This window comes from Cherax quadricarinatus, chromosome 65, assembly GCF_038502225.1.
Source record: "Cherax quadricarinatus isolate ZL_2023a chromosome 65, ASM3850222v1, whole genome shotgun sequence".
Lineage (NCBI taxonomy): Eukaryota > Metazoa > Arthropoda > Malacostraca > Decapoda > Parastacidae > Cherax > Cherax quadricarinatus.
Window position 1 is genome coordinate 441,874 of NC_091356.1, and position 56,349 is coordinate 498,222.

General features: G+C 40.2%; 1 protein-coding gene across 1 annotated transcript; it reads right to left on the minus strand.

The window, feature by feature from the left end:
- Positions 1-10,867: 10,867 nt before the first annotated feature.
- LOC138854630 (rho GTPase-activating protein 39-like) lies at positions 10,868-52,768 on the minus strand. The gene is made up of 8 exons (XM_070098832.1): positions 52,614-52,768; positions 50,462-50,650; positions 41,375-41,601; positions 29,164-29,326; positions 21,049-21,224; positions 13,107-13,218; positions 11,422-11,648; positions 10,868-11,233 (listed from the first exon to the last, which is right to left on the minus strand). Exons 1-8 carry the CDS (start codon positions 52,749-52,751, stop codon positions 11,029-11,031), a joined length of 1,437 nt encoding a protein of 478 aa, XP_069954933.1. The 5' UTR covers positions 52,752-52,768; the 3' UTR covers positions 10,868-11,028.
- Positions 52,769-56,349: the final 3,581 nt, after the last annotated feature.

Genomic DNA, 56,349 nt, shown 5'->3' on the forward strand with positions numbered 1-56,349 from the left:
GAACAAGGGGGCCCAAAACTTGGAATCATTGGGCTGTAATTCTATCTGCCATTTAGTAGGTTGGAATTGCTAGCTAGCTTCCAAATATCAAGTATGATACCTGTTTGAAGTGAAATATTGAAAAGACTAGTTAGGGGGTTCAAGTTAATTTCTTCATTTTTTATGAACCCTTAAAGTCAGTTTGTCAGGGCCCAATACCAGTTAGACTGGTAAGGTACAAAGCTAATACAAGATATATTTAAGGCCAGAGACCATTCAGAGAAGTTTGGTGTGGTTGAACATGAGTGGAGACAAGACCTTGTTACTAGAAAAGCATTTACAGTTGCCATTCTTCAAAATCTAAGAGAAGCTGTGAAGTGCTTCCCATTGGTGAAAAAGCGCTAATTCTTCACTTATTGTGTGTAATTTATCAATTAAACTTTATTATTTTGTAGGTAGTAGGTTGGTAGACAGCAACCACCCAGGGGGGTACTACCGTCCTGCCAAGTGAGTGTGAAATAAAAGCCTGTAATTGTTTTGCATGATGGTAGGAGTGTTGGTGTCTTTTGTCTGTCTCTTAAATATGCAAGATTACAGGTACGTCTTGCTACTTCTACTTACACTTAGGTCACACTACACATACATGTACATGTTTATTTATACACACTCAGATGAGTTTTCTTTGATTTTATCTTAATAGTTCTTGATCTTATTACTTTTCCTTTTATATCCATGGGTAAGTGGAATAAGAATCTTTCCTCTGTAAGCGACGCGTGTTGTAAAAGTCAACTAAAATGCCGGGAACAATGGGCTAGTAATCCCTTTTCCTGTTAAAATTACTAAAAAAAAATAAGAAAATTATCAAAGTGGGAAGTCTGAATGTGCATGGATGTTGTGCAAATGATAAGAAAGAGATGATTGTGGATGTTATGAATGAGAAGAAGCTGGATGTCTTGCCTTTAAGTGAAACAAAGCTGAAGGGGGTGGGAGAGTTTCAGTGGAGAGGAATAAATGGGATTAGGTCAGGGGTTTCAAATAGAGTTAGAGCTAAAGAAGGAGTAGCAATAATATTGAAGGATAAGCTATGGCAGGAAAAGACGGACTACAAATGTATTAATTCAAGGATTATGTGGAGTAAAATAAAGGTTGGATGTGAAAAGTGGGTTATAGTAAGCGTATATGCACCTGGAGAAGAGAGAGGTGTAGAGGACAGAGAGAGATTTTGGGAAATGTTGAGTGAATGCATGGGGAGTTTTGAACCAAGTGTGAGAGTACTCGTGGTTGGGGATTTCAATGCTAAAGTGGGCAAAAATATTGTAGAGGGAGTAGTAGGTAATTTTGGGGTGCCAGGGGTAAATAAAAATGGGGAGCCTTTAATTGAGCTATGTGTAGAAAGAGGTTTGGTAATAAGTAATACATATTTTATGAAGAAGAGGATAAATAAACATACAAGGTATGATATAGCACATAATGAAAGTAGTTTGTTAGATTATGTATTGGTGGATAAAAGGTTGATGGGTAGGCTCCAGGATGTACACGTTTATAGAGGGGCAACTGATATATCTGATCATTATTTAGTTGTAGCTACAATTAGAGTAAGAGGTAGGTGGGAAAAGAGGAAAATGGCAACAACTAGCAAGAGGGAGGTGAAAGTGTATAAACTAAGGGAGGAGGAAGTTCAGGTGAGATATAAGCAACTATTGGCAGAAAGGTGAGCTGGTGCAAGTATGAGTAGTGGGGGGGTTGAAGAGGGTTGGAATAGTTTTAAAAATACAGTATTAGAATGTGGGACAGAAGTTTGTGGTTATAGGAGAGTGGGTGCAGGAGGAATGAGGAGTGATTGGTGGAATAATGAAGTAAAGAGTGTGATAAAAGAGAAAAAGTTAGCTTATGAGAGGTTTTTACAAAGCAGAAGTGTTATAAGAAGAGTAGAGTATATGGAGAGTAAAAGAAAGGTGAAGAGAGTGGTGAGAGAGTGCAAAAGGAGAGCAGATGATAGAGTGGGAAAGGCACTGTCAAGGAATTTTATTAATGAAAATAAGAAAAAATTTTGGAGCGAGTTAAACAAGTTAAGAAAGCCTAGAGAACGAATGGATTTGTCAGTTAAAAACAGAGTAGGGGAGTTAGTAGATGGGGAAATGGAGGTTTTGGGTAGATGGAGAGAGTATTTTGAGGAACTTTTAAATGTCGACGAAGAACGGGAAGCGGTAATTTCATGCACTGGCCAGGGAGGTATCCCATCTTTTAGGAGTGAAGAAGAACAGGATGTGAGTGTGGGGGAGGTGCGTGAGGCATTACGTAGAATGAAAGGGGGTAAAGCAGCTGGAACTGATGGGATCATGACAGAAATGTTAAAAGCAGGGAGGGATATAGTGTTGGAGTGGTTGGTACTTTTGTTAAATAAATGTATGAAAGAGGGGAAGGTACCTAGGGATTGGCAGAGAGCATGTATAGTCCCTTTATATAAAGGGAAGGGGGACAAAAGAGATTGTAAAAATTATAGAGGAATAAGTTTATTGAGTATACCAGGAAAAGCGTACGGTAGGGTTATTATTGAAAGAATTAAAGGTAAGACAGAATGTAGGATTGCGGATGAGCAAGGAGGTTTCAGAGTAGGTAGGGGATGTGTAGATCAAGTGTTTACATTGAAGCATATATGTGAACAGTATTTAGATAAAGGTAGGGAAGTTTTTATTGCATTTATGGATTTAGAAAAGGCATATGATAGAGTGGATAGGGGAGCAATGTGGCAGATGTTGCAAGTATATGGAATAGATGGTAAGTTATTAAATGCTGTAAAGAGTTTTTATGAGGATAGTGAGGCTCAGGTTAAGGTGTGTAGAAGAGAGGGAGACTACTTCCCGGTAAAAGTAGGTCTTAGACAGGGATGTGTAATGTCACCATGGTGTAGAAACCCACAGAGGGAGAGCAAGCGCACCGAGGTGCGTGAAAGGGGAAGTGGTGAAATAAAATAAAGAAGGAACAGAAACACGAGACAGGAGAGAGAAAGACAACCCAGAGGAGAAAAGGAGAGAGGAAAGGGGAAGAGGAAGAAGAAAAAGAAGAAGAAGAAGAAAAATGAGGATTCAGGTTAAGTCACGGGTGTTCTGAAGTTTGGAGCATTTTACAATGTAGTGGGAGAGGAAGGCATCTACAGAGACGAAGCCAGGGCTAAGGTTCATACAAGGAAAGTTGTGTATAAGAGAGGATTCAACTAAACGGCGACTGTTCGAGTTGGAAGTAGGGAAGACTCTGACGTGACAGAAAAGAGCATTGTTAGTGTCGGCAAGCCTAACACTATTTATGTGCTCCCTAAGTCTGTCAGAAAGAGATCGACCAGTTTCTCCAAAGTATTGAAGAGGACAGGAGGAGCAAGAAATAGAGTAGACACCAGGAACATCTGTAGAGGGAGGAGAGGTATGAACGAGATTAGTGCGAAGAGTGTTAGTCTGGCGGAAGGTAAGCTTGATGTCTAAGGGACGAAGAGAATTGTTGAGATTAGAAAGACCGGAAATGTAGGGAAGGCAGAGGATAGAAGAGTTCCCATGAGTAGAGAGTTTGGGAGAGAAGAAATTCCTTGTATGAACCTTAGCCCTGGCTTCGTCTCTGTAGATGCCTTCCTCTCCCACTACATTGTAAAATGCTCCAAACTTCAGAACACCCGTGACTTAACCTGAATCCTCATTTTTCTTCTTCTTCTTCTTTTTCTTCTTCCTCTTCCCCTTTCCTCTCTCCTTTTCTCCTCTGGGTTGTCTTTCTCTCTCCTGTCTCGTGTTTCTGTTCCTTCTTTATTTTATTTCACCACTTCCCCTTTCACGCACCTCGGTGCGCTTGCTCTCCCTCTGTGGGTTTCTAGCTCTCTTGCAGTGCTCCCCTTCCTTTGTATTTGACTGGCTCGTCTTCCTTATTTCCCACTTCTACCACTACCAGTACTACTTCCTCTTCTTCTTCTACTACATCTACTGATGAAATTAGACACATGTGCGGCGTCTGGTTGTCTTTGTTGTGGACGTTTCGCCATCCAGTGGCTGGCTGGATGGCGAAACGTCTACGGTGGGGATGCCCGGGTGTTGTGCATGTGTCATTTCATCCTGTCGGTATTATATACAATTCTTGTACTACTACCACCACTACTACTACCACTACTACTACCTCCACCTCTTCCTGCCTATATATAGCCGTCCTGCTCCTCCTCTGTTAGTGTGACTTTGTCAATGGTCCAAGTCGGACCGAAACGTCGTCGTAAGCTTCTGTCTTTTATGTGCGGGTTATTTGAATATATTTATAGATGGGGTTGTAAAAGAAGTAAATGCTAGGGTGTTCGGGAAGGGGTTTAAATTATGGGGAATCAAATACAAAATGGGAATTGACACAGTTGCTTTTTGCTGATGATACTGTGCTCATGGGAGATTCTAAAGAAAAATTGCAAAGGTTAGTGGATGAGTTTGGGAGTGTGTGTAAAGGTAGAAAGTTGAAAGTGAACATAGAAAAGAGTAAGGTGATGAAGGTATCAAATGATTTAGATAAAAAAAAATTGGATATCAAATTGGGGAGGAGGAGTATGGAAGAAGTGAATGTTTTCAGATACTTGGGAGTTGACGTGTCAGTGGATGGATTTATGAAGGATGAGGTTAATCATAGAATTGATGAGGTAAAAAAGGTGAGTGGTGTGTTGAGGTATATGTGGAGACAAAAAACGTTATTTATGGAGGTAAAGAAGGGAATGTATGAAAGTATAGTAGTACCAACACTCTTATGGGTGTGAAGCTTGGGTTGTGAATGCAGCAGCGAGGAGGTGGTTGGAGGCAGTGGAGATGTCCTGTCTAAGGGCAGTGTGTGGTGTAAATATTATGCAGGAAATTCAGAGTGTGGAAATTAGGAGGTGTGGAGTTAATAAAAGTATTAGTCAGAGGGCTGAAGAGGGGTTGTTGAGGTGGTTTGGTCATTTAGAGAGAATGGACCAAAGTAGAAGGACTTGGAGAGCGTATAAATCTGTAGGGAAAGGAAGGCTGGGTAGGGCTCGTCCTCGAAAAGGTTGGAGGGAGGGGGTAAAGGAAGTTTTGTGGGCAAGGGGCTTGGACTTCCAGCAAGCGTGCGTGAGCGTGTTAGATAGGAGTGAATGGAGACGAATGGTATTGGGGACCTGACAGTCTGTTGGAGTGTGAGCAGGGTAATATTTAGTGAAGGGATTCAGGGAAACCAGTTATTTTTATATAGCCGGACTCGAGTCCTGGAAATGGGAAGTACAATGCCTGCACTCTGAAGGAGGGGTTTGGGATATTAGCAGTTTGGAGGGATATGTTGTGTATCTTTATACATGTATGCTTCTAAACTGTTGTGTTCTGAGCACCTCTGCAAAAACAGTGATTATGTGTGAGTGAGGTGAAAGTGTTGAAAGTATTTTCTTTTTGGGGATTTTCTTTCTTTTTTTGGGTCACCCTGCCTCGGTGGGAGACGGCCGACTTGTTAAAAAAAAAAAAAGTATATAAATGAAAAAAAGCTTAAAAGTTCACTGCTATCCATGGTTTCTGGTATCCATGATAAGTTTTGGATTATTATTATTATAATCAAAATGAAGTGCTAAACCTACTAGGGTTATACAGTGCTGCAGGTAAGGATGTGCTTATAGTTGAATGTACTTGATCTGAGCCTAGCAAGGATGGAAAGTATAACAGAGGTAGAGTTATTAAAGGCAGAGAGGAGTGCTTAAGGAAGTATAATCAAAGTTTGTGTAACAGATGTGTTGCTGTCAAAAAGTCAAAGAGGGAGTCTGTGTCAAAGGTGGGATCGTCAGTAAGGAGGAAGATAAAGGGTGGGAGAGCAGCAACAACATTACAGGTAAATTCTACATTCTCACTGGTAGACAGGACAGTCCAATAGAATATAGCAAACTGAAATTGGAACCTGGAAATTCTTAGTGGAACTGGGCACCTCTCCACGAGATACCCCATGAGTGAGATGTGTGCCCGATGCGAAAATGAGGAAAAAGTATTCTTGCAACTATGACATTGATGATGAGGCCAGAATCCTAAACACAGCTTGATAAAATATAATTTGTTGTGAATCAACAAAGATCAACATTGTTGTCAATGGTTATGAAGGTGGCTAGAGATTACAGCAAAATAGTCTGAAAATGGAATACCCCTATATGAAACTGGAAGGTCATGTATCGTTGACCATGAAGTAGAAGCCGCCTGTTCATTGCCCTGAACATCACCATAACCAGGAACCCAGCAGAAAACTATTTCTTTTTTACTAGAAATGCAGCACAACCTAAGTTGTATATGAAGAACTAGAGGATGAGGTGAGTTAAATTTTTTAATAGCTTATAAAGCACTAAGAGTCTGAAACTACCATAAATGTTCAGGTAGGCCTGGACACAAAGCATATAATTGCTATGAGAATTTCATGCAGTTCAGCTGTGAATGTATCCCCCGTGGATATGGGGGTACTACTGTATTTGTATTTCTCTATGTATTCATTTTTGTGCTATCATTACATTGTAAACAAGGGTATCATGTACATCCCCATATCCTCTCAATGTACAAGTGAAATTTTGGGTCAACTGAAACTCTTCGTTTAATTAAAGTGCATTTAACACCCAGTTAGTAAAAGTAGAGGATCTGTAAAGATGCCTCATCAACTACTTTTCACTCAGGCTGGTGGTATCCCAAGAGCCAGGTATCTCATCAGTCTCATTATCCAACTGTTTTTTTGTTTTTTTAAAACATCTTCATTGTTATCTTATGCTGTACCATTTTTTTCTGTTTCTTAATTCATGCATATTAAAGTATTCCATTTCTTGCCCCGGTTAGAACTGGTGGTGGCAGTGTACCAAATGATATGCCTTTCCTTCTCCCCTATATTTTGCCACATTAGTGACAAGCAGTGGGATAAATTTCTCTAACAAGTGCTTGCATGACTTTTTCATTCTGTGGTGTGAAGAGTCAGTGTACTGTACATAGTTGCTTCACAAGAGGTTATATTTTACTGGGGCTCTGGCCATTCCTATGTTCAGTACAGTTTACTCTCAGAATTTCCTGCACCTTTTACAGTACTGAGCATCCCAATCTTAGGTGTTAATTTTTCCTACAATTTTCCATTGTCTGGGCACTTTCATAATTGCTGCCAGCATCATGGTCAAGTTAGTGATGAACAGACTCAATTTGGCTTTTGGCCATCCTTCTTTTGCTATTAGCAAATGTACTGGATATATGGCATGTTCCTACTCAGTGTTATATTTGTGAGGATTGAGGCTCAGCTCCTGGCCCCACCTAGACTACTAGGACTGACATCACTGATTTTTGGCTTCTGGGGCTTTATCATATCTACTCTTGAAGCTGTGTATTGAGGTCATTGCATTATAAAGAATGGCAACACTAATCAAATTCCTCATATTCTTTTGTTTAGAGTATTGTTTAATATTGACAAACCTGTTCAGGACAGGGGAGATAATCAAAGCTGGAGCAGATATAGAGATAATTTAGAGCCCACTTGAGCCAGTCTAGCATTTAAATTACTTGGAACTCTTCAGAGTCCTAAATATGTACATGTTAGAGAAGGAGAAAGATGCAAGATAATATATACATGGAATGTACTTGAGAGCCTAGTCCCAAATCTGCACACTGCCATAAAAACGTACTGGAGTTTCAGATACGGGAAGTGTAAAACAGTGACAAGCAGGGGTGCTGTGAATAGAGTAAGAGAACACTATTAATATCCATAGTCCCAGACTATTCAACATCTCACCAGAAGATATCAAATGCTGGACAAGTATAGAAGTCTTCAAGAGGAAACTGGACAAGTCTCTCCACTAAATGCCAAATCAACTAGGCTGTGCTGGATATGTGGGTCACTGGGCAACAACCTGCTTGACTCTAGATAAGGCTGACCCAGGGCCGGGCTTTAAGAGTAGAAAAACCTTTCGAAACTTGTCAAAGGCAAAAGTACATTCTTAATCACCTTTGGCCAAGTACTCATTAGTTGATCATTCTATTAGTCATGTAAGTTCTTTCTTTCAGCATTTATGTTAAAATGCACAATATATAATTTGCCCATTGGCTGCAGATTTTTGAAAAACCACAAGGAATCAAGTTTTTCACATTTTTTTGCCATGGTTTCCTGAGTGGCAACATGGAATATTTCATCTGGAATGCAGTATTTTGAGATGGCAGTGGACTAAAACAATGGAACTGCAACTATGGCTTATTTATGTAAACTTTCAGAATCAGATGCTTTGCTGCAAACTTAATCTCTCAAGTATTCCTGAAGAGCAATTTGGCTTTTGGCCAAACATGATGTGTCGCTCAACTATAATTTTATCGTGTTAATGGGATCTATTTTCTTTTTATATTGCTGATGAAATATTGACATTTATATAACTATATAGTGCTGTAATTGATATTTAAAGCTTGTAAGAATTCTGCAGATATTGAAAACAACCCAGGTCTAAATCCAAATAAAATAAGCATACATTTTTTAATATTCATATGATACAAATGATGTTAAGTGCTTATAACATTCTGAGATACAGCTATACAATATCAATGTATATTACACAAGGACATCTGTACATTTTTCCAAATTAAAATTATCATACAAGCCTTGCCAGAATTAAGTTCCAAATAATTTCTAGCTGCATAGCTACTAGTGCTTAAGCCAAAGGCAGATTTTTTTTTTTTTTTTAGATGCATCAAATCTGATGAAATTTGTACAAAAAAAATTGTGCTTTACTTTCTCAGGCACATAAAAGATGTAAAAAGATGCAATATTGGCCTATATGTTTATACAATATATATGTCTTCAAGCCTCATTTAAATAGACACTAAACTATTCAGTACATTCCACATTTATCCTCTAAATGCAATAGTAACTAGCTTATGCTGCTTGAGTTAAACAGTCACACACCAACCTGTGAAGTAACCAACACACATGAGCCAAATTCATATTTTTAAGGGGGGCTACAGAAATGATTTGAAGTTTAGTTTTTGTGAAAGGTATTGAGCTTCTGATAGTGAAAGTTATGGATTTGGTATATTTAAGAGTACAGTATTTACATTTGAAATAATTATTGGTTTGGTATACTGTATTTAATACAGGGATTTACATTTGTAAAATTTGCTATTAAATGATAGCTCTTAATACACACATGGAGAAGTAAACCACTTAATTCACATATGGAAAAGTAAACTGTGTGAATATCTGACTCAGTTCAAACTTCATTTACTTACAAGAGCATGTCTTTATAATTATTTTTTTTGAAGTTGACAAAAAATGGCATATATTGTTTTATGTTTTACACCAGAGATTATATGTATGCAAAACACACACTGAATTCACTTCAGAAGAATGTCACAAGTCTAGTGTAAGAAAATTCAGAAAAAATAAACTTTTAAAGTTTTTATTGGCTCAAAGTATTCTGTCCTTGTCACCTTCCAATCAATTACATGATTACTTGGCTTATATGGCTATATAATTAAATGTCCTAGAATAATTAAGTAGTATATAAAAAATACCACCATCCGACTATCATCCAACTTCACACTCATAAACATATATACTTTTTATCTTTAAATTCATGTACAATTTTTTGCCGAACAAGTAGCAAAGAATGTGTTACATAAGGCTGTAACAAACTGTTGTCAACATGGTATAAAAAATAACATTTTAACTATATCAAGTCATTTAACAAAAGCATGTGTGCCTGTAACAAATGCAAACAAAGTAGATTTGATCTGTTTTTCATTTGTTTGAGTTGGCACAAAGAGTTTGTGAAAAAAATACTATACAAGTTGAAGACTAGATAATAGGCATGTCCATTTTTCATTCAGGACGTAAAGGTAGGGTTCTCTTTAAATCTTTTAAGCTGTGTGGTAGAGGAACGTTGGTTTTTCAAGACCATGTTATGAAAAGTTGGAACACCAACTACATGATCAATGACCGACCCCAAGGCATCTTCCTCACTGTGTGACGCCACTGTATTTTGGTAAGTCAATAACATAAAATGCATAAACTGAAATAATATCCAGATACAGTACCATCAAATGACTGTTAGACAAATCTTCATTACCTTCCCACAAATACTAATAATATTCTGAATATCAGAAATCCAATTACTTGTCTAATCAGTTTGTCTGAATAAATCTTAACATTCAAACTTTTATTAACATGGCCAGTAGCCTCCACTTAGTGAGGGATCCCTGAAAGTCCTGTAATGAGTGTAACTCGGCTCACTGTGAATTTGGAATGTTAGTTGACATAGTACTGGACTTTAGACAAAAAAGGCAAGCACTACAGTAAACCTTTTGCACAAACTTTTTTTTTTTTTTTTAATTAAAAAAAAAAAAATTTGGTATGGTATCAGTGTTACATATAGACAAAATTATGTACTCCACTCTCATAAGGTTCATTTATTATTTTCAGCTATTGAACGTTAAACATAAACAATAAAAGTAAAGCAGGAAAAATCATGACAGCTCACTACTAACAAATAAATTCTAAATATTTGCATTATATGGAATTGTGCAAAAAAATTTCAAGCATTCTTTACCCAACCTTAAATATACTAGTCAAAGGAATCAAATCACAATTTTTTTTTCAAGATGTTAGGACCAAATCCAAAACTTGATTTTAGAATACCAAAATGCTTATGAGCTTAAAACTCATTCCTAGTAGGAAATTTGTTGTATTTTACAAGCCTGGTATAGAAATGGAATTGAGTTTGTGCTTAGTTCTGGGGACCTTTTAAGTATCCACCCTGTGCCTAAGAGGTAAGAGCAAGATGATCATGAGCACCAAGCTTGCATGGCATACATCCTCTCTACTGACAGTACTCTTTTTTTTTAATTACAGAATGTCCAGGAAAATAAAGGCTTTTTTTTTTTATATCATCTGAACACAGTACAGCAGCAAAAACATTTTATTTATAATGAAGACATTCATGAATCCATGACTTTAATTACCAGCAATGCACATGTGTCATGATAGGGTCTGTGGTATATATAGACAGATAATTGAATAACAAAGTCCTTATACCACAAAATGCCAGTCTCAGACAACCCCTTCCATAAAAGTTGTGTCCAGATGTTGGATGAGTGTACGTATGAAGGCCATTTCCTTCCGAGTGTTTTCGTATATAATACGAGGGTCATCACTTGTGCACCGGAGACAGTTAGGAGCCATCACCATTGCTAAGTTGCTAGCATCCATTTTGGTAGCAGTTACAATGTCCGGCTGGGCAAAGTACTGTAAAAACCTGACAGAAGGATTCTATATATAACTATAAACTCATGCAATTACAAAACAATGAAAATATGCCAAATTCATTTATATACATACGTATTTTTATATGTCAATAATTTACCAGTACTGTATTTACAGATTTGAATTCTTGTAAATAATTGTCTGCTGAAAGAAGAATTATTGAAAAGCAAATGTACTAACCTGATAAGATATGACAGCACAAGCCTATTAATTTCAGGAAGTTTATTGACAAGAGCAACAGCTTGAATTGGATCATCATGAGCATTAATGGCTGCCTGGTATAGGGAGTCTGGTATAAGAGGTTCATAAAGCTCCCGGTACCAAAGTTTCAAGAGAGCAGCAGCAACATGAGCATCACCACAGTCTCCCACTTCCCACTGGTCAACAACTTGCTTTAGCTGATGAACCTGCAAAAACAAGATAGAGTATTAGATAATTTTGGCGATCCTATTACTGAGAGAGAGGCATCCCCAGGACTATTTTCAATGGGAGACAGCATAAAGGTGGATATAGCAGGAAGGCACAAAATGGCAGGATAAAATTTAGCAAGTCTTTTGATGCAAGACATATTTTGAGCCATAGGAGGAATGAGCACCATTAAGTAGGTTTTTACTGAAGATGAGGACATGTTGCCTATTTATAGAAACACACAGTACTATGGCACACACGCACATATACATAAATTCATTTAGTGGTATTTTTAATATAATTATGATAATTTGTAGCAACAGAGGGAGCAGAAGACTTTTGAGGGTGAGCAAATAAAACGGGAAAATACAGGAGAGCTCCTTAAAATTGTTATGCACTAGGAAAGTGGAAGGTGCCACAGGGACAGGACAGAATCCTGCAGGAATATGGGATAGGTGGACGGTGGTTTTCCCATCAGGTGTTGTACTACTGCCTGATATGCTTTCTTAGTTGTGTAGGTTGTGAAAGGAAGAGAAGCAACAAATGTGGCAGATTGTTGTGGTGAACACTGAGCACCCTGGTATAAGCTATGGCAAGCACCCTCCCTCCCTCCAATAAATATTGTTGATTCTTTCTCTCCCAGTTGCTTAGCAAATATAGTTGTAGCGATTACTCAAAATGTGGTACAGCCTCTCCTCACTTAGCGACATACTCGTTTATCTACGACTCACTTACAACGGGCTATCTGACCAGTATGCATACGTAAATAATGTATATCAGAGCTGATTTCCTCTATTTTGTTTATTACAATATACAGTATACTACTGTATAAACATTTAAAAATATACTAAAAATGTGATAAATGGTGCAAAGGTGACATTAAAACAATATCAAAGATGGTTGACACAAACCCACTACCATTATAGTATGCTCCTTGCTTAGCGACAAATTTGTTTAGTGATGTGATCTTAGGAATGGAACTCCGTTGTTCAATGAGGAGAGGCTGTAAGTACTATCGGGAGACACCAGAAAAGAAAAATTGGGAGGGACAGCGAGGCAAAAATACATTACACTTGTCATTATTGTATCAGTCGTTCAACCACATTATCACCTCTTGTGTAGATAACAAAGCTGTACAGACACTTCTATTGATCTTATATTTCATGTTACCACACTTGCATATATCTTATAACACTGAGCTTTCAAAAAACTTTATTTTCATCTTTTGTAGTATTTATCATATTTTATGGCAAACAAGACTCTCCCAATTCTGACTGGCTAAATTTTTGAAAGAAAGAAAGAAAAAAAAACAAAAACAACGGTGCTTCGACCTCCAAGATAGTGGATAAATTCACGACTTGGGGAAAAAAATAACATCTTCGATACCATAAAATAGGGTAATTCACTTTTTAATTTTCAATTGTTTTTACTTGAAAATTTCAAAGTAATATTCTTACTTCATCAAAATCTGCAGGAACTCTAAATATTCCCTCTGTATTTGTTCCTTGTAATCGCAGCACCTCCTCAGAAAGCGTTGTTTGAACCCAGGGTAATCGCCGATGTGGGTACCTGTGAAATATATAAATGAATAAAGACATTCCCAAAGAATGGTTTCTAAACATCTGTGCACATTCTCAACTTCAAGATTTGATGGCAATATGAAAAACTCAACACCCACAAACCCTTATTCTGCTAATTATTATAATAAAAAAGAAGCGCTAAGCCACAAGGGCTATACAGCGCTGCAGGGTAGGGAAGGAAGCGAGGGTATTGGATGGCAGAAGGGAGGAGGGATGATCAGTAGGTTACAGAAAACAGCGGGGCAGGGGATAGTACGGGGGTAGAGGGTAGCAAGAGATTGAAGTAGAAAGGGCTGACGGTATCAGAATTTGTGAAGTAAGTCAGTTGTTGTCAAAAAGTCAATGAGAGAGTCCGGATGAAAGGTGGGTCCATCAGCGAGAAGGGAAGGTAAAGAGAGAGTAGCGGAGCGAAGACGACGACAGAGGTAAATTCTGCGTGCTCGTTGATAAAGTGGGCAGTCCAACAGAATGTGGCTGACTGATAATGGAACTTGGCAATTCTCACAGAGAGGAGCAGGACGCCTCTCCATCAGATATCCATGAGTAAGACGAGTATGGCCAATGCGAAGACGGTAAAGAGTAGTCTCCCAACCTCGACACTGGTGATAAGAAGACGGCCAGTAACCTATACTCGGTTTAATAGATTGAAGTTTGTTGCTGAGCATAGTAGACCAACGTTGTTGCCAACGGGTGTGAAGGTGGGAAGACATTGCAGCAAAATAGTTCGTAAATGGAATACCTCTGTAAGAAACTGGTAGGTCATGTACTGCTGACCGCACACCAGTGTCTGCCTGTTCATTGCCCTGTACGTCAACATGACCAGGGACCCAACAAAAAACAATATCTTTATGCTTGGTAAAGATGCGGCGTAGCCAAAGTTGGATACGGAGGACTAAGGGGTGAGGTGTATCAAATTTTTGTATAGCCTGTAAAGCACTAAGGGAGTCTGAGACAACCACAAATGATGACACAGGCATAGATGCAATACGGATAAGTGCTGTAAGGATGGCATACAATTCAGCAGTAAAAATACTAGCCGAAGATAGTAAATGCCCTTGTACGACTCTGTCCGGAAACACTGCTGCGAATCCTACGCCGTCAGAAGACTTAGAGCCATCTGTGTACACGGCAATGGCATGAGAATGAGAGTGAAAGTGGTCAAGAAAAAGAGAGCGGGAAGTGACCGTAGACAGTTGGGCTTTCGAGCAAGGGAGGGAGAAAGAACAGACTTGAACAGCTGGAACTTCCCAGGGGAGTAGGGAAAAGTGAGATGCTACATGTACATAGAAAGGTGGTAGTTGAAGAGAAGACAAGAGCGAATGAAGGCGAAGAGAGAAGGGATGGAGTAAACAGGGGCGGTGAACAAATAAAGAATGTCTACTAATATCAGTGACCATTCTATAAATGGAAGGATTGCGGAGATCATGAGAGCGTACATAGTAGCGCAGGCAATGGGCATCACGGCGATCGGATAAGGATGGAACGTTCGCTTCTGTATAGAGGCCCTCGACAGGGGAAGAGCAAAAAGCACCAAGGCATAAACGTAATCCTTGGTGATGAATGGGGTTAAGGCTAGAGAGAGTAGCAGGAGATGCCGCTGAATAGATCTGGTCACCATAATCAAGTTTCGATAAAATAAGGGTGGAATGTAGGCGGAGGAGGGTTCGACGATCAGCTCCCCATGAAAGATGAGCAAGGGTTTTAAGAAGGTTCAGCCGGCTGTGACAAGTTGTCTTCAGAGAGGTAATGTGAGGTTTCCAGGATAACCTACGATCAAAGAGGAGGCCCAGAAACTTGACTATCACGTTCAGGGATACTGGAGCCATAGAGGTACAAAGGATGATCGGAGATGACAGAGCGTCTAGTGAAAGTAATTTGGTGGGTTTTAGTGCTGGAAAATTTAAACCCATGTGTGGTGGCCCAATTGGAAACACGGTTGACTGCATGTTGGAGAGAAACTGTAATGAGGTGACAGTCAGCGCCTGCACAGGCAATAGCGAAGTCATCAACATAGAGTGATGACCAAATATTTGATGGAAGACTAGAGGCCAAATCATTAATAGCAAGGAGAAAAAGTGTTGTGCTCAGAACACATCCCTGGGGGACACCTTCAGCTTGGATAAAGTCCGGGGAGAGCACATTATTAACCCGAACACGGAAATGCCTGTCAGTTAAAAAGTTCTTAAGGAAGGATGGTAGATTGCCTCGAAGGCCTAAGGAGTGGGCTTGGGCTAAAATATTATACCTCCAAGTTGTGTCATATGCCTTCTCAAGGTCAAAAAATATGGCAATAACTGAGTGGTTATTCGCAAAGGCATTACGAACATACGTATCCAAGCGTAGTAAGGGGTCTATGGTAGAACGTCCCTTACGAAAGCCATATTGACGAGTGGAGAGACTGTTATGTGTCTCTAAATACCACACTAAACGTCTATTTACTAGGCGTTCCATTACTTTGCAAACTGCACTGGTAAGAGCAATGGGACGATAGTGGGAGGTTTCATGTCCCGTAGTGCCTGGTTTGCGGAAAGGGAGAACAATGGCGGATTTCCACAGCTGTGGAAGAACTCCTTGTGACCAAATAAGATTGTAAAGGCGTAATAGGACTGCAAGGGCTGACTGATGTAAATGTTGTAGCATACGAATATGAATGTCGTCGGGCCCAGCTGCCGATGATCGGCAAGCTGAGAGTGTTGCCTCCAGTTCTTGAAGTGTAAAAGGCACATTATACTGTTCTTCTCTGAGAGAAGAAAAGTCCAAGGGTGCCAACTCTCTGGCAGACTTTGAGGAAAGAAATGAGGGGCATAGATGGAGTCCCTGAGAAATACGGACCAGATGATTGCCAATTTCATTGGCAACATCTAGTGGGTTTGCTATATCAACACCGGCAACCCGCAGAACAGGAGCCGGGTCAGGAGAATATTTACCACTCAGTTTTCGTACTTTTTTCCAGACTGCACTCATAGAGGAAGCAGAGGTGATGGTGGAGACATAATCTCGCCAGCAAGTGCGTTTAGCGTCACGGATGACACGGCGAGCGATCGCACGCTTCTGTTTAAAATCAAGGAGTCTCTCTGTGGTTCTATTGTACCGGTACCTGCCCCATGCAGCGCGTTTCAAACGTACTGCACGAGCACAAGCAGGAGACCACCAAGGCACGCATTTCTGAGAATGCCTGCCCGAAGTTTGGGGTATAGAATGAGAAGCTGCGGTTAAAACGGAGGACAAGAAGAGGTGTAAAAGCTCATCGATGGAGGACGAAGAAGGAACCTCTCTAAAAACAGTTAGGTGTGAGTAAAGGTTCCAATTTGCCCGATCAAATTGCCAGCGTGGGATGCGAAGAGGTGGTGAATATGAAGGGGAAGTAAGAATGATTGGGAAATGATCGCTGTCATGTAAGTCCGGGAGAACAGACCAAGTGAAGTCTAATGCGGTGGAGGAAGAGCAGACTGAGAGATCGATGCAAGAGAAAGTACGAGTCCGAGGATCAAAATGGGTGTGCGTACCTGTATTTAAAACATGGAGGGGGTGGGTGGCAAGAAAAGCCTCTAACTGAATTCCACGGGAATCACAGTGAGACCCCCCCCAGAGGAAATGGTGGGCATTAAAATCACCAAGTAACAGAATCGGTGGCGGTAATGACGAAACAAGAAAGGCAATATCCGGAATAGATAATGCCCGAGAAGGAGAGAGATATAAAGAACAGAGCGTATACCACCTATGCAAGTGGATACGGGCTGCTGTGTAATGCAGCGAAGTATGAACAAATAGCTGATGGTACGGAATATCAGTGCGTAGAAGGGCACTTTCATTAAAGGTCCCATCAGGAAAAGGATCTGAAGAATACAATAAATTACAGCCTGAGATGGGAGAGATAACAGCAGAGTGTAATTTTGGTTCCTGTAAGCAAACACCAACAGGGGCAAACTGGGAGAGTAACATCTGAAGCTCGCTCCGATTACCCCTGAGGCCGTGTATATTCCACTGTAAATAGGCCATGATTGGCAATGATGAAGATACTTGAAATCCGCAGGTAAGGGTTCCTACGGACTAGAAGGGCTAGAAAAGTCCACATGCGGAAGCAGTGGAAAACGTTCAAGCAGCGAAGGAACGGTGCGCTGTGAAGAAAGGAGTTGCGCAGATGGAGGAGAGGAGAGAGAAGGAACAGAGGGTGGATCAGTGTCCATTGATGGTTTGGTCTCTGCAATATATTCAGAGATTGCTTCAAGTGTTTCGGAATTCAGAGACATCGTATGGGAGACAATATTGGAAATGGTAGGGGGAGGATGAGTAAAGATTGGAACTGTATTGGACTGTACCAAGGTAGGGGGGGGGGCGAAAGGGTGGAGGGAACTGGAGAAGCGTGGAAGGGGATAGAAGAGGCAGAAACCTGGGAGGTGGCAGAAGAGGAAGAAACCTGGGAGGGAACAGGGGAGGAAGGTACAGTACGAGGAGGAGGGTGAACCTCTACACTTGTAACAGAGCCAGTGAGAGGGGGAGAACCAGGGACAGAGACAGGGAGGGTAAAATGAGGAGGTGGAAGATGGGTAGGAGGTGTTAACGGACCTTTTTTTGACTTTTGAGAAGTAGAGGGACGATTGGGAGGAGGTGTCATACGAGATCTCGTCGTTACTGAGGCTTGTGAGAGAGAACACGAAGAAGCGAGATCAGACTGAGGCGTTGAAGTAGGGACGTCTGAGCCGAGGACAGCAAAAGGATTAGATACAGGAGTGACTATGGGAGAGGTAACCACAGAGGTGGGTGTAGAAGATGGGATACCAGAAGTGGGGGGACGTTTTGAAACACGGGAATAAGAAACACGTGGGAGTCTCCCTTGGAGGCGGAGATGAGAAACTGCCATGGCATAAGGGAGACCTTCTGTCTCTTTGAGGTAACGGATTTCCCGCTCGTTTAAATAGACTTGACAACGGCGAGAGTACGAAGGGTGAGCCTCATGACAGTTAAGGCAAGAGGGAGATCGATTGCAAGACGTATGAGAATGGTCATCGGCACCACAGACTGGGCATTCGGCGATAGATCTGCAATATTTCGCTGGATGGCCAAATCGCCAGCAATTTCTACACTGTTGCGGTGTAGGGATCACCTTTCGGACTTGTAACCGATGTCCTGCTATAAAAACTGAGGATGGGAGTTCTCGGCTGTCAAAAGTTAAACGAGCCACATTGCTAGGGTATCGTCTTCGCCCGCGGGCAGGAAGAACGTAAGTGTCTACCTTGAGGATTGGGAGATCTTGGAGTTCCAGCTGTTCAAGAATGTCAGTGCCACATGTCTGGAAATTTTGTTGAACTATGGTATGGGGCAGAATGACGGTACCACTACAAGAATTGAGGGAATGATGTTTTTCAAGAGTTACAGGAACAGTATCGATATGGGAAAGACGAGAGAGCTCATGAGCCTGGGTAGCATTCTGTACGGTGATGATGCGCGTACCGCTCTTAAGAGCATGAAAAGAAATATCTTTACCAACATGGCGTAGGAGTGCCTTGCCAATACTGTGGTCAGAAAGATAGGCAGTAGAGGAAGTCGGTCGTAAAGTGAAGAATTTAGTCCATTGTTCAGTCTGAAACTGAGCGTGGAAAGGTAGTGAAGGACGTGTCGATCGTTTCTGAGAAGGACGAGAAGGTGGAGAAGTATCATCAGCAGGTAATTGTCGTTGGCGTTTAGGTGTGGGACCAGAGTTGGTCCGACGTGGAACGGGTCGGCGATTTGAAAATTGCCGCACCGTAGAGGGAGAGGCCGGAAGCATAGTCAGAGGAGAGCGAAGGTTCGATAAATCGAAGGAGTCAGTCGAGGCTTCAGTACCTGAAGCGGGTGAGGAAACAGCACCGGCAAGAGGTACAGAGGCATGAGGAGTGTCTGAAGAGTGGTCCAAAGACGAGGCGGGGTCAGAACGGGGTGCGGTATCAAGAAGGGGCCCGGGGGTAGGAGGTTCATGGACTAGGGCTGCCATGGTTAGGTTACTTCTTTCTTTTTGTTTTAAGAAAAAAAAAGAAAGAAGAAAAGAAAATAAAAATAAAAAAAAGAATAAAAAAAAAGGGGGACCGGGGAGGGATAGTTCCTAGGAGGAATGAAAGGGCCAGAAATCTCCCTCCGCGCCCAAGAGGACCTCAGCACCGCAAGTAGCGCAGATGCAGCATGGAACCCATGCCATACCCTACCCATCATGCTAGTAAACTAACAATCCGGGATAGCAACCTCACATCTGCCGAGCTACCTCGGTGGACAAAAGAGAGGGCGGCCGGATATCCGCCACAAAGCATACCTCCTTCGGCCACCACCCCCGGAATCCGAAAGGTGGCTTCCAGAGATACACCCGTCGCCCGAAAGACACCCAAAGCTACTCCGGGATACCGGAGAGGGATCGGGACATACCCAGGCGATCCAGATTCCACGGCAAACTACGCCACCGCCAAGAACCTCAACGGAATGGGATGGACCCCAGTATCCTTTCCCCTACCTAGGAACTAGCGCGCCTGTGGGAGAAATCCCAAAGGCCGAAAAGAGGAAGGGCAAAAGGGAGGGGTGGGGAGGAGGAGGAGGAAAGGAAAAAGGGGAGGATGGGGAGGATGGGATAGGGGAGGGGAGATTGGGGGGTAATTAGGTTCGGTCTGAGGAAGAAGACCGACAGGTCTAATTCCTCAGACCAAGAGCCTCTTCACCACGCCAAGGAGCCCCCCTTGAAGAAGTTATTCTGCTAAGATGACTATGAATTGCCACTGAATTTTAATGAAACTTGTGGTTGATTAAAATCAAGAATTGGCAGTATTTTGCAACAGATTACTGTAGTTGTTAGGTAAGACACATATGCAACAGTTAGGTATCTTTATTTTGAAACGTTTTGCCTACACAGTAGGCTTCTTCAGTCGAGTACAGAAAAGTTGATAGAAGCAGAAGATACTTGAAGACGATGTAATCAGTCCATCACCCTTAAAGTTTTGAGGTGGTCAGTCCCTCAGTCTGGAGAAGAGCATTGTTCCATAGTATGAAACAATATTGTTTCATATTGTTTCATACTATGGAACAATGCTCTTCTCCAGACTGAGGGACTGACCACCTCAAAACTTTAAGGGTGATGGACTGATTACATCGTCTTCAAGTATCTTCTGCTTCTATCAACTTTTCTGTACTCGAGTGAAGAAGCCTACTGTGTAGGCGAAACGTTTCGAAATAAAGATACCTAACTGTTGCATATGTGTCTTACCTAACAACCTGTCGGTATTTTATACCATTTTAATGTTCAGATTACTGTAGATCATCTAGTAGCTGCCCAGGAGTTACACCAGGGATGCAAATTGTCTAGACTTGTTGTATTAATGGTTTGTATGTTGCCCAATGGCTTTTAATTTGGTTAGAAATTTTAAGAAACCTACACTAGTGATATTTCCAGGAATATAGTGTTGGCTACAAACAGTTCCAGCATAGTTAAGAATTCCTCAATGAGCATAAAACAAATAAAAGAGAAGCAGAAAAATGAAACAAGGAAAAAATAAACAGAATCCAAGGCAAAATACAGAGTGCAGTCATTGAGAGGAAAGTGTGGAGACTGAGGATATATGCCAAACCACCAGTGCTGTGGGACTGAAATAAAGCGTACCATCATCACCAAATAAAGCAAAGTGCATGGCATATTCCTTCTACATGGTGGTATTCCTTGGACCATCCAAGCCAAATACAGATACACAAGATAAAAATGCCAATGAAATATGGAAATATGAACATGCAAAGCATACATCATTATCTATCATATGTAAAATGTGTACTGAAATTTATGTAATTATTGGTAGGGCTATTACTTTACCTATCTCTTTGCAGTGCCATGATTTCCTCTATTGTGCCTCCAAACATCGATGCTCGGAAAATGTGCAAACGTGCTAGGTCAATTTCCTCCAATGTTGGTTTCTTTAATCGTTGTCTCTTTGCATTGACTGTTGTTCTTTCTAAGCGTTTGATGCACACACCAGCATAGTGCGCCACCTGTAAAATTTGATTTTAAAACTAATGTATGTAAAGGGAGTCATATTTAATGATTGTTCTACATTAAACTACCCAGAAATATAATTCAATGTTGTATTATACACAAATAATCCACACATAGGAGAATGAAACTTATGACTACGTTTCGGTATGATTGGACAGGTTATTTGTGTATTGTTCCAATCATGGTATTGTGCCCTTTTATTCTTCAAAGCTGTATTTTTGTTAAAATACAAAGGAAGGGATATAAATTAAGCATGACATACCATGACTGGTGAATATTTTCAGCAAATATTTAATTTCAGTGCAGTAGTATATACAGTAGACCCTCGTTTGATGACTGTTCATGTAACTTAATTTTGAATAACCCAAAAAAATCTAGGCCCCTCAGCCCACTTAACAACCGCCTCCCATTTGGACACTAGATTCCAGGCTGCCAACTGCCATCACAATGAACTCATCTCTGGCGAGTATATACTATTTTGTAAATTTTAGCATTTAAAAAAATTATATAGAAATTATATATGGAAAATTATCATCCAAGTCTCCCATCTTAAGTAATATAACACAAGCTTCTATGGAAAGATGTGATTTGCTCAATGCATTTTTTGCTTAATGAACTATTCCTCCAATTCCTATCTAAGGTCATTAGGTGGGGGTCAACTGTATACCTATTATTGTACTCCAATTGTTCAGTCTAAGGAAGTTTTTGATGCTTTATTTGCTATGAATACAAGAGTCAACATATCTGCTAATGTCTCTTTTCTAAAATAAGATATTCTACTTTTTTCCATTACTGGGTTGCATGCACGAGACCTAATAACTTCAAATTTATGGAAATTTCGAGAGTCAACACAAGAAGTTGTGGGTTATGGTTAATCGATAGTTTTATGTTTAAAGGGTCTAATTTACTTTCTTGCCTCCCTGGTTAATACAAGGTGTCTTCCAAGAAGAACCTGTGTCTTTGTCACACTCCCTATCCCTTTTGCAAATTTTAGCTCCCTTGTTCCCATTTCACTCCTGGAAGTTAGTTTAATATGTTTATTATGCACCCCATACCCATCCTGTGGGTGGTAGTCAAAAGATTACAGAGGTACATAATGGATCCAGGGACTGGGCCCCAAAGTTCTGATAGCTGAACAAGTTACAAAGGTAATGAACTCCAGGTAGATCTGGTCACAATCATGACAAGTTACAAAGGTATTTACAGATTACAGAGGTACATAATGGGTCCAGAGACTGGGCTCCCAAAGTTTTGATAGCTGAACTAGGTACAAAGGTAATGAATCCTGTAAACAAATTTACTTACTTATGTTTATACATGGCTACAATCATGAACAAATGAGTTATTGGTGCAAATATTAATTGTTGGGTCTCACACACACACACACACACACACACACACACACACACACACACACATATGAGTACAGTAGGGCCCCACTTATTTGGCAGGTTAGGTTCCAGGCTACTGCTGGAAAGCACACTTCGCCGGAAAGCAGAACTCCATTTTTTCCATTTATAAATGCATATAAATGCCAGATAACAAGTTTACACTAACATATATTAAGTTAGCAATAGAACTAGGCATTAAAAAGTAAAATACACACACATTACACTCATTATTTACCTCAAAATATTTGTAGTTTTAATGTAGGGCAAAAGGTGAGTAGTATTTACTCTAAGAAGTCAGGTGTGGTAACCCTCCTGGCCACCCCACCCACACATACTATACTACGATGCTTAAAGTTCCCTAGAGCGATAAAATGCATATACAGTACCTTTACCTTTGATATACCTTTGAAGAATTTCAAGAGTATATCTACTCTCTGAGCCCGGCCATGGGCCAGGCTCGTCTGGTGCTCGCCTGGTCAACCAGGCTGTTGCTGCTGGAGGCCCGCTGCCCCACATATCCATCACAGCCTGGTTGATCTGGCACCCGGTGAAGATACTTGTCTAGTTTCCTCTTGAAAGCTTCAACACTTGTTCCAGCAGTGTTTCTGATATCTTCTGGTAAGATGTTGAAAAGTCTGGGACCCCGGATGTTGATACAGCGTTCCCTTATTGTCCCCACCGCACCCCTGCTCCTCACTGGGTTTATTTTACACTTCCTCCCATATCTCTCACTCCAGTATGTTGTTATGGCAGTGTGCATTACTTACCTTAAAATATTTGTAGTCTTAATGGTCTTAATGTAGGGTGAGAGGTGAAAAGTATTTATTTGTAAAAAGTCGTGTAGGAGGTATGGCATCCTGCCTGGCCACTTATACCTACTATGACATTAAGCTCCCTAGAGTGATAAAATGCACATACATGTATAGTACACTACACTCATTAATTACCTTAAAATATTTGTAGTCTTAATGTAGGGTGAGAGGTGAGTTTTATTTGTATGAAGTCAGGTTGGGAAGTATGGGTAGCCAGGAAGGGCAGCCCTCACCACCTCACCCACCCACACATAATGTAAACCAACCAGATGAATGCATCTGGTTTTCGTCACAAGTCCTACAAGTTGCCTGGCTACCACAAGTCCTACAAGTCACCTGGTTACCACAAGTCCTACAAGTCACCTGGCTACTACATCTCATATTTATATTAATTTATTCTACTGTGGGGTGTATTTAGATGGATTAAGCAAAATGTCTATATTAACGTTTTATATGATATTTAATGCTCCTTAGTGATTATTACTGTGTTATTATTATCATTAATATGGCGTCTTCAAGACTAATGACACACTCTTAGTGATTTTAATGTGTACCTGCATGCCAGCATAGTGTGTAAGTTTACTTAGGTACAGGTACACATAAGTATAATTATCAGTTATACGTAATAATAATGTAGGTATGTAGTCCGCCTGGACTATGCTACACGATATTTAATGTGGCCCAGATCCATATTATTACCATCGACATACAATATTCACTGAGTTTAATCATTTCTAATAACTACCTTTAGATGTCATCATAAACAAAGGGAGAAGTAATTAATAATTCATGCCGAGAATTGTAAACAAAAGCATTATGTATTAAGGGGAGTGACGTAATGTTTTCCCTCCGCCCGGCTACCACACCTCCATAGTATATAAACAAAATGTTTGTGTGTTATGTAACGTATTTCTTATATAATTTTGAAGAAAATATAATAAACGGATTAATGACTGACTATATTAACATAAAATAAGACATTTAATGTGCCCCAGAGAGATTATTATTAGTATTACGTAATGTTTTCCCTCCACCCAGAGACCACCCTTCCATAGTATATAAACAGCATGTTTATATGCTATGTAACGTGTTTCTAATATAACTTCGAAGACAATATCATAGATGGATTAATGAAAATGTCTATATTGACATAAAATTAGACATTTAATGTGCCCAAGAGTGATTATTATTACATAATGGAGAGATGTGCTCATGGAGAATGTAAACAAACCGGGTGGCCCACGCTGTATTTGAAAGACCACTCGCCGTATAAAAAGTTTTGGTCATAATTGGAGGTCGCCGTATTAGCGGAACGCCGTAAGGCGAAACACAGAAAAGCAGGGCCCTACTGTACATAAATACACATGCAAACACACACACAAGCACAGACAGACACACACACACGCAGGTGGACAAAGACAGGATGCTCTAGAGATGGGACACAGCAACAAGGGGACACAGTTGGAAGTTGAAGACACAGATGAATCACAGGGATGTTAGGAAGTATTTCTTCAGCCACAGAGTAGTCAGGAAGTGGAATAGTTTGGGAAGCGATGTAGTGGAGGCAGGATCCATACATAGCTTTAAGCAAAGGTATGATACAGTTCAGGGAGAGTGACCTAGTAGCGACCAGTGAAGAGGCGGGGCCAGGAGCTTGGACTCGACCCCTGCAACCTCAACTAGGTGAGTACACACATACAAAGAGGAAGGAAACCTTATTCTACATCACACTAGGGTTCCCTTAGTGACTCTTCTTCTTCTTGATGATTCGCCGGTACTTCCGGCCCGGGTCTTCTCCAGATGTTGACCAGGCGCCTTAGTGACTGAAATCATGGGACTCAGTATTGGGGCTCCCAAGGCTTCCTAGGGCACTGCTTCCAGAACAATCTCATGATGGCCATATCAGAGAAACTACAAGCACGACGTTTAGCTTCAGTGACATGCAGAAGGGTGATCCTCTTGCTTTATTGTGCGTAAGGGTCTTAGGTTACTTATCATGGAAGCTTTACCCTCACTGATAATCCTCTAATGAGAGGTCCACTTCTATTCTTTCAGCTTTTGTGCAATGTCTCCTAGAAGGTGTACTCAGCAGAGTATATGATTAACTCCCTAAAGTCTCCTGCATCTTCTAGTTGACCAAAGCAGGAAAATGGAGATAATCACCAAGATTTGGTCAGCCTTTCTCATTACAGAATGGGTCTCCTTGAGAAATTTGTACAACTGTTAACCTGGCAGGGCAGGTTAAGTTGTGGGGAGCTCTGTCATTAAAACTTAATTATCAAATTACCTACTAATGTTACTGTATTACATGATAATTGAGACACTTGGGAAACTTGGGAATTTCTAGTCTGGAAACATTTCATCACCCAGTGGTAAACACATTGACTCAAGGTGTAGGAACTGATTACCTCAAACTCCTCATACTTCACTATTCTTTTCTGTACTGGACTGAAAATGTCACTGGGTGGCAAAACATTTCCAGAACAAAGATTCCCAAATATTGCCCAAGTGCCTCAATTATAAACTTGTCGGTTTTCTAAGCTATTTATACAAAAAAAAAAAACTATATTACATAACATGTCAACCAGCTTTGCATTTTTATCTACATTTTTTTTTTCAACAAGTCGGCCATCTCCCACCGAGGCAGGGTGTCCCAAAAAGAAAGAAAATCCCCAAAAAGAAAATACTTTCATCATCATTCAACACTTTCACCACACTCACACATTAACACTGTTTTTGCAGAGGTGCTCAGAACACAACAGTTTAGAAGCATATACAGTGGACCCCCGGTTAACGATATTTTTTCACTCCAGAAGTATGTTCAGGTGCCAGTACTGACCGAATTTGTTCCCATAAGGAATATTGTGAAGTAGATTAGTCCATTTCAGACCCCCAAACATACACGTACAAATGCACTTACATAAATACACTTACATAATTGGTCGCATTCGGAGGTGATCGTTATGCGGGGGTCCACTGTACATATAAAGATACACAACATATCCCTCCAAACTGCTAATATCCCGAACCCCTCCTTTAGAGTGCAGGCATTGTACTTCCCATTTCCAGGACTCTAGTCCGGCTATATAAAAATAACCGGTTTCCCTGAATCCCTTCACTAAATATTACCCTGCTCACACTCCAACAGATCGTCAGGTCCCAAATACCATTCGTCTCCATTCACTCCTATTGAACACGCTCATGCACACCTGCTGGAAGTCCAAGCCCCTCGCCCACAAAACCTCCCTTACCCCTTCCTTCCAACCTTTTCGAGGACAACCCCTACCCCGCCTTCCTTCTCCTACAGATTTAAATGCTCTCCATGTCATTCTACTTTGATCCATTCTCTCTAAATGACCAAACCACCTCAACAACCCCTCTTCAGCCCTCTGACTAATACTTTTATTAACTCCACACCTTCTCCTAATTTCCCCACTCTGAATTTTCTGCATAATATTTACACCACACATTGCCCTTAGGATATCTCCACTGCCTCCAACTGCCTCCTTGCTGCTGCATTCACAACCCAAGCTTCACACCCATATAAGAGTGTTGGTACTACTATACTTTCATACATTCCCTTCTTTGCCTTCATAGATAACGTTTTTTGACTCCACATATACCTCAACGCACCACTCACCTTTTTTCCTTCAACAATTCTATGATTAACCTCATCCTTCATAAATCCATCCGCCGACACGTCAACTCCCAAGTATCTGAAAACATTCACTTCTTCCATACTCCTCCTCCCCAATTTAATATCCAATTTTTCTTTATCTAAATCATTTGATACCCTCATCACCTTACTCTTTTCTATGTTCACTTTCAACTTTCTACCTTTACACACACTCCCAAACTCATCCACTAACCTTTGCAATTTTTCTTTAGAATCTCCCATAAGCACAGTATCATCAGCAAAAAGTAACTGTGTCAATTCCCATTTTGTATTTGATTCCCCATAATTTAGTCCCACCCCTCTCTCGAACACCCTAGCATTTACTTCTTTTACAACCCCATCTATAAATATATTAAACAACCATGGTGACATTACACATCCCTGTCTAAGACCTACTTTTACCGGGAAGTAGTCTCCCTCTCTTCTACACACCCTAACCTGAGCCTCACTATCCTCATAAAAACTCTTTACAGCATTTAGTAACTTACCACCTATTCCATATACTTGCAACATCTGCCACATTGATCCCCTATCCACTCTATCATATGCCTTTTCTAAATCCATAAATGCAATAAAAACTTCCCTACCCTTTATCTAAATACTTTTCACATATATGCTTCAGTGTAAACATTTGATCTACACATCCCCTACCCACTCTGAAACCTCCTTGCTCATCCGCAATCCTACATTCTGTCTTACCTTTAATTCTTTCAATAATAACCCTACCGTACGCTTTTCCTGGTATACTCAATAAACTTATTCCTCTATAATTTTTACAATCTCTTTTGTCCCCCTTCCCTTTATATAAAGGGACTATACATGCTCTCTGCCAATCCCTAGGTACCTTCCCCTCTTTCATACATTTATTAAACAAAAGTACCAACCACTCCAACACTATATCCCCCCCTGCTTTTAACATTTCTGTCATGATCCCATCAGCTCCAGCTGCTTTACCCCCTTTCATTCTACGTAATGCCTCATGTACCTCCCCCACACTTACATTCTGCTCTTCTTCACTCCTAAAAGATGGTATACCTCCCTGGCCAGTGCATGAAATTACCGCCTCCCTTTCTTCCTCAACATTTAAAAGTTCCTCAAAATATTCTTGCCATCTACCTAATACCTCCCTCTCTCCATCTACTAACTCCCCTACTCTGTTTTTAACTGACAAATCCATACGTTCCCTAGGCTTTCTTAACTTGTTTAACTCACTCCAAAATTTTTTCTTATTTTCATTAAAATTTCTTGACAGTGCCTCTCTCACTCTATCATCTGCTCTCCTTTTGCACTCTCTCACCACATATATGAACTTATTTGGAAACAAAATAAATGTCTTCTCACAAAGTTTAATGTGCCAGTGAGGGGGAGGGGGGAGGATTAATTTTAGGCTAGTGACCAGGGGTTAGCCTTACAGGTGAGCTATTATCAGTTTATGGCAATGCTATTAAGGCAGCTCTGTGGGTCCTTACCTGTGTTTGTTGCCTCTAGTCAAGAAACTGACTTATGACTAATCCCTATTCATTTATCTTGACAAAGTCTTGGTGGTGGACTTGACTTTACTTTCAATCTCAAAGTGCAGCCTATGATAACATTAGCTCAATTGGCATTTGTTGAAATTTATGAATATTTTTACAATACGTGTTTATTTTCACAAATAATAGATGGTTTTATGGTTAACTGGGGATAGGTAAGAGCTACCAGATTTTTATAGTTAACTAGACTTGTTAAAACACTAAATTATGATATGTAACTGTACTGGAGTTTGTATACAAAACTATGGTTTCTGCATGTACTAAATATACACTAATTTAATTTGCAATAAAATGCATATATAGTATAATATAAAAAAGTGAAAGATGTTAACATGCAACTGAAAGCAAATTACAGTATTGTACATACATAGTGTTCTTCAGTATAAATTACTAAATGTAAAAAAGAAGTAAAACTTTAATAAAGTGTTTCTTCTTTTGTGGGTAACCTTGCCTCAGTGGGAGACGGCCAGTGTATTAAAAAAAATAAACACATATAATGTACTTAAAATGGTAAGCGAATTTACCTGAATATGGATAGGCCACTTGGACACATCAGGGAACATAGCACAATAAGCAGGATCACAATGTCTTGCAATATAACCAGCCAAGTAGGGGCCAAACTTATCCGATGGAGGAAAGAATGCGAGACAAATAGCTAAAAGTTCCCAACCTCGTCGTAGACTATCCCTGTAATGATAAAATTACAAAATTTTACAAACTCTCTGCATAAATGTTATTCAAAATAAAAAACAGAATAACATGGAAGACTGATTAAAAAAAAAAAATAATCTGTATATTATAGTGTATCTTGACTTGCAGCAACAATTACTCAATGTTCTGAAAGCCACCAAATAAAAAATGTGCTAGTGTTTATGATGGTCACTGGTGCTTCAATTGTCCATCCCATTCACCCAAACATTACCTCTCATTCTATTACAATGCTGACCCGCTGAGGACTCGACACACAGACTTATTATTAGTCATGTGGAAGTGCTATAGCCATTGGGCCAAACAATGCCTAGGGAATGGAAGGCAATCAGGCTTGATCCAACAACCTGTTAATAAAATCAAAGCACCCTCTGGAAGGGTTAGCTGTGTTAAAGATCTTCCTGATAATGACAATATGATTCAGAGATCATAGGTTTTAAAAGTAATGAGAATGCTAGAGAAAGTGAGAAAAATCTGAATAAGTAGATACTGAATGTACATTAAGTTCTGAACCCATGAAGTTCTAAGCCTTAAAGGTTAACACCTTGTCTCTCTGCAGTGCTGCATAGCAGGCAGAAGAACCAAAAATTTTGTTTAATACAGTTGATCCTCCCTCTTGATTCAGGAACCAGTTTCGATGCATTCCTTTGTACTTTCTCAAATTTTGATTTGTGTTTTGCTAAATGAGGGCTCCAAAATGATGCTGAATGCTCAAGAATGTATCCTACATATGAGTGGATGCCACTCTTGTGTTTGCAAAATTAGCCTGTGCTGATGTTATTCTGCTTGTGTGCTTCAGGGTACAGGTTTAGGGTAATGATTATTGTAGGTCTGTTTTTTTTAACTCATCTGAGCTTCATCTTCTTCCCCCTTTCCTGATTGTACTTTGGACTCCCTTATCTTCCAGCTTCATAACTTTGCTTTGGGCTAAATTCCAGTAAAATTTATCTGCCCATATCTGAAGTCTAATCAGGCCTTTCTGCAGCCTTCTTTTGTCCTCATGTTGGCATCTGCAAACAAGGCCAATTAACAGTCAATTCTTCAAACCAGGTCATTTGTATATGCCAGGAATAATATGGGGTTCAACACACATCCTTGAGGCATTCCACTATTTTCATACTCATCCTAATGATTCACTGATTGTAGTGACTTTTTTTATTACGTATCCCTGAAGGGATTTCCTTATATTGGTTATCAGAATTTTATTTAATTTTTCTTCTTCCAAAATTTTCAAGTTATAACTCGAGAATAACATCCAATCAGCTTCATATTTTCAACACTTGTGTATTATAACTAGGAAAAGGTATATGCAACTATTGGCACTTACAAGTGCCATCTAGTTCATGTTTTATAGACCATTCTCAGTTCTGGTTTCCATGTGATAAGTCAAGTCTTCTGATTGGCTTCAAATTTTCAACACTAGTGTATCTTACCTAGAAGAAGGCTGAGTGTGTAGGTGCTATTTTGTTAATGATATTTTTAAAATGGCATGTTTACTTTTTGTGTGTAAAATATCTTGACTAAGCCTCATCTAAATGGCTTCAGTCCTTTATGGCTGAAGCATCTTATGAGAAGGATTGTACCATCTAAGTTTAAGCTTAGCAAGTTAAAATTTGTCGATCTATTTAATAGTTACAAACCTTGCATGTGCAAGAGTGAGAAAATAACAATGCAAAATCAGCCTTTTTAAGGCTGTGACTAACTCCCTTGTTAGTATAATAACTCTGCACATGACTAGAACACAAAAGTACCCCTTACTAAATTTTTACTTTATCTGAGCTTTTTCATTGCTAAATCTGAAAATTTAATGAATCTGACATACTAGCTCTCAAAGAAAATAGGTTTTGTGGTATTTGACACACTTTCAAAGGATAGAAAAATGTCATTTAGTATGTGCCAAGAGTTCTAGACTGATACTGATACTTAAAATAGAAAATCTTCAGAATAATGACGATTATAATATGGGTTTTGAAGTAGTACTGTACAGTAGGGCCCCACTTATGTGGCAGGTTAGGTTCCAGGCTACTGCCACAAAGCAGAATGCCATTTTTTCCACTTATAAATGCATATAAATGCCAAATAACAAGTTTACACTAAACATTTATTAAGTTAGCAATAGAACTAGGCATTAAAAACAATAAAAAGTAAAATACACACACAGTACACTCATTATTTACCTCAAAATATTTGTAGTCTTAATGTAGGGCAAAAGGTGAGTAGTATTTACTGTAAGAAGTCAGGTGTGGTAGCCCTCCTGGCCAGCCCACCCACACATAATATACTACGATGCTTAAAGTGCCCTAGATTATTATAATCAAAAAGAAGCGCTAAGCCACAAGGGCAATACAGCTAAAGTGCCCTAGAGTGATAAAATGCATATACAGTACACTTGTTACTTACCTTAAAATATTTGTAGTCTTAATGGTCTTAATGTAGGGTGAGAGGTGAAAAGTATTTATTGGTAGAAAATTGTGTGGGAGGTATGGTAGGCCGCCTCGCCACCCCACCTACTACGACATTTAGAGCGCTCTAGTGATAAAATGCATATGCAGTGGTCCCCCGGATTACATCGTCATCAGAATTCATAATACGTACATATTTGGAATAAGTAACATTTTTTCATCAAAATACTGGCTCAGTGATCGTCACTGAACTCGCTATTAGTCATTCGTACCGAACGTGTCTGCTTGGCCCGAGTGGTCCGACACACCATTTACAGCCAGTGTGCCATTGTTTATCAGCCAGTGAGGACAATCTCATGTGTTCATACGATATATTTTGCATTATTCCAGTCTTTTTAGTGCTTGCAACTGCTAAATAAGCCACCATGGGCCCAAAGAAAGTTGCTAGTGCCAGCCACAACTTTGGTAAAGGGCTGAGAGAGAGAGAGGGGAGAATGTGCCTTTTTCAATGATTCTGCAATATGTATGATACTAAAGCAGCAGGAGTTGATAAAGGCTATAGCACCAGCCAGTGATACAGTGTAGCAAGTAACTCAAGCGATTAATCGATAGAAAAAGGACAGCACGAAACTGACTCCTCCATTGTTGTTGGAGGTATATAGGGCTACTGACTAACACCACCGCCTCTGCTGCCTTCACCACCACTATGTAAGGCTTATCTTTCAGTGATCCTTATACACCCAACAACAAACAACACACCACCACTCTTGATTCTTAATGCCATATTTTATTCATTCTAGAGTATATATCATGTTTCTATGTTATTAATATTGTTTATTATGTCACATTAGATGAATTGTGCTAGACAAATAAACCATAGAGCTGATATTAGTGTCATATTGAAAGACTATCTTGTCCTGTCTCCCAACACAATTCCTAACATATGCCAGCAACAGACCTCTCTGGAACACTTTTTTGAGTGACAGGGGTCTAGTGACTCAAGCTGGTCCTAGTGGCATTAAAAAACAAAGAAGGTAAGTAACCCAGGATAAGGACTTCATACCTGAAGTGTTTATGGAAGGGGATTCCCCTTCCAAACAATTGTAAATTCCTCCATCCTCTCCCCTCCTCCCATCTTCCATACATCACCATGCCTTCAATAAAGGAAAGTGTGATATTATTGTTTTATTCTTCATGTATCATTGTTTACTGTGTAGGTAAATGTATATTTCGTGAAGAAAATATTTTTTGTTAATACTTTTGGGTGTCTGAAATGGATTAATTGAGTTTCCATTATTTCTTATAGGGAAAATTAATTCGGAATTATCATATTCGGGTTTAGTCACTCTCTCTGGAACAGATTAATTACGAAAACCAGGGGTCCACTGTACAGTACACTCAATACTTATCTTAAAATATTTGTAGTCTTAATGCAGGGTGAGAGAGAGATGAGTAAGCAAGATTAGAGTGAATAAATGAGAGAGAGAGAATGAGTAGGATGACAGAGCCACAGAGTACTTGTGTAAACAAACCGTCTGGTTATGGTTGATACACATTCCTACAAACACCATGAATTGTGTACAAGTTGTCTCCACAGTGCTACAGTAGAATAAATAAAGACCAACACTTCCATTCTCACGTAACTTTTAGAAGGAATGATGCTCTGAGAAATTATTATTAGGTAGTAGGTTGGTAGACAGCAACCACCCAGGGAAGTACTACCGTCCTGCCAGATGACTGTGAAACAAAAACCTGTAACTGTTTTGCATGATGGTAGGATTGCTGGTTTCTTTTTCTGTCTCATAAACACGCTAGATAACAGGGATATCTTGCTACTCCTACTTACACTTTGGTCACACTTCACAGACACGCACATGCATATATATATATACATACATCTAGGTTTTTCTCCTTTTTCTAAATAGCTCTTGTTCTTTTTTATTTCTTCTATTGTCCATGGGGAAGTGGAAAAGAATCTTTCCTCCGTAAGCCATGCGTGTCGTATGAGGCGACTAAAATGCCGGGAGCAATGGGCTAGTAACCCCTTCTCCTGTATACATTTACTAAAAAAGAGAAGAAGAAAAACTTTATAAAACTGGGATGCTTAAATGTGCGTGGATGTAGTGCGGATGACAAGAAACAGATGATTGCTGATGTTATGAATGAAAAGAAGTTGGATGTCCTGGCTCTAAGCGAAACAAAGCTGAAGGGGGTAGGAGAGTTTCAGTGGGGGGAAATAAATGGGATTAAATCTGGAGTATCTGAGAGAGTTAGAGCAAAGGAAGGGGTAGCAGTAATGTTAAATGATCAGTTATGGAAGGAGAAAAGAGAATATGAATGTGTAAATTCAAGAATTATGTGGATTAAAGTAAAGGTTGGATGCGAGAAGTGGGTCATAATAAGCGTGTATGCACCTGGAGAAGAGAGGAATGCAGAGGAGAGAGAGAGATTTTGGGAGATGTTAAGTGAATGTATAGGAGCCTTTGAACCAAGTGAGAGAGTAATTGTGGTAGGGGACCTGAATGCTAAAGTAGGAGAAACTTTTAGAGAGGGTGTGGTAGGTAAGTTTGGGGTGCCAGGTGTAAATGATAATGGGAGCCCTTTGATTGAACTTTGTATAGAAAGGGGTTTAGTTATAGGTAATACATATTTTAAGAAAAAGAGGATAAATAAGTATACACGATATGATGTAGGGCGAAATGACAGTAGTTTGTTGGATTATGTATTGGTAGATAAAAGACTGTTGAGTAGACTTCAGGATGTACATGTTTATAGAGGGGCCACAGATATATCAGATCACTTTCTAGTTGTAGCTACACTGAGAGTAAAAGGTAGATGGGATACAAGGAGAATAGAAGCATCAGGGAAGAGAGAGGTGAAGGTTTGTAAACTAAAAGAGGAGGCAGTTAGGGTAAGATATAAACAGCTATTGGAGGATAGATGGGCTAATGAGAGCATAGGCAATGGGGTCGAAGAGGTATGGGGTAGGTTTAAAAATGTAGTGTTAGAGTGTTCAACAGAAGTTTGTGGTTACAGGAAAGTGGGTGCAGGAGGGAAGAGGAGTGATTGGTGGAATGATGATGTAAAGAGAGTAGTAGGGGAGAAAAAGTTAACATAAGAGAAGTTTTTACAAAGTAGAAGTGATGCAAGGAGGGAAGAGTATATGGAGAAAAAGAGAGAGGTTAAGAGAGTGGTGAAGCAATGTAAAAAGAGAGCAAATGAGAGAGTGGGTGAGATGTTATCAACAAATTTTGTTGAAAATAAGAAAAAGTTTTGGAGTGAGATTAACAAGTTAAGAAAGCCTAGAGAACAAATGGATTTGTCAGTTAAAAATAGGAGACGAGAGTTATTAAATGGAGAGTTAGAGGTATTGGGAAGATGGAGGGAATATTTTGAGGAATTGTTAAATGTTGATGAAGATAGGGAAGCTGTGATTTCGTGTATAGGGCAAGGAGGAATAACATCTTGTAGGAGTGAGGAAGAGCCAGTTGTGAGTGTGGGGGAAGTTCGTGAGGCAGTAGGTAAAATGAAAGGGGGTAAGGCAGCCGGGATTGATGGGATAAAGATAGAAATGTTAAAAGCAGGTGGGGATATAGTTTTGGAGTGGTTGGTGCAATTATTTAATAAATGTATGGAAGAGGGTAAGGTACCTAGTGATTGGCAGAGAGCATGCATAGTTCCTTTGTATAAAGGCAAAGGGGATAAAAGAGAGTGCAAAAATTATAGGGGGATAAGTCTGTTGAGTGTACCTGGTAAAGTGTATGGTAGAGTTATAATTGAAAGAATTAAGAGTAAGACGGAGAATAGGATAGCAGATGAACAAGGAGGCTTTAGGAAAGGTAGGGGGTGTGTGGACCAGGTGTTTACAGTGAAACATATAAGTGAACAGTATTTAGATAAGGCTAAAGAGGTCTTTGTGGCATTTATGGATTTGGAAAAGGCGTATGACAGGGTGGATAGGGGGGCAATGTGGCAGATGTTGCAAGTGTATGGTGTAGGAGGTAGGTTACTGAAAGCAGTGAAGAGTTTTTACGAGGATAGTGAGGCTCAAGTTAGAGTATGTAGGAAAGAGGGAAATTTTTTCCCAGTAAAAGTAGGCCTTAGACAAGGATGTGTGATGTCACCGTGGTTGTTTAATATATTTATAGATGGGGTTGTAAGAGAAGTAAATGCGAGGGTCTTGGCAAGAGGCGTGGAGTTAAAAGATAAAGAATCACACACAAAGTGGGAGTTGTCACAGCTGCTCTTTGCTGATGACACTGTGCTTTTGGGAGATTCTGAAGAGAAGCTGCAGAGATTGGTGGATGAATTTGGTAAGGTGTGCAAAAGAAGAAAATTAAAGGTGAATACAGGAAAGAGTAAGGTTATGAGGATAACAAAAAGATTAGGTGATGAAAGATTGAATATCAGATTGGAGGGAGAGAGTATGGAGGAGGTGAACGTATTCAGATATTTGGGAGTGGACGTGTCAGCGGATGGGTCTATGAAAGATGAGGTGAATCATAGAATTGATGAGGGAAAAAGAGTGAGTGGTGCACTTAGGAGTCTGTGGAGACAAAGAACTTTGTCCTTCGAGGCAAAGAGGGGAATGTATGAGAGTATAGTTTTACCAACGCTCTTATATGGGTGTGAAGCGTGGGTGATGAATGTTGCAGCGAGGAGAAGGCTGGAGGCAGTGGAGATGTCATGTCTGAGGGCAATGTGTGGTGTGAATATAATGCAGAGAATTCGTAGTTTGGAAGTTAGGAGGAGGTGAGGGATTACCAAAACTGTTGTCCAGAGGGCTGAGGAAGGGTTGTTGAGGTGGTTCGGACATGTAGAGAGAATGGAGCGAAACAGAATGACTTCAAGAGTGTATCAGTCTGTAGTGGAAGGAAGGCGGGGTAGGGGTCGGCCTAGGAAGGGTTGGAGGGAGGGGGTAAAGGAGGCTTTGTGTGCGAGGGGCTTGGACTTCCAGCAGGCATGCGTGAGTGTGTTTGATAGGAGTGAATGGAGACAAATGGTTTTTAATACTTGACGTGCTGTTGGAGTGTGAGCAAAGTAACATTTATGAAGGGATTCAGGGAAACCGGCAGGCCGGACTTGAGTCCTGGAGATGGGAAGTACAGTGCCTGCACTCTGAAGGAGGGGTGTTAATGTTGCAGTTTAAAAACTGTAGTGTAAAGCACCCTTCTGGCAAGACAGTGATGGAGTGAATGATGGTGAAAGTTTTTCTTTTTCGGGCCACCCTGCCTTGGTGGGAATCGGCCAGTGTGATAATAAAAAAAAAAAATACAAGTTATTATTATTATAATAATAAAAAAGAAGTGTTAAACCCACAAGGGTCATGAACAGCTATAGAGTGAAGGCATATGAAGGGAATATTTTTCTACAGTTAAGAAACTGGTCTTTGACTAAGAAAACGCAATTTTTCCGACACTCGTACAAACGGCTTGGTAAGCAAATCTTATATTTATGTCAATTTTTATACTGTGGGTGTATGTATCATGTTTATATGTTATGCTGCATTTTTTTTTTTTTAACAAGTTGGCCGTCTCCCACCGAGGCAGGGTGACCCAAAAAAGAAAGAAAATCCCCAAAAAGAAAATGCTTTCATCATTCAACACTTTCACCACACTCACACATAATCACTGTTTTTGCAGAGGTGCTCAGAATACAACAGTTTAGAAGCACATACGTATAGATACACAACATATCCCTCCAAACTGCCAATATCCCAAACTCCTCCTTTAAAGTGCAGGCATTGTACTTCCCATTTCCAGGACTCAAGTCCGACTATATGAAAATAACCGGTTTCCCTGAATCCCTTCACTAAATATTACCCTGCTCACACTCCAACAGATTGTCAGGTCCCAAGTACCATTCGTCTCCATTCACTCCTATCTAACACGCTCACGCACGCTTGCTGGAAGTCCAAGCCCCTTGCCCACAAAACCTCCTTTACCCCCTCTCTCCAACCCTTTCGAGGACGACCCCTACCTCGCCTTCCTTCCCCTATAGATTTATATGCTTTCCATGTCATTCTACTTTGATCCATTCTCTCTAAATGACCAAACCACCTCAACAACCCCTCTTCTGCCCTCTGACTAATACTTTTATTAACTCCACACCTTTTCCTAATTTCCACACTCCGAATTTTCTGCATAATATTTACACCACACTTTGCCCTTAGACAGGACATCTCCACTGCCTCCAACCGTCTCCTCGCTGCTGCATTTACCACCCAAGCTTCACACCCATATAAGAGTGTTGGTACTACTATACTTTCATACATTTCCTTCTTTGCCTCCATAGATAACGTTTTTTGACTCCACATATACCTCAATGCACCACCCACCTTTTTTCCCTCATCAATTCTATGATTAACCTCATCCTTCATAAATCCATCCGCCGACACGTCAACTCCCAAGTATCTGAAAACATTCACTTCTTCCATACTCCTCCTCCCCAATTTGATATCCAATTTTTCTTTATCTAAATCATTTGATACCCTCATCACCTTACTCTTTTCTATGTTCACTTTCAACTTTCTACCTTTACACACATTCCCAAACTCATCCACTAACCTCTGCAATTTTTCTTTAGAATCTCCCATAAGCACAGTATCATCAGCAAAAAGTAACTGTGTTAATTCCCATTTTGAATTTGATTCCCCATAATTTAGTCCCACCCCTCTCCCGAACACCCTAGCATTTACTTCTTTTACAACCCCATCTATAAATATATTAAACCATGGTGACATTACACATCCCTGTCTAAGACCTACTTTTACCGGGAAGTAGTCTCCCTCTCTTCTACACACCCTAACCTGAGCCTCACTATCCTCATAAAAACTCTTTACAGCATTTAGTAACTTACCACCTATTCCATATACTTGCAACATCTGCCACAATGCTCCCCTATCCACTCTATCATATGCCTTTTCTAAATCCATAAATGCAATAAAAACTTACCTACCTTTATCTAAATACTGTTCACATATATGCTTCAATGTAAACACTTGATCTACACATCCCCTACCCACTCTGAAACCTCCTTGCTCATCTGCAATCCTACATTCTGTCTTACCTTTAATTCTTTCAATTATAACCCTACCGTACTCTTTTCCTGGTATACTCAATAAACTTATTCCTCTATAATTTTTACAATCTCTTTTGTCCCCTTTCCCTTTATATAAAGGGACTATACATGCTCTCTGCCAATCCCTAGGTACCTTCCCCTCTTTCATACATTTATTAAACAAAAGTACCAACCACTCCAACACTATATCCCCCCCTGCTTTTAACATTTCTGTCATGATCCCATCAGTTCCAGCTGCTTTACCCCCTTTCATTCTACGTAATGCCTCGCGTACCTCCCCCACACTTACATTCTGCTCTTCTTCACTCCTAAAAGATGGTATACCTCCCTGACCAGTGCATGAAATTACCGCCTCCCTTTCTTCCTCAACATTTAAAAGTTCCTCAAAATATTCTCGCCATCTACCTAATACCTCCCTCTCTCCATCTACTAACTCCCCTACTCTGTTTTTAACTGACAAATCCATACTTTCCCTAGGGCTTTCTTAACTTGTTTAAGTCACTCCAAATTTTTTTCTTATTTTCATTAAAATTTCTTGACAGTGCCTCTCCCACTATCATCTGCTCTCCTTTTGCACTCTCTCACCACTCTCTTCACCTTTCTTTTACTCTCCATATACTCTGCTTTTCTTATAACACTTTTGCTTTGTAAAAACCTCTCATAAGCTAACTTTTTCTCTTTTATCACACCCTTTACTTCATCATTCCACCAATCACTCCTCTTTCCACCTGCCCCCACCCTCCTATAACCACAAACTTCTGCCCCACATTCTAATACTGCATTTTTAAAACTATTCCAACCCTCTTCAACCCCCCCACTACTCATCTTTGCACTAGCCCACCTTTCTGCCAACAGTCGCTTATATCTCCCCCGAACTTCCTCCTCCCTTAGTTTATACACATTCACCTCCCTCTTACTTGTTGTTGCCACCTTCCTCTTTTCCCATCTACCTCTTACTCTAACTGTAGCTACAACTAAATAATGATCCGATATATCAGTTGCCCCTCTATAAACATGTTCATCCTGGAGCCTACCCATCAACCTTTTATCCACCAATACATAATCTAACAAACTACTTTCATTACGTGCTACATCATACCTTGTATATTTATCCTCTTTTTCATAAAATACGTATTACTTATTACCAAATCTCTTTCTACACATAGCTCAATTAAAGGCTCCCCATTTACATTTACCCCTGGCACCCCAAATTTACCTACTACTCCCTCCATAACATTTTTACCCACTTTAGCATTGAAATCCCCAACCACCATTACTCTCACACTTGATTCAAAGCTCCCCACGCATTCACTCAACATTTCCCAAAATCTCTCTCTATCCTCTACACTTCTTTCTTCTCCAGGTGCATACACGCTTACTATAACCCACTTTTCACATCCAATCTTTATTTTACTCTACATAATCCTTGAATTAATACATTTATAGTCCCTCTTTTCCTGCCATAGCTTATCCTTCAACATTATTGCTACTGCTTCTTTAGCTCTAACTCTATTTGAAACCCCTGACCTAATCCCATTTATTCCTCTCCATTGAAACTCTCCCACCCCCTTCAGCTTCATTTCACTTAAAGCCAGGACATGCATGTTTATTATATAACATGCATGTTTATTATATAATTTTGAAAAAATATCATAGCTGGATTAATGGAAATGTCTATATTAACGCAATATATGACATTTAATGCGCCCAAGAGATTATATAGTGTCAGGGTACAGTGGAACCTTGGTATGTGACCTTAATTCATTCCAGAAGGGTGTTCGAGTGCTGCTCCATTTGGGCATCGAAGAAGTTCTTCTCAACCAATTTTCTGTTTAGTTGGCTGTTGTCACTAATCGTCGTAGAACCCATGGTGACTTATTTATACAAATAATACAAAGAAAACACCAAGAAATGTGAAGAAACACGAAATACAGCATCTCCTCACTTAACGACGGAGTTTCGTTCCTAAGACCACGTCGTTAAATGAAGTCGTCGCTAAGTGAGGAGCATATTATAATGATGGTGAGTTTATGTCAACCATCTTTGATATTGTTTTAATGTCACCTTTGCACCATTTATAATGTTTCTGGTATATTTTTAAATGTTTATACAGTAATGTACTGTATTTTGAAATAACCAGAATAGAGGAAATCAGCTCTAATATACATTATTTAGGTATAAATATGGTGAGAATGCCTGTCGCAAGTCCGAGGCGTCGGTAAACAAGTACTTTGCTAAGTGAAGAGAGGCTGTAGTATACAGCGAAGTTCTGGCAGGTCGTATTTGTTTGGTCAAGTGCTGAGCTTTGTTTGAGTAGGGAGCTGGTCATATACCAAGGTTCCACTGTGTATGTAAAATATGCAATAACTTTAAAGCACTTGAAATTTTGGAAAAATTCCAGACATAATAGAGATGTGCTCATGGAGAATTTAAAACAAACCCTACTATACTCCAAAAATTTTAACTTTTAATAAAAGTCATACTGAACTGTAAATAAATTTATTTTAAACCCATTTTTCAAAAGCCCTTCTATAAATATACTTACCTTTTATGATTTTCTGTAGTTTGTCTGCAGATCTGAACAAAGAGCTCATCTCTTAGTCCAAGTGTATTATAACACATAGTGACAATGTCTAGACCCACTGAATTAAGAGTCATTCCAGGTTTTGGCTTCCGGTCACTCATGTAGATCTGAACCAGTCTGAAAAGCTCACATGCTTGGTTTTTCACAGATTTGTCCAAAGTGGCTAACATAGGTTTTCGAATTGGATCCTGAAATAATAAATTACAATATAAATAGAATATTTCAATAAGGTAAAACAATTTGAATTGGTAGGATTAAGTATATAAAATTCAATAATGCCACTTTACATTACTGATACAAACAAGATGATATGCTTGTCTTTTTTTTTCTATCTAGCTTTGTTATTTTTATTATAATATTCATGTTAAGCACTAAACCCACTTTGGTCATTCAAAGCAAGGAGTGCTGGAGGCTTGATCCTCCATCTGCTAGTCACAGCCCAGTCTCTGACCAGTTAGGTTGTTGGTGATGCTAGGAGAATACTGAAGAGAGAGAGAGAGACAGAGAGGTGTGGGAAGGGGGGGGGGGGAGGCAGGACGTGTCACAGTGTGCTACACAAACTTTCTTAATATTACTTAACTACGAATAGGTAGTAGGTTGGTAGACAGCAACCGCCCAGGGAGGTACTACCGTCCTCCCAAGTGAGTGTAAAATGAAAGCCTGTAATTGTTTTACATGATGGTAGGATTGCTGGTGTCCTTTTTTCTGTCTCATGAACATGCAAGATTTCAGGTATGTCTTGCTACTTCTACTTACACTTAGGTCACACTACACATACATGTACAAGCACATATATACACACCCCTCTGGGTTTTCTTCTATTTTCTTTCTAGTTCTTATTCTTGTTTATTTCCTCTTATCTCCATGGGGAAGTGGAACAGAATTCTTCCTCCGTAAGCCATGCGTGTTGTAAGAGGCGACTAAAATGCCGGGAGCAAGGGGCTAGTAACCTCTTCTGTATATCTTACTAAATGTAAAAGGAGAAACTTTTGTTTTTCCTTTTAGGCTACCCCGCCTCGGTGGGATACGGCCGGTGTGTTGAAAGAAAGAAGAAGACTTAACTACGAGGGTTGGCAAGGAAAAAACTGTTCAGTGACATAGTACTACCTACAACACATTAGTACAAGTAAGCCATCTCCTCCATAGAAGTGAATATAAGCAAAATCAGTGATACTTAAGAGTGTTTTGATGAACAATGTGGTGAGAGTGAGGGGACAGTGGCAGGCCTAGTAACTGACATCACTATTGCCTTCACAGTGAGCATCTAATTTGGTGCTATGTACTAGCATCTGGGTGCTTTATAACAACATGACTTGTACAATGTAACATAGTAATTTGTACAATGTAACATAGTAATTTGTGCTAACATCTTCCTGTAGTGAAAATGTGGATAACATAAACAGTTGTTTATTAAGTGATAGTGAGAAGGCAACACTCCCAGCTTGCCAGCCCACAGCCTGCCCTCACCTTCCCTCACTACCCACCCCATTATAAACACCCCCATGATACCACCACCCTCTCTTTCCTGTGTACTTCATTGTAAACTTACAAAGCTTCCTCTGTGATGACTTCACATTGCAAAATAGCAAGAATATCTTCGCTATCTGGCTATTGTCCCCAGTAGATACTGCAGTGTTTGTGGGTATACTACAAAGGACAAAATACTTCTTATATGTAAGGAGCCTACTTGTTCCAATTACTGCCACACAGATTGCATTCTGGAAGAATTTTGTTGCAGCCAGGTAGAAAATCTCAGATAATTGAAGGATATCCATAATCCTGTGGTATATGTGGAAACAAGCCTGGAGCTACAAGAGGAAGGTTCAGAAGTACCTCAGGGACTCCTCTCCAAAGATGAAGACTGCCCTCGTGGGCTGTGTTGTAAAGTCACAGCTAAGATAATTCATCACAGGGAAGCACTTCATGAGCTCTTCAAATCATTAGATACCCTTCAGGCTATTGTAGAAGGCCAGTGCAAGCCTACATCAACTGACATAAGCTGCTCAGCTGATGGTGACACTATTGACAAAGATGAAGTCCCACACTGAGCTCAACTCAAGAGGTAAATAACTGGTGGAATTTTGTCATCGCTAAGGCTCCACAGTAAAGTACTGAGTCAGGATTTTCTTCACTAGAGATTGGTGCAGTTAATAATCAGGGGACTATCACTGCACCTGAGCAGCTGCTGCCCCAAAGTATGAACAGCAAAAACACATCTGTCAGAACTGTACAGGGGCGTGGTAGAGGAAGACATCTACAGCCGTCTCACCTTCCACCAACCTTCCACATCTGGACAAACACCATATCCCCTTTAAAATCAGGCATAATCACAGACAACACTACAGACCACTACCCAACCTTTCTCATAACTAACCTGGGCAAACTACCACAACACATTACTAAAGTAACCTTCAGACTACATAACGAGACAGTAGTTAACAACTTTATAGCAGCTATGAATAACATCAATTGGCAAAAATGAGCTCGACACATACAGATATGAATGAATGTATAAATAATTTTCTAAAAAAAGCCCAATGCCTCTATAACAGACATTGCCACAGAAAAACTAAACAGATCACAGCAAAGAGACTGAATAATCCCTGGCTAACACCAAGCATCCTCAAATCCATTAACACAAAGCACAAATATGAAAAACAGTATAGAATGGGTCAAATAACCAGAGAACAGTTGAAAAATTACTCGTCAGCACTTACCAGCCTGATAAGAAGGTCAAAAAAATTGTATTATGAAAATAGATTATATAACATCAAAGGTGATATGAAAAAAACCTGGAAAACTCTATCTGAAATTCTTGGAACTAAAAAGTTATCCAAAAACAAAGCAATCAAACTAACAAAATCAGATGAACCCCTACTCGCTCCAACTGAAACAGCAAACAGACTTAATGTTTTCTTCTCCACCATAGGAAAAAATCTAGCAAACAAAATACCAAGCACAAATGCCCGTCCATCAGACTACACCATAGGAACCTACCCAAATATGCTATTCCTAGCTCCAACCAGCCCCACTGAAGTTATGCTCATCATAAACACCCTTAAAAACAAGGCAGGAGACATAAACAACTTGCCTGCTTTTATGTACAAAAAAGCTTCTCAAGTATTGTCACCAATTATTGCAACACTCTTTAACAAATCCATTGAATCATCTACCTTCCCAACAATCCTCAAAATAGTGAGGGTCACTCCGATCCATAAAGGAGGTGACCAAGCCGACTTGAATAACTATAGACAAATATCTAACTTACCACTGCTCTCTAAAATCTTTGAAAAATTAATTCATAGACGGATCTATTCCTACCTCGTTTCACACAACATATTAAACCCTTGTCAGTTTGGATTCAGGAATAATAAAGCACAAATGACGCTATCATACACAAGCTAGAACTAATATATACCGCACTTGAAAAGAAAGAAGTCCCGCTGGGCATTTTCACTGATTTACGTAAAGCTTTTGATACAGTCGACCATGAACTAATGTACTCCAAATTAATGCACTATGGTATCAGAGGCCACTCCCTCAACTACTTAAAGTCATACCTTAGTAAAAGAACTCAATATGTGTATGCAAATAATGCAAACTCCTCCACCCAACCAATCACAGTAGGAGTCCCACTAGGAAGCATCCTTGGACCACTCCTCTTTCTCATCTACATCAATGATCTACCGAATGCATCACAGCTACTCAAACCCATATTATTTGCAGACGACACTACATATGTATTTTCCCACCCAAACGCAGTCATACTAGCAAACACAGTCAATGCTGAATTACAGAAAATATCTGCCTGGATGATGACTAACAAACTTACCCTGAACACTGATAAAACCTATTTCATTCAGTTTGGAAACAAAGCTGCAAATGATCCAATTAACATTACGCTAAATGGATCATCAGTCACAAGACTCAGAGGGAAAATTCCTAGGTATCCACCTTAACAGTAGCCTTAAGTTCCGGACACACATACAACAAATCACCAAGAAAATCTCCAAGACTGTAGGCATACTATGAAAGATAAGGTACTACATTCCACAATCAGCTCTCCTGGCACTGTACCATTCACTCATATACCCTTATCTTACATATGGAATTTGTGCATGGGGATCAACAACATCCAATCACCTAAAAACCCTAATAACCCAGCAAAAGGCAGCAGTAAGAATGATAACAAATTCCCACTCCCGCCAGCATACTCCACCAATTTTCAAAAGTCTGAATCTGCTTACTATTAAGAACATCCATACTTATTCATGTGCCTACTACATACACAGAACAATACACACAAATATAAACCCCCACTCAAACTTTTCCTCACCAACCTAAACAGGACACATGACCACAACACAAGACACAGATCTCTTTTTGATATACCTCGTGTCCATATCACACTGTGTAAAAACTCTATGCACAAAGGGCCCCAAAATATGGAATTCATTACCAGAAGATATTTAAGTAACCCAGTCTGAAAATCAATTTAAGACTCTTCTCAAAAGCCACTTAATCACCCTAGACTAAATGCTAAATACTCAGTACACATTTATTCACCTATGTACTCCCACATCATAACTGAAACAATCACATTGAACCTTTTATCCATTGTTGACAGGAATATAATTGAATTATTGTTTTTCACAAAAGCATTTTAGAATATAAATATATCTTTGTATTATACAAATTTTGATTCATTTATAATTAATATTCTACTGTACAACTATGAAATAATTACTTTCCTACTGTACAACTATGATATACTACTCCTTAGTATTAAGTAGAATGTAAGCCAATAATGTTAAGTTGGCCCATAATGCCTAGGCATAATAGAGGCTCTCTTTGCATTGCAACCCACTATTGTATATACACAATCTCAATGTACTGTTTGCAAAGACATTAAATAAATAAATAAACACAGTCCCAGGAAAACGTTCATCAGATACACAATCATTAGGCTCACCAGCAGCAGAACCTGCAGACAAATCAGCAGTGAAACACAGGAGGTGCAACAAATAGGAGTCCACGCTTCCAGGCCCCTAGGCAGTGCTTTCGCTGTCAAAGGAGGGGGGAAAACCGCTAACAACTGCCTGTGAGATACCAGGTGCAATTACTGCCACAAGAAAGGACATCAGGAGGACCAGTGTCAGAAGAAAAAGGAACTTGACAGAGAGGACCACCTGTTTCGGGACCTGTTCTCGGAACAAACCAGCAGGATCTCTGAATTCGTGAACATACTCACACATCACCCACTCATCTACTCCTATCTCAGCCCAGCAGGTGGTACTGTGTCTTATACAAGACCACAGACCTACATCCCAGCAACTGCCTTGGTGCCCTACATCTCTCAAGGGCAGGTACCTTACATGCCTTACACATCCACCACCTCAAGCCAGTCTATCAGCATCCTGTCGGCCAACATTAGAGGTTTCATTACCAATGTTGGAGAGCTCCCACACAGTTTTGTGAACACTCAACGTCCCAACATGACAGCTGTTGTTGAAACATTTTTGGACGACAGGATTCCAGAAAATTTTGCAAGAACTGCTAGCTACACCTCATGGATGAAAAGAGACAGGCAAGGGCAAGGAGGTGGTGTTGCTGTGTGCTTCTCTAAAAGTGTACATGCCCAGCACATTGATGTTGCCATCCCTACTTTTCTTGAAATGATGTTCTTCAAGCTATGCATCAACACTAGTACCTCTTTACTAGAATGTGCAATGTACAGACCTCATTGGCAACATGCAGACTCCATCAACTTCCTAATTGAAAATGTGGACTCCCTTCTGCTTGAACACATAATTGTTGGTGACCTCAACCAACATCTTATAAAGAAGGACTTTGATGACTTTCTTGCAGTATTTGACATGAGAAACTTTGTTGATTTCCCTACACACATCTCTGACTCCTCCCTTGACCCAGTAGTGAGTCATCTGGCAGAAGGTATAGTCACTTGTCAACTCCTCGGCTATGTTGGATTGTCTGACCACAAGGCTGTTTTTACGACACTTAAAATCCCAACAGAACAAGGTGAGGAGTCCACACACACAATCTGGCTATGGGAAAGAGGTAATTGGCCAGCCCTTTGCTCTGAGCTCATTACCACTTATTGGAATGCTCTTCTCCAAGGGGATGTTGACAACCAAGTGAAAGCCTTCACTGGACACATCCCTGATCTACAACAAGAACACATCCCTCACCAGCAACATGTGACGAAGCCTACAGATCAGTCTTGGTTCAGCTTTCATTGTAGAGGGGCTGCTACTGCTAAGTACAAGGCATGGTGAAGGTATAAGAAACATCCTACCATCTATATCAGGAACTTGCACAGGCAAGCCTGTAGGCACATGGGTGAAGTTCAAAAGTGGGCCATCGCTAAATGGGAGGTGGACACAAAAAGAAAGCTAGCATCAGGTAGAGTAGGCTCCAAAACCTGGTGGTCCCTGGTCAAGGACAGACAAGGTTATCTGCCTAATGAACTCATTCCACCTCTAAATCGACAGGATGGGACTATCTCTACTAGTAGTCAAGAGACAGTGGACCTCTTTGCCAAACAATTTGCTTCCAAAATGCAAGTTCCTGATCCAGCTAGGGACCCTCCTTGGCTAGTTGCAAGAACTGTGTCAAAACTGTCAGTGGTGACAATAAGGCAGGAGGAGGTGCATTTCCTTCTTAAATTGCTTGACCAAGAAAAGGCTGTGGGCCCAGACAAGTTGAGCCCAAGATTGCTGAGATGTGCAGACCAGCTACCAGCACCTCTAACTCACATCTTTTAGCTTTGCCTAGTACAGTGTAAATGGTCTTCTCTGTGGAAAGAGGCAAATGTAGTCCCTGTTCACAAAAAGAAGAGCAGATCAGAAATCAGCAACTACAGACCAGTGTCACTCCTGTCAATCACTGGCAAGATCTTTGAGACAAAAATCTCAAGACAAATGACAGAGTTTTTTGACTACCACTCACTGCTTTGTGACTGTCAGTATGGCTTCAGGAAAGGTTACTCTGCTGCTGATCTGTTGTTCAACTCTCCACTAAATGGCACCAGTCACTGGGTGAATCCAAAGTCAGATGTGTGGTAGCACTGGGCATTGCTGGTGCTTTCGACCAAGTATGGCACCAGGGCCTCTTGGCAAAACTGCAAGCACTGGGAATTGTGGGTTCTATGCTATGTCTCCTCAGTGATTACCTTCATGGTAGATCTCTAAGGGTAGTTCTCAATGGAATAGAACCAGCAAGACATCCTATTGGGGCAAGTGTTCCACAAGGAAGTGTGCTGAGACCATTGTTATGGAATGTCTACTTCAATGACCTTCATCTCATCCCAGAATCCCATGCATGTGCAGATGACTGTACTCTGATGTTCACTTATCCAAGAGAAGAAATGCCAGCTGCTCTTAGCTACATCAATCACCAGCTAAGAGCTGTATCAGCTTGGGGAAACCAATGGCAAGTAACATTTGCACCTGAGAAAACACAAATGATGATGGTCTCTAGGCACCATGATGGTAATGCTAGTGCAGTAGTATGAATGGGAGGGTGTTGGTACCTGGGGAAGAAGTTGATATCCTTGGGGCGAAATTTGACTCCAAACTGACCATGAAAAACCACGTAAATCTTGCAAACAAGGCAGCCAGGAAGCTTACAGCACTTCGCTGTATCTCGCATCTGCTTGACAGTAGGGATTGCAAGATCCTGTATGAGGCACAAGTACTCTTCTTCTTCTTCTTCTGTTGGGTTTCAGGGCCACTGACAGCATACGCTGTATCGAGCCCCGCCGTCCAGTGCTAGGAGAGGGGATATCGACCAAAGTGGAAGAATGTCTTGACTAATAACTATGTATCATATGTCTCTGATACGCCCCGAATCCAGCAGGAAGGAGCAGGTACAGGCCAATATCTCCTGACGGTCCAGAGGGCAAATCCCCTCCCCATTGAGGAGGGCAGGTAGAGTGAAAGTGTGCACCCCATGCGTGCGCAAGGCCGCACGGATAGTAGTCCGTGCAGTGATAACGTGGGCACCACAGCAGGAAGTGTTCCACCGTCTCAGGCTGTGAGGGACACCACGGGCAGATGTCTCCTTTCACCTGGACCCATCCTGGATAGATCTCTCATTTCAGCAGAGCCTTCAACACAGGAGGGATGTGGGTGGCCTTACTGTTGTGTACAAGGCCATCATTGTCAAAGTACCACACTTGGATCCACTTCGAGGACAGCGTGAAGCAAGCTTCTATACCACAAGACAGGCAGAAAGCAGCAACTTCACTCTGGGTGTACCCTTCTCCAGAACATCACTTCATCTGAGATCATTTATCCCCACGATGACCTGAGTATGCAACACATTTGTACAGCATTATGATGTCAACGAGATAAAGTCAGTTGATCAGAAGAAAATGCTGGCCCACAGATGGCACCAACTTCATCCTGTTCCCTACTTGTATGTCTCATAACAATAAAAATGCTTTCAAAGGAGCTGATGTAGGTAACAGCTCTTAGCTTGTCAATAAAGTTAGGAATCCTTAACCTGTAAATAGCTTGTCAATAAAGCTAGGGATCCTTAACCTAACCTTGTAAAACTCTGTAAAAAAAAAATCAATCAATCTTTTCCCATAGTTTTGTGTCTGCATTGCAGCAAGGTCAATTGTTTCTTTCCATTTATGATACGAAACCAGAAGGTGGAATCCTATGATAATGTTTTCTTGTGCTCACAGTTTGACACTTTTTTTTTTTTAAACTCATTTTGCTCCTTCAAGAGTCATTAGTAAACATCTGAAGGCAGATGAAAAGATGTAGGAAGAATGTGGCAACCTTCCTTAAAAGAGGGCTAGTTGCAATCATGTCATATAGCGGAGCCGCAAACATAAACCATTCATGAGATGCAACTGTTTTCTTATATAAACATCTTACTACTGGTTCTGTTCTGTTTGTATTAGCAGAAAATATAAAATAATAACTTTTGTCAATAAATAAGCTTATACCAATGAAAAATTAATACCTAGACAGCTACATGTAAAAATTTATTACTACAAAATCTAGCAACACATACCTTGGTCCACGAAATCATGTCTATGACAGGAACTTTTTTTCGTAAAAGACCACGAGTATGAATGTTGAGATTTTCCTGAGCATACTTTTCCATAAGATTGTGTCCATCACCTCCACCAGTACTGCTGCTATACCGCTCAAAGTCAGACTCCGAGGGAGGCTTTTTCATAAGAGAAAGTGCAGTCATACCCTGTAATGAGTTAAATATATTCAATATTTATTTTCATCACTATTATGCAAAAATTATGTTTGTCAAAGTACAGTGGTCATTAATATATGTCTATGTGAAAGATGCACACACTGTATCTGACTTAGTGAGGTGCTCCCTAATAAATAGTATTTTGGTGTAGCTTGGTTCAAAGCCTTGTATGTTAGCAAAAATGAAAAAGTGTATATTAATGCTTTTTTTTTTTTTGCATTAATTTCTGCAGGTCTGATGTACCAACCACAGACTTTATTTCCAATTCAACATGCCTCAAAGGTGGTGATATATTTTTTTCATTCCTTGCCATTCTTTTTTCCTTTCTGGAGCTAAAAAAAATCTGGTCTGCATGATTGTAACTATGTTTAATTTGATGTTCATATGGCTTAACTCTCCTCATTTCCATCATGTGGAATGTAGGACAGTTTGTACTGTATCATTTTCTTCAGTACTATAGTAAAACATCTTTGGAAGAAAATATTTGCAGGAATGACATAAGAGTAACAATGAAGAAGCTAAACAAAACCACGTTCAAAGCACACTTCATTTCATATATGTGACAAAGCTATAAGGATAGTATTGTAGAACACCATAAGCAGTATATTTAGACTGGTATTAGAGCTATGGGGAATGAACTAAGAAGCACAAGGATGTAGAGTTTTGTTGGTGTCCTGGGAAATGAACAGGCGGATACCAAAGCGAAGGCTGCTGCTGTAGTGAGCCCACTCTACTGTAGGTGTTTGCCTTACGGTGACTTCATGGGTCTTACTCACAGATATGGCAGGCCCAGTGGGTTCTGTACACCAAGAACAAGTTATACAGGGGTAGGCAGGAAATGGGTGTTTAGCCTTCCTTCAACAGCCTCATCACTTTGAGATGAAGCTCTGTTGACTTGTAGACTGGGCACACACATCTCACTCATAGCTACCATTTCCCAGTGTTTGTCCCCTGCTTTGTGTAGCTTGTGACATGCTGTTGACTGTGGATCATATTTTAACAGTTTGCCCTTGGCTTAGGCCTTTTTGCCTTTGGCATGGCTTTTATAATTATCGAGGTGCCTGTAATGACCTTAGGGAAATTTTAGAAGTTTTTTTTTGACATTACATGACTTAACAATGGAGTTCTGTTACTAAGACCACGTTGGTAAGTGAATTTATCACTAAGTGAGGAGCATACTATAATGGTAGTGGGTTTGTGTTGGCCATCTTTGACATTGTTTTAATGTCACCTTTGTACCATTTATAACATTTCTGGTATGTTTTTAAATGTTTATACAGTAGTGTACTGTATATTGTAATGAAAAGAGCCCGTCTTAAGTCCGAGTTGTTGGTAAACGAGTATTTTGCTAAGTGAGGAGAGGCTGTATTAATTTAATGAGGTTTTTAATTGATGCCAGTTATTTTAATTTAACATGATAGCACATATTTGTATTGAGTATTTGTCTGTTGCTTTATTATATTTTTTTTATGCATGAGTGACCTACTTTGTCTAAGTGCTATGTAAATGTCACAACTACTACTACTCACTAGAAGAATAAAGAACTAAAGGGATTATGATCACAATATCAGGCAAAGTAGGCTGGAGTTAAAACTAGTTTAAAAGTAGAATAAGACAGCACAGGGAAAAAAGGAAACATTGCTTCAATGTAAGTGGTAAAGAAGTGGGATAAACTAAACACTGACATTATTAATATAAGACCATATGTGGTTCATAAATAGATATGCTGCAGCTATTTCCTGTCATTTGCTTGAAAATCACGAGGTAGAGGTGAGAGCTAGCACATACAATACTCCCGCACAAACTCAAATAGGTAATTACAATGTGTAAGTGCATGGCCATCATTACCCAAGTTAGGAGTATTAATTAAAACAAAGTGCAATTATTGCCATTAAAGGGCCTAACAACCTCCCCTGTACAAGAAGAAGGATTAACAAAAACTCGTGTAACTAGCCTGAGGTGGACGATGGAGTGAACCTGTGATGGGGTTGGTGGTCAAAGCTGAGTCCATCATGTTGGGGATAGATATAGACAATGGACGGTTGCCCAACTGGCCACTGTTGCCATCACGGTTACTTAGCTGATAACACATTGCATGAAAATCTTAAATAAGTAAAGCAGAATTACAAATAATGAAAAGCAATACATACAATACAGTACTTCACTTAGTTTCATATCAGATTGATTCTGAATTCATTTACAAAAATTATTCAAATAAACTTAAGGATGAAATAAGTTTAAAGAAACTAAAAGTTCAAAATGCTGAACAATACTACAAAATAAGCACCAATTACCCAAATAAGTGTGAACTGGAAGCCTGTAATTGTTTTACACAATGGTAGGATTGCTGGTGTCTTTTTGTTCTGTCTCCTAAACCAACACAATAGCAAGTATATCCTGCTACTTCTACTTACACTTGGGTCACCCTACACAGGCATGTACATGCACATGCATAAATGCCCATCTCAGTTTTCTTTCATTTTCTTAATAGTTCTTGTTCTTATTTCTTTGTCTCCAAGAGGAAACGGAGAAGAAGTGTGTCGATATAGCGGCATGGTTGGCCCTCAGAGATGTACCATTGCTAATAGGTTTTCCCAAATCCCTTCATTAATGTTACCTTGCACACACTTCAACAATGTGTTAAGTACAAAAGCTGCTTGCTTCCACTCCTATCTAATGAGCTAACACAAGCCTGGTGGATGTCTGAGCCCCTAGCACTCAAAATCTGCTTTACTCCCTCCTTCCAACCTTTCCTGAGATGACCCCTAACCCTCCTTCCAGCCACTACACACTTATACACCCTCCTAGTCATCCTGTATTGCTCTGAGCTTTTTAAATGTCCAAACCACCTAACAATTCCTCCTCAGCCCTTTGAATAATACTTTTGGTAACCTCGCACCTTATAATCTCCAAGCTCCTAATTCTCTGCATAATATTTACATCACGCATTGTACTCAAACACATCTCCACTGTCTCTAGCCTCTTCTTCATTGCAATATTTAAAACACATGCTTCACACCATATAGGATTGTTGATATCACTATACTCTGGCATATTTTCCTTTTTGCCTTCATGGATAAAGTTCTTTGCCTCCACAGATGCCTTAATGTACCACCCACCTCTTTCATATACCTCCTCTTTTATTTAATTTCCTTGTGCAATTTTCATCCCTCTTTATTCTTTTTGACAGTGTGTGGTACATGACAGTGAGACATACATACACAAATGCATGCACACAGACAGACATGTACTATCCTTGTTTTATATTCCCAACTTTTCTACCTTTTTATTTCCCCACTACCACTCTAATTCAATCACTTTCTTTCCGACTTCATTTTCTTCAACTTATTTAAATTTCTTGAATACTGTATAATTATACATTTTATATTTTATATCTAATATATACAACCACCCAGGGAGGTACTACCATCCTGTCAAGTGTGTGTAAAACAAACCTGTACACAAATAACCTGCACATAGAAGAGAGGAGCTTACGACGACATTTCGGTCCGACTTGGACCATTTACAAAGCCACACTAACCAGAAGTGGAGCAGGATGGCTATATATAGGCAGGAGGAGGAGGAGGAGGAGGAGGAGGAGGAGGAGGAGGAGGAGGAGGAGGAGGAGGAGGAGGAGGAGGAGGAGGAGGAGGAGGCGGAGGCGGAGGCGGAGGCGGAGGCGGAGGCGGCGGCGGCGGCGGCGGCAGCAGCAGTAGTAGTAGTAGTAGTGGGGAACTAAGGAGGAGGAGCCAGTCAAATATAAAGAAAGGGGAGCACTGCAAGGGAGCTAGGTGCCCACAGAGGGAGAGCAAGTGCACAGAGGAGGGGGGAAGGGGAAGTGATGAAATAAATAATGAAGGAACAGAAACACGCAACAGAAGAAAGACAAAAAAGACAAAAAAAGGAAAGAGGAAAGGGGAAGAGGGAGAAGAAGAAGAAGAAAAAAAAAATGAGGAATCAGGTTAAGTCATGGGTGTTCTGAAGTTTGGAGCATTTTACAATGTAGTGGGAGAGGAAGGCATCTACAGAGACGAAGCCAGGGCTAAGATTCATACAAGGAAAGTTGTGTATTAGAGAGGATTCAACAAGACGGCGACTGTTAAAGTTGGAAGACAGTTTTAGCAGAAGACCAGTCTATAGGATGGCTGTGATCTCTGACGTGACAGAAAAGAGCAATATTAGTGTCAGCAAGCCTAACACTATTTTTGTGCTCCCTAAGTCTGTCAGAAAGAGATCGACCAGTTTCTCCGAAGTATTGAAGAGGACAGGAGGAGCAAGAAATAGAGTAGACACCAGGAACATCTGTAGAGGGAGGAGAGGTATGAACAAGATTAGTGCGAAGAGTGTTAGTCTGGCCGAAAGTAAGCTTGATGTCTAGGGGACGGAGAGAATTGTTGAGATTAGAAAGACCGGAAATGTAGGGAAGGCAGAGGACAGAAGAGTTCCCAGGAGTAGAGAGTTTGGGAGAGAAGAAATTATGTTTAGCTCGTGAGAAGGCAGAGTCTATGAAATGGGAAGGGTAGCCAAGACGGGAAAACGAATTATGAAGAGTGGAAATTTCTGCTGGAAGGAACTGAGGATTACAGATGCGGAGGGCATGGAGAAAGAGGGAGATAAGAACACTTTTCTTGACAGAGGAAGCATGATAGGAAAAGTAGTGAATGTACATGCCACTGTGCATAGGTTTTCGGTAAACGGAAAAGGAAAAACCTGTATCTGAGCGGTGGACATGGACATCAAGGAAAGGAAGCAAGGAGTTCGATTCCCATTCAGCTTTAAACTTAATGAAAGGGGCAAGATTATTAAGAGCTTCAAGAAAAGGTTGGAAGAGACTGGAGTCACGAGGCCACGGAGCAAAGATGTCATCAACATAGAGGAGCCAGAGTGAAGGTTGCACATCGATGGTAGGAAGGAGAAGTCTCTAAGTATTCCATGTAAAGATTAGCAAGGACAGGAGAGAGAGGAGAGCCCATAGCGACACCAAAGGTTTGAGAATAATATTTCCCTTGGAAGGAAAAGGAATTAGAGTCCACACAGAGGCAGATAAGATCAAGAAAGACTTCAATAGGTATAGGGAGATGTAGAAACCCTTCAAGGGTCTTCTCTCTAAGGAAATCAAGGACATCATCAAGAGGGACATTGGTGAAGAGGGACTCAACGTCAAGACTAAGCATCTTACAGATTGGGAGAGAGCGAACAAGTTCAATGAAGGCTTGAGAGTGACGGAGGTGGGCAGGAGAAAAAGTACCAAGAAAGGGAGTGAGGGTTTTGGCCAACCAAGAAGCAAGAGAATAAGGACAGAACCTCTAGAGGATATGATAGGACGAAGAGGAATATCAGGTTTGTGAGTTTTGGGAAGGCCACAGAAATAGGGAAGAGAGGTTAATGTGACTTTGTAAATGGTCCAAGTCGGACCGAAATGTCATCGTAAGCTCCTCTCTTCTATGTGCGGGTTATTTGTGTATCGTTCCAGTCACGGTACTGTGCCTTTTTTTGTTATTTAACAGAAACCTGTAATTGTTTTACATGATGGTAGGATTGCTGGTGTCTTTTCTCTATCTCATAAACATGCGGGATTCCAGGAATACCTTGCTACTTCTACTTACACTTAGGTCACACTATACATTCATGTTCATGCATACATATTCACACACCCATCTGGGTCTTCTATTTTCTTAACAGTTGTTGTT

Coding starts and splice junctions, on each gene's coding strand:
- LOC138854630 (XM_070098832.1), bottom strand. CDS start 52,751: ATGTGTTATCAGCTAAGTAACCGTGATGGCAACAGTGGCCAGTTGGGC. Junction 41,602..50,461: donor ACATGATTTCGTGGACCAAG/GTATGTGTTGCT, acceptor TTATTATTTCAG/GATCCAATTCGAAAACCTAT. Junction 11,649..13,106: donor TTCCTGCAGATTTTGATGAA/GTAAGAATATTA, acceptor TTGTTTTTGCAG/GTTCATCAGCTAAAGCAAGT.